Source organism: Apteryx mantelli, chromosome 30, assembly GCF_036417845.1.
Source record: "Apteryx mantelli isolate bAptMan1 chromosome 30, bAptMan1.hap1, whole genome shotgun sequence".
NCBI classification, from domain to species: domain Eukaryota; kingdom Metazoa; phylum Chordata; class Aves; order Apterygiformes; family Apterygidae; genus Apteryx; species Apteryx mantelli.
This window is the reverse complement of record NC_090007.1, coordinates 6,519,087-6,580,034: the sequence shown is the minus strand read 5'-3', so window position 1 is coordinate 6,580,034 and position 60,948 is coordinate 6,519,087. Positions and strand designations below refer to the sequence as shown.

Below are 60,948 nucleotides of genomic sequence, written 5' to 3'. Positions count from 1 at the left end.
TTGGGCTCGCCGACGCTGGAAGTGTGGTGCCGGGGGCCCGCTGCCTCCTCCTCCTCTTCCTCCGCCAGCTGCGAGAAAGAGCGGTGCCCAGCACCCGCTTTCTGTACCAAAAAAATAAAAAAATGCTGTGGGAGCGACCGGCTGGGAGCTGAGGCGCGTGGCGGGCGGCCGGACCCCGCTCCTGCGGCCCCAGCGGGGCCGTTTTAGGCTGCTTCGGGGGCACGCGCTGAGCTCTGACTTACATCGGTGCATGTCACACGCATCCGGGCCACACGTGGCTTCGCTGGCAGCGTGCAGCCCTGGCGGCGCAAGCCCAGACGTCTCCCACCGATTGCTCCCAGCCCCTATTTCCTAAATATATATAGAGAGAGACGATATATGGCTATAAAGATGAATATATGGGAGTGTGATAGCACATCCCCCTCCGGGTTGGCAGAGGATGGTAGAAAAGGCACCTTTCAGCCAGTCACCTGTTTTCTAAATGCACAGTTTGAAATGAAAAGAGATTTTAGTCCTTTTATTTTGAAAGCACTTTTTAGAGTCTCCTTTTTTTTTTTTTCCTCCTCCTTTTGGTGTTTGTTTTTACTTTCAAAGCAAGAGCAGGTTTGGCCGAATGTATTTTGGAGAGGGAGTGAGAGGGGAGTGTGTGATGGGGGGAGGGCTGAGTGGTGGGGGTGGGGGAGAGATGGATGTTTATTTAATGCAGAAAAAGCAATAAAAATAAAAAACCATTATAAAAAAATAAAAAAAAAGAAGTCTTAGCACTTTGCGATGGAACGGGTACTTTGAGATCACTTTATCTTAATTTAAAAAGCAAAAGCAAAACATGTTTACAAGTCGAAACCAACTTCTACGGAAAAAAATTATTATTAAAAAAAATTCTAAATTTATTTTTGTAAGAAAAATGTGTATATATATATATATATTTAAAAAAAAAATACCGTAGGCAGAATCCAAGATATATTTCATGGAGTAATAAAAGCCGAAAGGTGTCCAGTGTGAGGAACGATGCTAATTAGGTTCTGTGACATGCCCTGAAAATAGACCCTCAGAAGTCATTGCACTTCACAAAAACGGAAGCTTGAATTTTAGGCAGGAATCATGGTTTTGTTTTGTTTTTTTGTGTATTGTTCATTTCTCTCCCCCTCCCTCCCCCCGCCCCCCCTTTTGTTTTTTTGGTTTTTTTTTTTTTTTTTTTTTTTTTGGTTCTTAAATGTCTTATAGCCAGTGCTAGTCCAGATGTCTCTCCCAGCTCCCTCCCGGGGACGCCTCGGCCTGTGCCCCTGGCAGGACAGGGGCGCTCAGCTGGGGAAGAGCACCTGGCAGAGGCCGCCCCGGTGCTTTTCCCCAAAAACGGTGCCCGTTAGGGGTCGGCAGAGGCTGCGCAGCTTCTGGCGAACCCCGCAAGTGAAAAGCCCTCCCGGCTGCGGCCCCTTTGCCGATGGCGCGTTGGGGAGGCTCCTGGGGGATGCAGATGGTTTTTGGTGGCCCCTGTGCTCCTCCCGGGCCAAAGAGCCACTTCGCCCACCCGCAGCTTTGCTCTGCTGGCGATTTTCCGGCGTTGCATCTCCGGCCTCCCAGCATCGAGCAAAACCCTTGGTCCCCATGCACCCTCCCAAATTTGGCACAGGGTGTCGAAGGCTGCCACTCTCAATCTGCGGCCAGGCAGCCGGACGCCAGTGCTGCCGCCTGGGCCGGCAGCTCCCACCCCATCCCCTCTCACCCTGGCAGCAACCATCTGGGGCCACCAGATAAACCCCGCAGGCAGCTCCTCGTTGCCGAAGCTCCTGGAGGGCTCCAGGCTTTGGGGGGGGGTGGGGGGGAATTTTGCAAAGCCCCTAAGTTGGTGGGTGCCTTGGAGCAGCACAGAGCTGGGGCCAGAGCCCCCCCAGCTTCGGGGGGCAAGGGAAGGGGGCGGCGGGGGGTGACCAGGTGCCGCGGCCCCGGGCGCCGATGGGTTTTACCCACCGCCACTTCTAGGGCTGAACCTCTGCTTAGCACTGGCTACCTCTTGCATATGCAAAAACTAGCGTGGACTTGTAAATAGACAGTTACTTGAGGTTCTTTATTGTAATCAAAAGTTGTGGTATCTCTTTTCTAGTTTGTGTTACTACTCCTCTTTCCCCATCTCCTCTTCCCCCCCTCCCCCTCCAGCACCCTTTTAAAACTTGTGTTTCTCTCCAAACCACCCTCGGCCACTTTGGAAATGAACCAACCTCTCATCCCACCCCGATGTGGACAGCAAAAAAAAAAAAAAAAAAAAAAAGGAAAAAAAGGAAAAAAAAAGAAAAAAAGGAAAGAAAAAAAAAGAGAAATAGTCTCAGGATTCCCAGTGGAGAGAGAGCATCCCCACCTCCTGGCGCCGCGCCGAAGCAACACGGCTGCGGCGCCCTGTCGCTGCCTGCACACTAACCCTGTAACCACGGCCTCTCTCTCTGGCTCTAACCTCCCCTTGCCGGCATCTCCCAGCGGGCGCAGCGCTGCCTCCGGGAGCCGCCGGCTGACCATTTCCTCCGAGCGGAGATGCCGCACCCGGGCTGGGAGCCGCCAGGCTTTCACCTTGAGCAGCGAGCTGGGGGGGGGCTTGGAGGTGGCAGCCCCCCACCACCCTAGATGGAGGCATCGTTTGCTGGCGACACTTTAGCACAAGCCTCGGTGAGTTTGCACTAAAATAAATATATACGAATGACCCCCCCCCCCTTCCCCTTCCCTGGCCCTCCCCGAGCGATTTGTGCCCCGGCGCCGCGGAGCGAGACCCGGGCTCCGCGTACATCTGCCTTAACCTCCTTTAATCTGCGTAACAGCCCGTGAGGGAAATAATAGTGCATGCGAGCCTCTCTCCGCGCCCCCCCCCTCCCCGCAATCGTAGACTGTATATAAGCGTTGATTTTTTCTTCTCGTCGTCGTTGCCGTCGTTATTTTTTTCCAATTCAGGTTGTGATAAAGTGTTGCCAAAGATACTGCTGAATTCCGACTTTTCAGGAAAAGAGAAAGCAATGAGAGGAAAAAGGAAAAAATATATATGTATGTGTATATATATATATATATATATATATATAAAAAATACGTGTGTGTGTGTGTATATATATATATATATATATATACACACGTATAGCGGCCAGATGGATATAAAACAAAAAACCCCAGCTCCTTTCAAAGCAAATGTAAAAGTCAAAACGAACGCCACACAGCGAGGAAAAAAAAAAAAAAAAAAAGAGGAGTGATTTCTGCCTGCTTTGATTTCGTGGTACAGAAACCACCCCGTGCCGTCGCAGTGCCGCGAGAGCTGGGCACCTGCGCACATGGCGCCTTGAGCCTCGCACCGCTGGCAGGGCCGCGCAGAGCCTGGCGGCCATTTTGGGGCCGGTTCAGGCTTTTCCCGCCGGGCGGGAGGACGTGAAGGCCCCCGCCGCGGGCTGGTGGCCCCAGGGCCCCGCTGAATGTAGCCGGGTGGCGCTTTGGGCTCCTTCCCGGTCTTTTTTTGTGGGAAAGGGGAAGAGGAAAATGGGGGGGGGGGGGGGGCCAGGCCGGCCTTGCCGCTCCGGCTCCCTCCGGCACCTGTGTCCGTGGGGCCAATAGCGAGCCCAACGCTGCCTTGGCTCTGGGGACACCCCGAATCGCCTCCAAAACAAACAAACAAACAAATATATATATATATATATATATAACCCCCAGGGCCTGGGGTGGTGGTGGGGGGGTCCACGCCCCTGGCACAGCTGCTCTTTGCACTAGTGAGACCTGCGGGAACCATGGCAGGGTGCCAGGGGACAGGAGGGGGGGGGGAAATATCTTTCTTCTGCAGGAAAAGGGCTTAATTTCTCTTTCCCCCCCCCCCATCCCCTTCTGTGTCAGCATCTGGGGGGGGGGGGGGTCGCAGCGGAGGGTCCCCCCCGGCAGTGCATCCCGGCCCCCCAAACTGCCTGGCTTAACCAACCCCCCCCCCCAGGAGTGAGCGAGAGGCCTGATTCGACTATTTAAAAAAATATATATATATCTATTTATATTTTCGATTTATTATGAAAGTTTTATTTAAATAAAAGAGGAACACTTTTTAAAGAGCAGTTAGTGAGTTGTCACAGGATTTAGTTTTCTTAGGAACCGGGAGGGATGGGAAGGGGGGGATTAGCGTTTGTACTGCCTGGGACAAAGTAGCAAGAAGCTGCATTGAAGTAATGTTTTCTAAAATTATATATATATATACACACACCGAGAGATTCAACTTTATTCTGGGGCGGGCAGATGAGCAGTTATCCCAACCCCTGCCCAGAAACTAACCGATTCGATGCCAGGAGGCAGAGAGGATATTCGAGATGGGGCCACTTTTTTTTTTTTTTTTCCTGCGTCTTTATATATAATCTATTAAAACAAAAGAGATTCTCTATATAAAGCACTCGCAAGGTTCATCGGTTTTATGTGTAAACTACTTTTGTGGTATCTGGGTAAATGAGCGAGGCGAGAAAAGCACAGAAAAGACATTCCATAGATTGTAACTTTGATAGTTCTTTATAAAGTGTGGGAGACGAGAAAAAAAAAAATAAAATAATAAAAAATGCACTTTTGGGGGGGGCTTTAAAAAAAATAAAATATATATTAAAAATACGCACACAGCTGTTTGGTCTTCTTGTGACTCAGAAGTGCTTATCAAGGGCCACAGCCCAGGCCACGGGGTGCTGGGGGGGGGGGGCGGGCCTCTATTTTGGGCCTATTTTAAGATGTTTGCTTGTTTGTTTTTTTGCTGTGCTCTGAAGGCAAGACATGAGCTCCGGGGCGTTGACAGGGTCCCCATCCCGCTGCCAGCCCTAGCGGCATGGCACACGCTAAGCCACTTGCGGCAAGGTGCGAGACAGCGAGGCCGGGCCTTAATCCTGCTTTTGCGCAGATTAGGGCCTGAGCGACCCTGATGCCCGGGCAGCGGGGGGCAGCCAGGTGCCCCGTGGGGGCTGGCAGCAGATGGCCGTCTCCTCGGGAGCCTCTGGGACCACCTGCGCTGCCGGCGCCTTCGGGGATGGGGTTCAGAGCAGGGACAGGGGCGCCTGGCCCAGGGCTACAGATGGGAAAATTGAGGCAGACGGCTGGGTGGCAATGCGGCAGGACCCAGGTGCCCTGAGTCCCCCCATCCAGGGCCAGGACCCCACGTTCCCTGGCCCCAAAAACCCACTGCTGCTCCCATCACCAAGGCCAAGCTGAGCCTCGACCCGGCCCCCCCCGGGATGCCTGCTCCCTGTGCAAAGGGCATCGACAATGTTAAAAGATTCGTTTGTGTCATAAGCTTCCTAGTTTTCGAGGCCGCTATGAGATTTTCGGGTTTATCTGCTGGGATTAAGTGGCCAAGTCGTCTTTCTTAATGAGACGCCCTAATGCCACTTTTAACACCTGGGAGCTGCGATTTTCATTAGGGGGCATCAGGAGCAATTAGTGTGTGTGTGGGGGGGGGGGGGGAATTAGGGCGGGACCTCGCCGCAGAAATGCAATGGAGGCTTAAGTCGATCAGGCAAATGGGGCTGCACCGGCCCCCTCCCTGCGCCGGGGCTAAGTCCCAGCTGTACCAGGAGTGTCTGGGTCCCGCAGGGAGGGGACATTAATGTGTTTGGGGGGACGGACTGCTTTTGGGGGGGGGCTTTTTGGGGGGGGCTAGAGGAAGGGGGGCCGGGGGCAGGCCCAGGCACGCGGCCTTGGGGGCAGCGGCCAGGGCAGGGCAAGGGGCAGCAGCGTGGGGGGGGCCAGCAGGGGCCCCGGGGCTGGCGGGCAGCATGGGCAGCAGCGCCCTGTGCAGCAGCTCAGCCCATACAGGGCGTAGGGGTGGTGGTAGCCGAGGTTCACCGCCATCCTGCAAGGAGAGCACCGGCGTCAGGTCCCGAACCGCCTCCGTCTGCCCCCGCCGCCGCGGTCCCTAGCATCCCCAAATCAGCCACCCCCGGTAGTGGTTGGGACCCCCCGCCCCGCCGCCATGGCCCCACTCACCTGCGGATGCGTCTGCGCGCCCGCCGGCGGTGGTAGTCGCCCTTGGCGAAGTCCTCCAGGTTGGCGGGGTGAATGGCCCAGAAGTGGCCCTTGCCATTGTCGCTGCGGCCAGCTTTGACGAAGCACTCGTTGAGGGACAGGTTGTGCCTGACGCTGTTGCGCCAGCTCTTCTCCTGGGCCGAGACGGGTGGTGAGCGAGCGCGGGGGGGCCCCCGCAGCCCCTCTGGGTTGGCCCCAGGCCCTCTGCACCGGTCAGTCTCCCTGCTCACCCTCTGCCTTCTCCAGGACATCAGTAGGCACCAGAGTGAAAGGCATCTGACCCAGGCAACAGACCAGGCCTGGTCCCCTCCGCTCCAACCTGGCTGAACCCCGAAGCCCAACACCAGCACACGACTTTCCCTGCAAGGCCACCGGACCCTCCACCACATTGGGGTCACCGGAGCGGCATGTTGTCAAGCCAGCTCCAGCAGGTTTGTCCCCAATCCTGGCCGCCCCTTGCCACAGGGTCCGTCAGCCCAGGCACCACAGGGTCAGCTGGGGCTCAGCCGCAGCTTCCCCTGGATGACACTCCCGATTTCCCCAGCTTGGATCCTGTGACAGCGCGGAGGAAGAGGAGGGTCTGCAAAGGGACTCTGACATCCCAGGCCTCTCACCTTGTTCTTGAAATAGGGGTAATTATCCATGATCCACTGGTAGATATCGGAGAGCAGCAGCTTCTTCTCCGGCGAGGAGAGGATGGCCGTGGAGATGAGGGCGATGTATGACTGGGCTGGCTTGTTGCCGGGCTCTGGCGGTGGCCGGGCCCCCTCAGCGGGCTGGGGGGCGCTGGGGCTCCCATGGCCCCGCTCCGCCAGCAGCGACTCGATGGTGAAGGAAGCCCCGGGAGGGCGCCGGGCGCCAGGCACCGTCTCCGCCATGGCCCCGTGGCAGCAGCTGCTATGGTCCCCGCACCTCGGCCGGCCGGGCGCCCGCTGGGGGAGGCCTCCGGCCCGGCCCGATAATTAGTGCAGATTACAGGGTTTGCTAATTGTGTTTTCACAAACGGGCTGCCTTTGCAAGCAGCCTGTTTATCTGGCAAAGCCCTGGGTTTAGCGGGATTTGGCTTTTAAGCCTAATAAATAAAATGATTAATCCGCTCGAGGTGGAGGAATTTTCGGAGAGGCACTGGTGCGCCCGTGGCGAGCGCGAGGCCGGGGGAGGCGGGCCTCAGCCACGCAGCACCGGGTCGAGCCCAGGGACCTGATGGGCAGAGTGGGGTGTGGGGGCACCGTCCCCTCGCTGTGGCATGGCCTGGGGATGGGAAGGGCGTGAGGAGCCCCGGGGTCTCCACGAGGAAACCCTCCTGGCTCACCCAGGCTCTGCAAAAAGGCACCTGGGGGATCGGCGTAGGCCGATTCCTGGGGGAGCCGCCTGGCATCGAGGTGCCAAGAGCCAGCGGGGACAGCCTGGATGCCGGTCGCGCTGAGGACACGGGGCCTTGCACCCCCCTCGACTCTCCCGCTGGGCTTGGGGTCCGTGCATCCCCCATTTCAGTGGTGCCCAGCGACAGGACGCGAGGCAACGGGCACAAACTGAAACACAGGAAGTTCCATCTGAACATGAGGAAAAACTTCTTTGCTGTGAGGGTGACAGAGCACTGGCACAGGCTGCCCAGAGAGGTTGTGGAGTCTCCTTCTCTGGAGATATTCAAAACCCGCCTGGACGCAATCCTGTGCAACGTGCTCTAGGTGACCCTGCTTGAGCAGGGGGGTTGAACTAGATGATCTCCAGAGGTCCCTTCCAACCTCAACCATCCTGTGATTCCTGGGTCCTGGAGGCACAGAGAGGCCCTGGCACGCCGTCGGACCTTCCTGCGTGCCCTCGCCCTGGTCTACTTTTGGGGCTGACGCCTGCAGCTGGGCAAGGGCCCCAGCACAGCCCCATGACGGCAGCTGGCTTCTCTCCTGCTGCTGCCATGGGGCTGGTCCTTGTGGAAAGCAGTTATTTCTTGCACAGAGATGTTAAAGCAAGATGGGAGCAAAGGAGCCATCGCTCGGAGGCTGCCACCCTGCCGAGCACAGCGCCCGCACCCCAGCCTGCCTGCAGAGCTGTCTTCACCTCCATCTGTAGAAATTACTAAGTAGAACTATATCTAAAAAGCCTCTAAATTCAGTATGCGGCTTTAAGGTGAGATTTTAGCCCACTGCAAGGGACAGAGGCGGCTCCCAGAGTGACCGTGCCACGGAGAGGGGCAACGCAAGCCCCAGCCAAGCTCACACCAAGCCCCAGGACGGACTCCGTTTAACCCCTGGCATCCGCTATGGAGAGGGCAGGAGCCACCCTTCGCCCGCCACCGTCCCCCAGGGCCGAGGCCGATGCGCAGCCGAAGCCCCACGGAGGTTGGCACAGCCAAGCCAGAGCATCCCGCTCCTCCCGGCCCTCCGTCTCCGAACGAAGGCAGCTCCTGTGGGCTGGGGCCGCCGCCACCAGGGGAAATCCAACAAGCAGAGATGCTAGGAATTAAATGTAAATCTTTCTTTTTATTTAACAAACACTATAATTTGAACTTTGAAGAATGTGTACTGAGGGAAAGAAAAATAATTTTCTTTTGTTTTTTCTCTTCTCTTTACAAAAAGAAAAAAACAGGATATAAGAAAAAACATATGTACAGGAAGAGCTGGCCAACTCAAACAGAAAGCAGTAACAGAAGCATGATGTTTCCAAACAGTGGCTTGGCCTGGAAAATTTAAAAGCAATTAAATTAGAATACAAATATTAGAAAAACTGGACTCTAAAGCTACTGTGCAGCCGGGGATGCAAGCCACAGAACTTTATACAGTAAAACTTAATTTTTTTTGAGCTCTACCCATTTTTTTGTTTTCCTTGAACCCCCCTCCCGCCTCCCATTTAAACCTGAAAACATATTGCTTACTCACAAAAAGAAAAGTCTATGCCATACAAATAAGAGTTACTCTGTGGGAGCAAGACTGGAAAGAGTGGAAGAGCAAACGCGAGCGGGCTGCCTCCCTCCCTGGCGGCCCGGCCCCGGCTCTGCCTTCCCCAGCCCCTTGCACGCCGCTGCCGGCCAGAAACCCCTCCGAGGTTTCCGAGTCTCCCCTGGCTGGCACCGGCTTCGTGAGACATCTGGAAGGTCTGGGGACACAGACAAGGGTGTTTCCCCCCTCCCCCCCTTTTGCCTTCAGTTTTTGTTTGCTAGGACAAAAATAGAGATGAGATAGGCAGGAAGGGCTCATGGCCTGGGTTCTGCGGGACACAGAGTCCCGTCCCCTCCCACGCCGGGGCACAGCGCTTCAGAGCAGCCCCCCCCCCCCCCACGCATGGCCCGCTGGAGAGGGCTGGGGGTGTACGCCCCCTGCACGAGGCACGGGGAAGGGTTTGGAGCAGGAATCTCCAAAGATGCCAGGTCTAAGCTTCCTGCTCTACAGCATCGATAGGATCTTTTTTTTTTTTTTTGCTCTCTTCCTATATGCTTTGGGGTAAGACCCTAACAAGGATTTAAAATAGTTCAAGGTGGAATTGGATGGCTTTTCAGTTGACATGGGGTCATTCGATGCATTGCTTTTTTCTGAAATGCATGATGAGTACTTGGGAAAGCACCATCACTTTGGTTCTGCCATCTAACAGCTGCCTCCTCCTCCAGGCCCAGGCTCCGGGGAGGAGGAGGAGGCTGAAGGGGTATGGGAGGGTTTGGGCTGCCGGTGCGTGACGCAGGGTGGGGGCTGGCCAGCCTGCGCAACACCAAGCGCCCCTCGCCTGCAGCTAGGCGGTCTCGGTATGGTGTGGCTGAACACTACTCACGTGGCCCTGGCTGTGGCATCGCCCCTCGGGTTTGGTGAGCAGGGCTCCCCTAAGGCCGTTCCCTCTGCTTTCCACCCATCCCGTGGGCACGATAAGGGGGAGAGCCACAGGCCAGCTTCCTTCCAACATTTATTCTCATCTACAGATGAGAAAAGTCAGCAAGGTCCAAAGCAAAACAGACTTCGGAGGCTTTAGTGGGAACAGCAGAGCTGCTTAGGCAAAGTTAATTACAAAAATTCTCTAAGACAAAGTCAAAAGGTTACCATTTGGAAACTCAAAAGCAACAACATTTTGCCATCAAGAGCATAGCAGTAGCTTTGGGTCTGGGACCAAAGTCTTGAACAGAGAAGTGGAAAGTCCAGAGGCTGTTAACACGTGGTCACGGGGCTCCACGCATCGTCCCTCGGCTCTGTCCTCAACACCCTGACAATAGTGCCGTCAGCAGTGCCAGTGATGGGCTGCGCACTGGTTCGTGACTGAAAGAAACCTGAATTGGAGTTTACCGAGGTAGTTGGCTAGAAACTGAGATTCCCCCACCTGGCATTTTCTTGAAGGCCCAAGCATCCCTCGCACCCCATCCCGCTCCTCCCCGCATGCCAGGTGTCCAGCTGTCCTGCAGGTCACTGCCACCGCCTCCAGAAACAAAGCCTTCTCAAAGAAAAGGGGATGCGCAGCCCTTTTAGTCTTCAAAAACACCAAGTTATTGCACTTCAAAAATACAACAGATTTGTGGTTCGAGCCCTCCCCACCCTCCCCATGGCTTCTGCTCAACTAAAATGATTCACTACGCACAATTTCTACATTACCTTCAGATTAGGTTAAAAGATTCAAAACGTTTCTCTTTACATGAGGTGCAGAGCTGCTTGAGCTCCTATCTAGAACAGTGCGATTCCAATCGTACGTCTCTTCCCTTTCGCCCCGTGCCCCCCATCCCCACCCCTAAAAATCCCTCTATGCTTGCTGGGTTATACAAACCTCCCTTGCCCACCCACCCCTCTCCCTCCCCCCCAACCCTCCCCACTCACATGTCCAGCAAAACTTTAGATAATCAGGAATGGTTATTTAACAAGACAATAAAAATGCACACAGCTTTGGAGATGCACGGAGTTAGATGTCCTGTAGATCTGCAGGTGAACTCCACCGATTCAAACCGTACTGGTGAACGGCAGCAGAGACCAGCGAGCTGTGGATTCTGACTGCCTGGCTTAAGACACTTTCCTTACTTCAGACTCCGGTTCAGGGTCAGGCTTTGAGTGGGGTAGTTTTCCAACCAAGAAGCAGCTCAATGGTTTTATTTTTATTTTTTTTTCCTTGTTTTAATGGTTAACTTGGAATAGGAAAGTCAAAGGAGATCAGGGAGGAAGGGAGATGAGGTGGGAGAGGACATTCTCCCCCTCCTCCAGTTTAGTAAGCACCAGAGTATTCAAGTCTGTCCATTCTGAGATTCAGAGCTGCTTCCGCAGTCAGCAGGCAGAAACTAAACCTTTCTCATAAGAGCAGCGTCGTTTTGGTTGGGGTCCATCATCATCGTCATCTTCTTCCTCATCTTCCTCCTCCTCTTCCTCCGATGATGAGCTGTCCAGTGTTAAATCCACAACATCAGCAGTGGCCTTGCCATTCTCACCATTACTGTTAGGAGTGGGCAACAGCCCGTTCACATCTGAAGAACCTGAAAGAGGGAGGAAGGCCTAATTAAGACACTTAATGTCCAGCTTAGAGGATGCTCCAGCGCTCCTGGTCTTTCATGGCTGCGCTGTACTTGACAGAAGGGTGGCAGGAAACAAATTCCACCCAAGCAGCTGCCTAAAACCAAGCCCACACCGCAAACCTGAGGTCCTCTCTGCAGTCAGTGCCTCTTACCATGCCCAATAGCACCTGCGCTGCCTGCTTAGAAGGTATCTGCCCAAGAACGGGGAGTCAGCTCAGCCAAAGCAGAAAGTTACCTGCCTACCCTGCCAATTCTGTCAGTAAAAATCACCACTGCTAGATCTGACCTTGCGCGGGCTGCCAAACAGACAACCCTTATAGTCAAAATCCTCTTTTCCCACAGAACAAGTACAGTGCTGTCCCAGGATGGTCTTGCTGAAGACATTTCAGAGTTCATTCCAGAGGTGCAAATGCCAACAAACGATTCGATGCCACTCTGAAAACAATCCAGCTTTGCTAAATGACCCATTTGGATTCGGAGTTAAACTACGCAGAAGCACAATTCAAGGGACCCAATTTCCCATCAACAGCAATTACCCTCTTCCGTAGGGATCTGATGCATCCCGGTGATGCTGTTCATTAGTGGAGAGAGGGGGAAACGAAGGGGATATCCAGAGGCAGCTCTTCCCAAGCCAGTTGGGGACCTCCAGTTTTGCAGTGTGTGCACATTTTCTACAGTCATTTAAAGTCCTCAGCCCTCTAGATACTCACCTAGAACTAATATTGGACATTGAGGGCTGCAGCTCCGCTCTTTCTCAGCTCTAATGGGACACCAGGAGCCATCCACCAGATACTCTATTTCATCTGCATCTTCACATTCTGTCAGTATCTTTGACAGGAGCCTGGACAGGAGAAAAGATGCCATCTATTAACCTTGAGGCTATCAGCAGAGTGCATTTAGTGACAGGCCATCAACCTGGATCTTCACCAAATTTCTCTTAACTTTAGGGCCATTTAAGGTGGTAGCGGAAGGCTGCCAAACAGACAGCCTTTGCAGTCAAGGGCTTGTTTTATTTCCCATAAAACAAGTACAGGTTCGGACAGTGCAAACCACTCCAGTCCTTTCTGACAACGTACCTAAACCATGAACTAACATTTTAATTATGTGCAATTAGAAGACAGTCTTGCCTCTTCACCCAGTTTCCCAAGTCTGTGGTACCACTTCCAGACAGTTGTCTGATGCCCCATCTAGAGCTCTGTCAGGGCTGGTGCAGGTACATTCATAACAAGGCATTAGGAAAGGACAAAATATCCTAATACATTAAGAAATAAGCAATCCCATAAGCAGCACTTCGCTTCCTTCCTATTTTGAATTCCCAAAGCCACCACAGCAGTCACCAAAGAAAAAAAAAAAAATACATGCAGCCTCCTGCAGCAGGAAAAGCATGTTCATCACTGAAAATACACCCAGTGTAGATACTTCAACATCTGCCCTCTCTCATCGTGGAGGGTCTAACAAGAATGAGGCCCTTACTCTGGCTCATTATGCCTTAGAGACTGGGCACTTGCTTTATTCTGGTATGTCCCACCATCTGCAGAGGATGTTTATTTGGAAATGCTATTAGAATCACAGTTCTGCAAGGCCTTCATTCACTTCTGGACTACAACATTTCCTTTCAGTATAAAAGAGAGCTGATACCAAAAATCTTAGAAGCTCAAGAGAGCTATTAATGGCCCATGATTCTGTTTTGGACACTGCTTCTCCCAGCTCAAGTCGGACATGTGTTTCTGCAGACAGTTCTGTCACTGAGCAGAGCAACCACCAAGGCTGCAATTCCGAAAAGCTTACAAAGCCCAGAGGATCTTAGGCTCAAGCAGCCAACTACCTCCTTAGGAGCCTACGCCCCTTTTTTGACTAACTTAACATCCAGCTGTGACTGCCAGCTTCCCTTTAGCTTACTTTTCGGGATGTCTTAAGACTACCTTCATACAACAGAACCAGTACTGAAACCCGGTCTCGAGCACCGCAAAGCGGAGACGCATATTTACAAGCCTTCACCAGTGACCTCCTCCTCCTTCTGAGGAGGGACACATTCTCTGCTGACCTGTGGAGGTTCCACAATCCAGCCCCTCGCACTCTCCCCTTCAGTTGCTGCAGCCTTGTTAGAGATCTGAAAGGAACTGGATTTTCCTGTTGCTGTTGGCCAGAGGACAAAGCAAACAGGTTATCTATGCCTAGGCTGTTTCAGACAGTCTAAAAAGCCACAGCTACTGGATCAAATCAGTCCCTGTGAACGCAGCAATGCTCAGAGTACTATCAGCACGGCGGTGGGAATATACCACCCAGGCCGAGACTCGTCTGCTCACTTAGCTGCGTCATGTGCCAAGGGAGCCGGATGCACCTGAACAATTTCTCTAAACTCTCTCTGCATTTGAGGGAATCTCCATTAGAGGCCAATTATACAAGCCATGAGGGTGGAGATCATTTTCCGGAAGCCAAGAACCGTGCATCTTGCTCCACCAGTCCTCAGCGCTGCTGTCGGCTGGGCTAGTGCCACTATGGATGTCAGTGATTCCAGCCCATAAAACAGGCTCCCTGCATTTCTAGGCAACAAAGCTTCATCTGGGGGTGGGTGGAGATCATCATTCACATTAATTCACTCTGTGTTCCTTCCTTTGCTCTTGGACAAAAGCCAGGCAATGTATTGAGCTCTTCTCTAAAGATCAGCCCCTAGAACCCATGTTTCTGGAGATAACAAGTATTGTAGCCAGCTTCCTAGCATGCCTCAGGTGGCCTCTGCCATCAGCCTAGCTAGTTCTGCAGTTTGCATACAGGACTCCTGCCTTCCAGGTGGGCAAAAGAGAGAGGGAGATCTTCCATTTTAGAGTAATCCTCTTGAGAAGCAGCTGCATTTTTAAGCTCTATATCAAGCCTCAGATGCATGAGCAACATCACCTCCAAAGTACTCTTACGCTGCCAAACTGTAGCACTCCAGCTCTCTTCCTTTATGGTAAGCCCTCTGTTCTCTTTGGTAAAAGCCCCAGCAAACCAACTGTAGTCTGGAGATATGGGAAACATCATCCCCACAAGGGTTCAAAACCAGCTGACAGGTTGAGTGGCTAGTCTAAAGCAACCTTCCACCAATTCGTGGCCAGAGAACACTTGCCATGGCTCAGGGAACGCATGCAATTCCCACCTCACACTGGTCCAAATGCTTTTTGGAATTTCCTTTGCTCCAGTTCCCTCCTGTACTTTTACTGCACCACTCCAACTATGCCAAATTCAGACTGAGACAGTAAAAATAGAACATCTCTAATGCAGAAGCAGCAGGGGCTGCCTTGCTGGGAACACTGAGAATTGGGATGCTGGTCTGGCTCCATCCTCCCAGCCCCCTACGGAACAGCAAGCAGCCCCAGGATGGCTGCCAGACTCAAACGCACCGCTAGGACAAAACCTCAGGGTCTGCCCTTCAGGGACCCTCTTTGCTCAGAGAGCTGTCCCAAAGGCTGGTTCTCTCCTGACATGCCCCATTTTGGGGACAGCCAGGAGCCCCCAGGCCCTGACAAGGGCACCAGTGCCCCCAGACCATGCTGAGCACCCCAGGGTCTCCCACTGCATGGGTTCAACTGGCCAGCAGGGAGCAGCCACTGCTGGGTGCCGCTGGGGAGACCAGGGCTGGAGGCCTCAGGAGCCTAGGCAAACCCACAGAACCCCCAAACCTGGACAACATGCCCCAAAGCATCTTAACTCTATCCCTCCATGGGATTCCGACCCTCTGTTTTTCTTTGATAGGCATCAGGAATAGTCCCTACTAATGCATCCATCCTATCCCTAACACTGAGATATTCACAGTGGCCACAGAAATTGTACAGAAACAATTGCACAGACTGTAGAAAAATCTTATCCAAATACTGCATTCATACTTCCATCTCAGAGAGCTAGATGTTTCAGGATGTTTGTTTTAATAGCTGGCAGAGAAGACCCCCTGATCGTGGGCCAAGAATTGCTTGCGAACTGCTAAGCAGCTCACATCAACAAGAAAACAGGAAGACATTTCCTACCAAAAAAAAAATCACCTTATCGGGTGCTTATAAAGTGGGTTTATTCCATGCAGCGTGACATCTGTCAACCAACGCAGCTAGTTGTGTGGGTTCATCAGCCTGATGAAAAGAGTGAGGCAGTAAATGCTCAATTCTCAAAATGCTTTAGCATAATCTGAGAATTGAGAAGAGCAGACCAACAGTCAAGCCTTGCTCAAACACATTAAGACAATTAAGTTAGAATACTGTGCACCAGCAGAACATTTGTTTCTGGCTTTGTTTTGAGCCGGACCTCAATCAGACGTAAAGACCAAAAAGACAACCCTGAACCCAGGAGAGAAAAGAAGGGGTTGAGAAGAGAGGAGTGTATATACTCACCCGTCAATTATTAACTGGTCATAGGGTGCTGGTTTGTCACACACAGGGCACATCCATGTGGGCTTTTTCTCATTCATCTGTAGGTAGAAGACTGCATCAAAGCATTGCAGATGTGCACAGGTCTCCGCCCGGCATGGGACAGACAGCCGCATCTTCACCAGCTGTTGGACCAAAGAGCAGAAGATCAGCAATAAACCCCACCCAGGTTATCACCAGACAGCTCTCCTCCTAAACAAAAAAGGTCTGACATACAAGAAAGGGTTTGTTAGCCTGCAAAACCGGACTGAGAGCAAAATAGGGTTTTCCAGTAAAAACAGACTAAAATATATTGCAAAGACTTACCGGACAGATGAGAGACACACGAACACCTGTAGTAGCAATTTCACTGTCTGGGTCCAAGCGTAACTTCTCTTTTACTGCAGTAAAAGAGTAGAGAGGAAAAAAATTTAACAGACCCAAACTTAAATCTGGAAACAATGTGCAACGCAGGTCAAGGAGCTCACCAACAGCCCTTCACTGTGTACAAGTCACTTTCCCTGCAGATGACAAACTCTGCCAGTCAGGGCCAGAGGACACAGGAGAGAGAAAGCAATTGTATTAGACACAGAAAGCATCATTGAATTGAACAGAGAACACTAGACTGCAGAGCTCAGTAGAGTTTTCTCATCGCCAGGGCTGAGACACAGCTTGTGTTGCTTAGCTAGCTGAAAACCTTGTGCATGATTAGGCAGTCTCTGGTCTACAGGCCAGCTGGAATATTTAAGTCAGCCAGGAACCTCACATTTTCTTACAGTCCCCACTCAACACACACATTCGACCCCCTTCCCAATGACTCAGCTCTCCCAGGCAAACAGCACAGGTTGCCTTGTCCAGGCAGACCAAATGAAGGAGAAGGGATGGACTTCAAAGGTGTGGGGATGAGGAGAGAGCACTGCGTGCATGGTAACCACTAGCTACACCGTTAATGCTCTCTTAGATGACCTTTCTTCCTCTGTTTTACAAACTCCAGGCTAAACAGCTGGAGTACATAGAGGAGACCACACTGCTGATTGTCTTTTTCATGTTAATGTTATACTGAGGCATCCAGCTGGGGGGTAACTGTCATCATCACCGTTCAGAAAAGGCTAAGACACCCACATACCTGGACTTCCTGCTATTTATTAGATTGTTCTGGTGGAGAGGGAAAGAGTGGACAGAGAGCTCTAGCACATAGCAATAGACTTCTGAAGTGAAGTTGTTTGAGGCTTATCTGGTCCTGCACAAGCAGGATGGATTATATTCCCTCCTGAGATCAGTGGCAATAAGACAAGGTCACCTCCTCTGCCACCCTGCTGAGATTCAGAGGAAGTCCCCCCCAAAAGCAAGCAAACACAGGACACAGTCAAATTGGCAAGAAACCATATCCCATCATTTCCCTATCAAATTAACCAGCCTCCTCTAACACTACTGGGCTGTAACTCTCCAGCTTATGTGCTGGCCAGCTCATTTATCCCAGCAGCCTGTTTCACAGGAACCACAAACAGTCCCAGAGGTACCAGGGCAGACAACTCAAAGAGCAAGCCAGGAAGGCAGCCATGCAAAAATAGTCAAAAGCAGTGAGCCAGTGTATTTGGAAAGAATCAGACATGAAGAAAGGAGGTAAGGAGCCCTGTCCCTGTTGCCACATCCTGGAATGAAAAGTCAGAGGGGCTTGCAGGAAAATCAGGAACAAGAGCAGATGTGCAGGTCCCACAAGTGAAGGTCCCTCCTCAAGGTGCAGAATTAACACAGGAAGTTAGCTTTAAACTACTAAACAACTCCTACAGAATAGCTGCTGCTAGCACTGCTGTCTGGAAAGGCCTATGACACTTCCATCACCGTTTTCTTTTGGAGCAAGTCAACCATTTATTTTGACCTTTTCAGATCATAACAAGATGTCTCCAGACAATGAACATGCATGCAGTTTTGCAACATACAGCTTGAATTAGAGAGTGACTTCTCAGATGAGAAATTCCCATGAGATTCCAAGATTCGGTGTTGTTTTATTCACATGAGAACACTTTTCAGCCAAGCTTAATTTTCACAAAGTTTTTTGTAAGAGCATTCTCTGTGCATCAGTTACTGTGACTCCTTGGAAGAAAAAATGGGCTTTTCCTAGGACCTCCTGATTATAATCAAGCTGTCTTAAGCTTGCTCTTAGATTCACAGCTATGTACATAAGCAGCTCTGTTTCCAGACAATGTTCCTACTAAAGTCAACAGAAGCATATGCAAAGGAAGATGAGTCAGCCCCGAGATGCAGCCAAAGTCAAAGGGTAGCTTTAGTATGCACTGAGGGATATTACAACGATCAGAATGTGGAACCACTTCCAGAAGAGACTAGAGCTATAACAGCAAAGTTTACAAGCTATTTGGGCTTGCCAGTTTCAAATGTCCAAACAACTTCCAAAAAGTAACAGGCCGAAAGAAACAGAACAAGATCATCTTCCTATTTGGTTAAATTTAAGCTCACCAAATGCAGCTCATCTCTGCCCCTAAGTTCAGCCAAAGCTGTCAGTTATCTAACTCAGTAGAATTGGAGGCACACACTTGTTACCAGCTGGCAAAGGGGAGGAAAGCTACTTTCAGAACCTCTGCCTGCTGCCCCCAGTTTGGGAAACCATCCTGCAAGCGCTCACTTTGAAGGGAACAGCATATACTGTTCAGTCTGGTTCCAAGAAGAGTGAAGAGTATAGGGGCAAAGAACGACAAGATCCTCTGCAGTTTATGACAACTCAAAACCCAGCATCTGCTCAGTTCACTTAAAGTTCTAGTGAAGAGCAAAAAGGGGAGCCCATCCAATGCTTCTGGCTTCTGAGAACGGTGGATATTTAACGAGTGGAATTTTTTGTTATGTCAGTAGATGAGTGCTGACTGTCAGAGCGGTCTAATATGGTCAGACTGCCATGAACGCTCTATTTGGTTTGGCATACAGATCTAGAAGTGCTCAGCATGCGCTGCAGAAATGCTGCACTTATGCACGTGAAGATACAGTTTGGCTGAAATAGCAGCATGCCCCACAATATGGGTGTTCTCTTCAGTTAGAAATCTGAAGACTTGACATGCCTGAATTAACATCTCCCCTATAAGCTACAACCTGTCTTCAAGTTGTTTCTTACACCTGGTAAGAGTCGCCTGTGGCCTGAGCAGCACATTTCAAAGACAATCATGATCCACAGTGTTAGTGTTTGGTTCTGCATCAGAGAACTAAAAGCACTCTCTCCAGTAACATTAAGTAACTGGAAGGAAATCCTCCAGTCTCTTGGGAACTGCAAGTCAAACTCTGTCTTGGAAAGGTAATTTCCCCTCACATTTACAATAACATTTGCCTCATGTCACAATGATTTACCTGAGTGGTCTAGGATAAGCATCTTTCGGGATCATCTCTTCTCTGAAGGTCTCAAGGCATATGAAAGTGCTGGTGGTGAAATCCCACTCCCAGCCCCCATGATTCACAGGGGTTTGGGCAGCAGGACATTTTCACCAGGATCCCTTGCTCCAGAAATCTCCTTTGGAAATAGTGTGGGTCAAGGCCGAGGTGCTGTGGTAATGTTTGTCAGCTCGTAATTACTCAGGTGAAGGCATGAAGCCATTCGCGTCAGAATGACACTGGCCTTCAGCAGCACTCACCACGATACAACCTGGGGACAAATTCTAAATCCAACTAAGTGATTCAGAGCTTCTGCAGAGTCACAAGAAACATGCTCCACAGAAGTGCTGCACTTGCACACAGATTTGGGGTAATTTCACACAATTAATATACAGCTTAGTGAGTCTGTGCAGATATAAGTGTTTTTATAGAACTGGAGAAGAGAAACTGCATGAAATTTGGCAGCTGTTTCCACGCAAATTTCTAGTAGCCTGATTATTAAGGAATGCTGTGGTCTGACAGATATACAGTGAACCTCCCCTAGTCATCTCACAAGCAGACATACTCACCAAGTGCTTTGCAGAGTTCTGGATGCTTGATCCCAATGGTTTTCAACCTCTGCAGCAGCTCCGCTGAGGTCATCTGCCGCACTAAGTACAGCCCCACGGAATAACTCTATTGAGAGAAGGAAGGGAAAGAATGAGCGAGGCTGCCCTCTTGCACTTGTTTGTGCAGTTCTGCGCGATGTCCTTCGGCACATACCTTTCCATAATTCCCCCAGGTTACAGTGATGCGATTGGTCGCTGCAGACAAGTACATGAGATGGGTGAGGTTGATGGGACGACAGGGCCTTTTAGGTTCCACTCCAGGTTTGTTTGATGGATAGTAGCCCTAAGGCAGAAAGATTTTTTATTTATTTAAGATTTTATTGAAGATGCTGCTATGAAGAACATCTATTCATCAGCTTCGCAAAATTCTACTCACCCACAATTTGAAAGAGGGAGGGTAGAAGGGAGCAGAACAGTTGGACCAAATACAGAGTGAAAGGGAGCAAGTCTTTTTGCAAGAACAGTTTAACACCACATCTAATCCATTAGAAAAATAGCTTGAAACTAAGTAGTATGCTTTTATACTCTGGCTTCTTGTTTGCATTCATCAGAGAAACGGCTTCCATTTATATGACACAAGTCCTTCCAAAGCTGTAATGTTACGCTTCCTGGCTGAGCTGACTTACCGGTACTGAGCAGTAACTGTGATTCACTTTCACTGCAATGTTTGGGGGATACTGATCCTCCTGAGGAGAACTAGTGTCTGTGTAGCAGATCCTGGAAAGAAACAATTCATCTCTTAATAACCCTATGCTTTTTGCATGTTCAAAGCTCTCTGCTCATCAACAGCTACCAGTAACAAGCCATCAGCACACCAACCCATGCTCCCTCCTCTGGTCAAACCAAAGCCAATTCTACTCAACTCTCCCAGATCTGACAGCAGAATCTGACACTCTGCTGTTTTCTATTACGTCTCTAACTGAAGTGCTACATGGAGAAAGAGGTTAGAAAGTAAAATTTAAGAGGCTTGCGTTAAGCCTGCAAAAGAACTACTTACAGTAAGTCATCTTTGTAGCTAATAAAAAACACACTGAAACCTTTACCATCTTTTGCTAGTGCCTTCCCTTCTCCCCTGTTTTGCACCTCGTGGGTTTAATTAATCTCATGCTCAGACTTACCTTAGCACAACCTGAACCGATTTCACACCAGGTTGCAACTCCCTAATAGATTAGAGAAGAAACAAAGTTATGTAAAAAAAACAAGAATTATTTTCTGGAGTTTTATTTACATTGTACAATTCACTCTGCAGACATCAGTTTTCAAAGCTGTAAAAGTGCTGGGGGAAGATATCAACTTGCCTGGCATCTTTTCTCTAATTTATAAGCATTTAATTCCTCTCCCCCAATAAAATCTAGGTTTTAAGGCCAGGACTATCAGACAGTGTTCCTTCAAGACTCTCTTTGTTTAATTATTTAACTGAAGCTGTTCATGCAAACCAAGGAATCCAAGTATTATAGCACCAGCAGAACAACTGTTAATATTGCTAGCTCAGAGTAGTACTATTCATAACAAACAGGATTACAGCCGATTTCAGAAAAGCTACATTTCAGAGCAAGGATATTTTATCAGAAGACTTGATACGCAGGTACAAACCTACTCTAATTTCTGCACAGGATGCAAAACAATAGAAAAAAAAACAAATTTAGCCTTGATTTACCTCTGGAAATGTCTCATAGTCCAATTCTGTGTTTTAATATAATTGCTTTAATCTGGGGGGCAGGTGGATGGGGCAGAGCCTCAGTTCAACTGACAGAAGAGAGCTGCTCCGGCAGTTTTAGAAACTGTGTGGAACATATTTGGATACTACCCACAAGAAGTGGAGAAAGATGGACCTACATTGAGTGATTGTTCTAGACAAGCAAAGCACTCATTGAAACCCATGCTATGAAATTACTATATTTAAGTCATATTACTGACAGTGAAAGTTTTCTCATAAAACCAGATATATGGGAGAAAGACAGAACCGAGAATCAGAGGTAACATATGTAGCCTTTTATCACCCTAAAAGACTTCTGTGGTATATCATTTCCTTTCTGTTAAGTCTTCAGCTTCTCTTCCACTGCCTCTGCTGACCTACTGGGATCACAACAGTAATCAAGCACTTCAAATTCAAGAAACAAATCCCTCCTTCTGATTCTACAATAACAGTACAATTCACTGTTTAGAGGGTTTTCTCTTTTTAAATAAAGGTTTTGCACTTAGTTTTGGAGGATCTCTTTGGCATCATTGTCCTTTCCTGGCAGCGAGGGCCAAAGCAACAGTTCAGCAAAGAGGAAGCTTTACTGCCTGCGCTGACATCTTTCACACATTCATTGTTTGAATCAAAAGTTACGTCATGACAGAGGTCATGGTAAATCCTAATCGGTGCAAGATGTTTGCTTATGTAGTTACTATAGTATCCCTTTCAAGAAGGAAGCTTTCTTTCAGAGGCAAACAGCATTACACGTTTAGCTTTTGAACTTTTGATGCAAAGAAAAATCTGCAAATATTCACGACATGAGCTCAACAAAGAATTTAGCTCATCAACAATTTCATGCTGTTTTTCCTGACCAGGTGTACTATTCAAATAAAAGATTATAGGAGTAGCAGAAGTGAAACCGAGAGAGTTAGGTAGGTAGAACTGTATCCAAAAAAAAGGCTACTTCTGACATGAAGCCGGTATGTCTGCTACTGTCCTCAAACATGCTGTTTCCATGCAGAGAACAAAAGCTCCTACAGAGAGGGAACACAGAGGAATTGCACAGCTACAATTTCTTAAACTGTTAATACACAACGAGAAGTACCTGGAATTTCTGATCAACTCCACTTGTCTTGGTGTCAATGCAAAAATACACGGACTTTCCTGAAGCTTCTCATTATTCTGTGGAACTGAACAGGAAAGAAAAAAAAAGAAAAAGAAAGAAAAAAAAAAAAAGACTGCATCAAACTGACGGCAAATTGATAACATCTAGTTCTTCTTACAGTGTTAAGCACTGTAAGTGTTAAGGTGAATTTTTATGGTTTAAGCTATGGTTATTTCCAAGTTTCATAGTATTGGAATTTGCTTCCATACAGCTAAAGAACCATTGCATGAGAACTCCAAACATTATACATTCTCCCAAAAAGATAACAAACTAAGGTTTGGTAAATGCGCTGTTGATTACAACACTGCTCATTTGTTGCTTGCCTGTTTTGTTAGCTAGCAGACTAATAATACACAGCGGATTTGGCCCTGCTTCCCCCGCCCCTGCAAATAATTAATGAGCCAACAAGAACATTTTCACATAAGAATGCGCAAGCGGCATCACAGCATGGAGACTATAACTCAGAGAAAGCATAAGAACAGAGGAAAGGAAAGGAAGGAAACAACTAAAAAAAGATCAGCTTAGATAATAAAAATAGCATCACAAAAAACAGCTCAAAGAGAGGAAAAACATTATTTACAAACACAGGAGGATGATGGCGCACTTATAGGTAGGGTGTTGCAGCAGTCCACTTTCAGAAATGGTTAACTGCAAATCCAGTATTAATTAGCCTTTTATCCATTCACAATTTTGTTTTAAGATCAAACACATTTACAAACATGGTTAAAATTGAGCTTGAGATTTAGAAAAACTTATGTTAAGACTTCTGCTTAGTACCTCCTACTAAATTCAAAGATGCTAAATTTATTATCAGTGCGCATTTCCAACTGAAGTCAGGGCTCTGAGCTGGTGAACCTCACTGGAAAAAAAATACAGAACAGGAAGTAACAAAACAGCTTTTTGTCTTTTTAGCAAGAATACGAATTTTTTGCATCACTTTAATTACTAGCTTATTCAAAGACAAAATATCAGAATTTGAGAAGTAGGAAAATATGTTTTCCTGTGTATGGATAAAAATGAGATGAAAGAAGGATAAAACCTCAGCAGCTCTAAGATCTTAAAAGACGTAGTGACAAACTGATTCACTGACTACAGATACTTCCCTTTGATAATTCAGCTTTAAAAAGGCAGAAAGGGTTTTTGTAAAGTGGAAAAAAAAGTTTAAGATGTCTTTATGCACTTTAATTGAATTACAGTTTCCATTGAAATACCTCTCGACCAAAACAACCATCAAGTAGTAAAGCATTTCCTAAAGAATGTATCATTCATCACTTTCTAATAATAAAAAATAGAAATCATGTTAATATCATTGCTTAAATGACTGCCTGTAGACACACTGTCCTCCTGATGGGCTAGTTATGCAAAAGCAAAGCAACTCTGTTAGGAAAAACAAAAAGATTTTTAAAAAAAACCCACCATTTGTATCAGTTCTCTCTGCAAAAGCTCCCTCTTCCTTTACAAAAAAGGCAGCTGGCCATCCGAAGAGCGCTGCCTGCAGAACTATCTAGCACCGTTAGAGGATGCCATCAGCAATGGAAGCCAAACCCTGCTAGCTACCCAACAAATTTGCAATCACCTCTCCAGCAAAGTTTGCTAACATCAGAACTAGTACACCATGAATTTCAAAATATGTAATTTCTTCACTTCGATCACATACCAAAGGACAATACCAAGGACAAGTACTGCAACTTTCTTCATAAAACAACTGAAATACCGCTGCTATCAGGTACAGAATACGATGGTAAGTTTGGAGACAGCACTCCCGGAGCACCCACTATTGCTGTGAACAACACTACACAATTTGTACAACCAATGTTACAGGAAAAGCAAAAATAGTCAAATGCAAACATTTTTCCTACAAATACTTAGTTAACAACTCTTTTCTTTTTACCTGAAGTAAAAAGAAATGAGTAGCAGCAGCACATGCTCCCCAGTTTCTTTATTTCTCGCCCATGAAAGACCCAAGTAACAGAGTATCTTTTCCAGGTAAGAATTGAGAGGTGCTTCTCAACTATGCTCACAAAAAACCCCCACACAGCTGAAGGGAAAACAAAATCCAAAGGATACGAGACCGCTAGACAGACTCAGTATATGTCCATGCATATCTTGCTGCCAACAGGGATCAGAATTGGATGCTTCAGAGAAAAGTGCAAGAGAACGTTCTCCAAAAAACTGAGAGAAAAACTCTCAGAGAGAGCTGAGCAATGACCCAATTTTCCTTCAAGACCTTAATTCTGGAAAATAAGCCGAAACTCCAGTAGGTACACTCTTTGGTATCTACTCAGCTAGCCATTCCTTTGCTAAACAGCCAGGAAAAATTATTAGGATTTTAAAGCTAAATATATTAGACAAGCGAGTTTCAGCCCTTCTCCAAGACAGATGCCTCCTCCGCACACAAGTCTCTGTTTCTTGACTTGTACAACTGCTGCTGGGATCAATTTATTTTAACAGTTGACAACAGCAAGAAATCAATTTTTAAGACTGAGCTTGATCAGCAGTTCTCTGAATGAGCCAACACACGAAAATTCTAAAACCCCAAAGGACTTGGCAAACCATACTCAAAATTCTAGGCCTACGTAGCTGTGATGGATGCTCACACTGAGAAGCCAACCTAATCTGCACTTCTTGATCCAGCAGGCTAGACTGTGCCGTGCAATGTAAGGTCTACACTGATTTCAGTGCTTTAAGGTTTCCCTGTCTCAAGGTGTGCCCCCCCCCCCTTTTTTAAATAATCCTCCTCACTATTATACTTATTGCTCAAACCTGCACAAGGTTTTATACCCGCAGGATAGAGATTATATTGTCATCACAGCAGCAGGGGATCCCAAAGGTAGATCCCCTGATAAAGGGGAGAAGCTGCTGCTGGCAGCCTGCTTTTGTCGGGTCGAGGAGCTGTCGTGAGACCTCATTCACATCCCTCCAGCTCCAAAGCAGTCCACATCGAGACACAACACAATGCACATTTTTTTCCTTCTTGGCTATTGGAACTGTTCTGACTAGATTGAAGGGCATTTGTGTTCCTGCTGGGCTCGGAGAGAAGGGGCAAACTGATCATATTACATCTTTAATTTTTGTAAATGGCAGAAGCATTCATTTTAACACACAACTACAGTTTGTTTAGTTGGCTACGTCAACAGTTTCAAAGCATGCTTTTGTTGGGATTCCTTGGAGATTGCCCAACGCACCGGCGTTGCCTTACAGTCAAGGGAACGCAGTTGCCTTAGCCGCAAAAGCAGGCCACCTGTTTACAGCAACTGAACTCGATCTTCAAAGGGCGAGCACGGGGGGGATATAGTGGGAGTTTTACTACTTAAACATAATTGAAGCGTAGCAATGCCACTGCAAGGCAGGTATTATCAAAAGGTTTAAACCAAACAAATACTGTTTACACTGACAGTGGCAGGACCTCCCAGACTATGTGGGCCTTCTGCTCCCACAGCTGTACCACAAGATCTCTTTGGCATGCCTCCAAGAGAAGACCAGAAGCCTCAATATCTACAGAAAGTACAGGCTGTCACAGCTAATATTCAGGAAAAATAAATAAAATAAAATAAAATCAGACAGCATTTCTTGCAGCACACTATTACCGTCAAAAACTATATTTATGCTGCTTTACCTAAAGAGGTGCCAGCAGATAAGTACACTTACCAGTTAGGTGTGCAGGCACTACAACTACAGAGCTCCCATAAATGCTCTGTTTCTTAGCTACTTACTTGAAATACAATGCATAAAAGATATTAGTATTCATTCCCTCTAAAAAGGCATCTGATCAATCTTAGTTTTAAGCCTTATCTACCCAAGAGAACTGTGATGATTTAAGTAAATTAGAAGAATTCTTTCGTGCTGACATCCTTAAACCAACCCAGAAAACTGTTGCAGAAGCTGTTCTTGTGTAGATAACTCAGAGGCTAAACTGAATACTTAAATTGTCTGAAATTGTGCAGGCCAAATATGAGATATTAACTGGTTCACAATGGACCTAACCTATTTGCTCTAGCTGAAACCACCTTTGTCTACAAGTCTAACAGTAATCTGACACTTCTTCAGGGAATCTGTTTGCCTAGAGACCAAATTAGGCATCGCCCACCTCACCTTTGCTCTCAAGGCAATAATTTCAAAGAGGCAAGAGAGCCTTTTGATTAGCAAATATGCTTCCAATTGAAGTCAGGAACATATAAATTACATTTCCCTTATTCCCATCACAGCTTTATGCTTAAAATACCACTTTTGTAGCCTAGGGTAATGTGCTGCTACAACAGCAGCTAGGTACTTTTAAACAGATCTGAGAGCTCAAATCTCTTTCAGGTACTTCCACATTACAAGTTTCTGAGGTTCACAAGGAGCTTATGTTTGGTCCAGACACAGAATGTAAATTCCTGTGTAACAAAGCGTAGATGGGCACAGCTTCCCTACAGAAAAACTCGCCATTTTTCCCCTCAGAGTGCTTTGTTTTTCATCCTTCCACACTAAGCAGAACCCCATGCAAATACAACTCCTGATTTTAGAGGTCATTCCAGAACTAGATCTCAGCAGAGGCACCTAGTAGTTCTGTTCCAGTTAGCAACATGAATGGGGAGCAGCAGATATTCACGCTGTGTTGAAATAGCCCCAGTTGTACAGAGACACAAATGCTTCTTTCTTCACATTAGCGTAGGCAGAAGGAATTATCGTTGCTGACCACCGAGTTGGGAAAATGAAACAAGTGTAAAAGATGTCTTTAGATTCTGAACAGTCGACTGGGACAACGAAGACTGAACATCTGTTCAACACCCAGCTCCTCAGCACCAGTCCCCAAAAGTTAAGCAGAAAATGCTCTCATCGAAAGGGAAAATTAGTCAAATATGCTTTAGGGAACAAGCTGACCCGAGGGAAGTGTCAGCTAACATAGAGCCTAGATACTAAATTTAATGAGACCTCAGTTCTGATCTCATGTAGAAAATTTAATGTCAACCTTCAATAAAATCTATTAATCACAGTAAGTACATCCCTGCTCCTCTCCCATCTCTAGATGTTTCCACCTCTTAAATTTATTTTTTTTCAAAATACTCCATTTGCATTTTTGACTGACAAATGCCACTCCGCATTCAAGGCTGAATTAACCTATTCCCCAAGCAACGGTATTTAAAATAATTTGAGTTTTACAGTGGCAGTTACCCCATGACTGTTTAAATGGTCGCAGTATTAAGACATTTGCTGCCTCCAAATGCAGACAAAAGTTATATACATATCAAATAACAAATTCGTTGTATTTTCTTTTTTTAAACATACTGGTGAGCCACCCTGAAGCCATCAGCACAGAAATAGGTGTAAACAGGGAAAGTCATGCAGTGCTATGCACAAAGGATAAAAAGGATAATAAACATATGGAAAAAATTATTAGGGAAGACAACTAAGAAAGGATATAAATGAGCTCAAGAGATATCCAGACTAGCCCATGAAGGCAGAAGAGAATGAAAAGTTCTAATGAAAAAGCAGAAAGATGGAATTAAAAAATTATGAGTGCAGGCACACTGGACCAGATGGCCATTTCCTGTTCTGAAAAATGTATGTTCCACTGATATAAAGAGGACAGCTTTAAGAATTTCTGAGTTGTGGTCAGACAAATTGCACAAAAGCTCAGATCACTGTCAACAAATCCCAAACACTTGTCTACCCTGATAACACCAGGCAGCAATAGCCACTGCACACCTCTTTATTCAAATTTCTAACATGATCCAACACTGCAGCCCTTCATGCACCTGCACAGACATAAGATGCGATTATCTTCATCTATGACAGTTTTTTTCAGTCCTCAGGCACATCAGAAACATGCTTTTTCAGCAAAGAAAGATCAGCTTCCCAAGTTCTAGGTTCACTTAATAGCGAGGCCTGGTATTACCATATTTGCTTTATGAGCCACTGAGGCTGAACACCATACAATGATACTTCCCCTCTGTATATAATATCTTCACTACAAGAACATTACATCTAATCTCAGTGACAATACTCTTCTTGGCTCAGAACTGAAATAATGAAAAGTCAGACTTCTAGACCCAAAGTGGAAGAAAGTGTTTCTTCCAGTTTTCAAATTTTCCTAGTTGTTCCTTAAAATACATGGTATCATGCACCAACAATTGTGACAAGCATAAGAAAAAACGCCAGAAATACTCTTTGATATGTGTACCACCTTCTTTCATCCGCAGGAGGCTTTAGATTAGGTATGTTAAGCACCGAAAAACAGCATTAGTGTAGAATGTGCCAGCATATTTGCCTAGCACAGGTGCAACGCCAACACAGAAAGAAAGAGTTTCATCGATACACTGCTACATTAGGGAGAAGGAAACAGATTATGATTCACAGCACAGGACTGCAATGTTACATGGCAGCATTTCCAATGAAGGGTATGAAAGCTACAGCCAAACAAGACAGGCTTTCAAATTACAACCAAAGTGACCACCTTTGTGTTCTAAGGCAAGGGGGAAAACAGATAAGAATATTCTACTCCATGCTTAAAGCATCTGGGAGGAAGGGGGAAGATATCCATCACAACACGAATCACTGTTTCTCCTTCTGTCACACAGTTTTACTGATCCTTGAAAATACTGCCATCTTTTCAACACTTATTATCTATTTCAGTTTTCTTTCCCAGACCACTTACAGCAGAAGAGCACCAGAATACGGGAAAACTCACCTAATTCTGTTGGCTTCAACAGTTCATCCAGGGTCGTATAGAAGGGAAGTTTCACCAGCCGAACTTCAGGCTTTACAACTTTGGGTGGCAACCTTCCCAGTCCGTTAAGGTATTTCCCATAGAGCGCAGGATAGTCAATATTAGTAGTTGAGATAGAAGTCCTAGCAACAGTGCTCCCACGGTCAAATGAAGAATGTATGGAGAGTGCCTCAGGAGACCGGTGCTGCTGCGGCTGGGGCTGCCCTGGTTCAGAGCTCTTCTTGGCATAGCGAGTCTCATAGAGCTCTTTGATCTTCTTGAAAACTTCAGGGCTACAGTCAAATTGAACCAATTGCAATGCTCTGGTGACTAGTTCATGTTTAAGTCCACTTTTACTCCTGCCAACAAAACCCAGCAACATCTGAAGATCTGAGACTCGGAAACTCATCACCATGTTCTAGGGAATAAAAGATTTAAAATGTTCTTATAGTTGTAAAGAGAAAGTATCAGTTCTCACTATACTATTCTATATATATGGATAATCTATATATATGGATTCTATATATAGAATCCAAAAAACTAAAAATCCAGTATAAGAACAATACCAAGCCTTCTGTTCAAATTAGCTGTTATGCATCTGATTAACATTCCATTTATTAGGTACTTGTTTGAGCAAAGCAAATACAAAGGAGATCATCAATTGAAAAATCAACTAATTCACCCAAATCAGAGAAATGACACCGGATGGTCACTGAGTTGATCCAAAATCATCTGTGATGACTACTAAACATCCTGAATGTAATTCTACTAGAAGCAATAGTGACCACAAAGGAAAAACACTTAAAACAGTCTGCCCCACACAGTACAGTATATATTAACCCCTTCACCATGCAGAGGCTCAAAGCATCCTGACTTCTAACGCATCTTCGGGTAAGAGCGTTACATTAAAAGCTTAATCTAAAATATTATTAGCGTAAGGCAAAGGCGGAAAATGAATGTGAGCTGGAGGATGGATGACATTTCAGGGAACTGGGGGTGCCAATCCTTTAGGATTCTTTGTACTGCATTTCAGTGCACCTAGATATGGTCTGCATGTGCAAAAAAAATCCCCAACTCTTCCTACATAGGCAGGGCTTTTTAAAAAGTATCAGATATTTTAGACTATGGAGCGATATTAAAAGACTATAAGACTATTAAAGAGGGAGAAGGATGTTCCCATGAGAACAATGCCTCCAGACTCCATCTGGGGGCTTTGCCAAGCATTCTCCCATGATTACAGCCAGTAGCTGCTTTTCCTCTTGCTCTAGTACTATTGATTTCAATGTTTTGATAAGCAGTAAAACTATCTCTGTCTTCACAAATTCACTCTCTTGCTGCTGTGGAAACTCAAAAGGCCCATAACTTGTCAGTGGATTCAAAGACCATACTATATGATAAGGCGCCTTTCCACTGAATTAAGAACTAGAAATTATTTCAATTAGAACTAATGCTAGAGTCTGGTCAGACTGATGTTTCAGTTCTCTCGTATGGCAAAGCAGCTTTTTGAATGGACAAGGCAAGCTTATAAAGTACATTTTTTTTAAAAAAATGCAAGCTGCATGAGAATATACTTAATAGACATACATTTATTTCCTCAGTGCCCTTCCTGGTTCGTGGGAAATTTCAGAATTTCAAGAAGAATTCCCAACTGTGCCACAGCAAAGAGTAGGAGCAGAGATCCAATAGGTCTCTTTTCCCCAACCTACCCTTCACTTGTTTGTTGATTATATTAAAAAATGCATAAAAGTCAGATTTCTGTGAAAGTTAAAATAGTAGTCTTACAATTTCCTAGGAAAAAAAAAAAAAAAGGATGAACTAGTTTTTTTTAAAGCTACTGTTTAGCCCAGAAACATTTTACAGCCACATTTGCCTGTGTGGGAATTAGACTACAGAAAGAATGTCATTTTATTTTCTCTCTTTTCATGAAATCTGTCATTTAATCTGGAAACCCAAAAGATGTTAAAGAACTTCACACAAATGTCACTGGTTGTAGTTAAGATTTTTGGTAGCTGTGATGCGTCCCAGAATACCTTTGATGTGAGAAAAAGGCAAGTAACTTTAAAGAGGAGAGAAAGGATGTTTAATTGCTAGAACGTCAGGATTCAGGAGATCTGGATTCACTTCACTGCTTTGCTAGATACCACCTGCGTGATCCTGGACAAGTTCAGTTTCTGTGTCTCTGTTTCCTCTATCTACAAAATGGAGAGTGCATTGGCCTCTCAGAAGCACTTCAAGGATAAACAGCATATTTGCAAAGATAACCACAGTAAGGCTGTGAAGCGCTTCAGTTGTACAGTAACGGGGAAGTCACATGAGTGCAGCAGACAGATATTCCTACACTCACTGCTTCTACACCACTGCTCATTTGGGACCTTAGGTACATAAAGTGGAGTTTGACCCAATAGTTTTCCACAGTTTACAGTTAGAAGGATTTAAGACCTAGAAGGGTGATCAGATTTGACCAGTAACAGCAGAACAAGTTAGCTTCATACATAGAAAAATGTATCACTGAAGCTTAGAACTGCATAACCATACAAGTGGTACTTAGATCACATTAACTACTGAGGTTATTTAATGCTAAATTTAAAGTCAGATCCTCCCCCTGAGGAAGCCTTGCATCTGAGCGACATGGAGTGTGTCGCTCAAACATCTGATAAGGAGGCAACTGATGAAGTCTGGGAAATGCACCTCCTCCAGAAGAGTCCTGGGCTCAGCTCACAATAACAATGAAAGATGCCAAATACTAGCGAGAGCAGAGACCACAGCAACTCTTAAAATAGACTCTCCACATCTTATTTTTGCAACCATCCAGCCACATCCTTACTTATTAGCTAACCCTGCAGGTGCTAAAAACAATTTCCATGCGTTGAAGTCACTCAGTAAACACCCTTAGCGCCAGCTTCACCATGACACCGTTGTGCGAAGCCTGCTCAAGTGCAGCGAGTCGTTCCTCTGCGCCACCGCACACTGACAGAGCAAAACAGAGAAGTCCCATAACCAAGGTGAGAACAGTGAATTGGGACTCAGAGAGGGGAAGAAAATAATAATAAAGCGGAGACTGAGTCCTCTCCTGCTGAACATCCTTTCTGCAGGAGGCCTGCTGTGGTGTACAGGACGCTTCAGAAGTACGATACAACTTAAGGTATGCTTGCTTCAAAAATGTTTCATTCAGAAGTGCCTCAGATGTATCCTGGAGCCTCCATAACATGTAGAATTAAGGGGGAAGCTTTCACCTGGATACCTTCAGCCCTGGACACTGCTCGTTTCCCACTTCCACGCTCTGCTTTCCGTGGGCTCCCCCCATCATCGGCCAGAGCCGTCGCACGACCGGCCCCCGCGGCCTCAGGGAGGGGGCGGCGGCGGCTCCAGCCCCGAGCGCGCCCGCCCGCGGGCGGCTGGACAGCTCCGCGCCCCCCACTCCGCGCCCCCCACTCCGCGCCCCGGCGGGCACGAGGCGCCGGGGCCCTCCGCTGCGGGGGTGGGGGGGAGGGAGCCCGGCGGCCGAGAGGAAGGAGCCCCGCAGAGACGGGCGGGGGAAGCCACCTGCCTTAATTAATTACTCGTAATTAATAGGAAGAGCAGAACGCAGCGCGGCCCCGGCCGCGGGGGGAGCCCCCAGGGGCAGGCTCGGACCCGCCGGGCCCCGCGGGGCTGCGAGCGGCGCCAGGCCGGGCCAGGGAAGGGGTTCTGCGCCCGGCAGGGGGGCCGTGGCCGGGCCCAGGAGGCCGGGGCGGGGCCGGGGGCGGGCGGCTCCTGAGGTAAAGTGGGGGGGGCCGGTCCCGGGGGTGCCGCCCCCCCGGCTCTCGCCGCCGTGCCGCCCTCCTCACCACCATCCCCCGCCGGGAGCCGCCGCCGCCGCCCCCCTCGCCCAGCCCCGGTCGACAGCGGCGGGAAGAAAGGCGGGGGAAGGGGGGGGGGACGCTCACTCACTTTCGCCTCCACCAGCTCCGCCGCCATCTTGGCCTCCAGCGTCCACCGCGCCGGGAGCCGCCGCCGAGTCACGTGACGCCCGCGGCGGGGGAGGGGCCGCGGGAGGCGCGCACCGCCCAATCCGCGCGCGCGCCCTTCTCCCCGCGGGCCGCGGCGCCGCGGCGCAGGCGCAGTGGCCACGCCCCGCCCGGCGACGCCTTCCCGGTTGCCTTAAAGGGGCAGCGCCCCGGGAACCAGGAAGGGGCACGGTTACCGGAGGGGGATGGGAGCGATGGCGGCAGCGGCTCCCAGGGCCGCAGCCCTTCAGGTTGGGGGGCAGCGGGGCGGGGTGTGTCCGCGTGGGAGCGATGCGCAACACCCCCAAAATGGCCGTGGGGCAGACAGGCCGCACCAGGCCTCAAGTGGGCAGCAGGCCCCGCTGCCGGGAGGGGGCCGCGAGGCCCCGGGGCCACCGGTAGCGCCCGTGAACGGTCTCTCCTTTGGCCTTGAGCCTTGCCCAAACCTCCGCATGTTCCTTCTAGGCCTGGGTCACCGCCAGGGCTCACTCGTGGGCACAGTGGTGGCCTGAACCAGCGCCTGCCTGCGTCCTGCCGCTGTTACCCAAGGGAGGGGTGTGTGCACCTGGTGAGAAGGGACAGGCTTTTTGTCTGTTCCCCGCTTCTTAAAAACAGCCTAAACCACGGGGGCATTGGGTCTGATCACCTGTAGTTTTGCTGGAAGGTGTTTTCTGGAGAGCAGGCAGGTGAAACAGGCTTTTCTGAGGTAAAAACCCTCTGGAGAAAAAAAAAAAAACAAAGGAACTTGACAGCTTTTAGATCTGTCTTCATCAGAGGAATGCAAAGGGCACAAATCTAATTCTCCCTCGGCAGCAGCCTCCGCTTCAACTTGCTTATCTCAGACTTTGCTGTTCAGTCACAGACCTCGGAGCTGCCAGACCCTCGCATGTATGCCAATAATGAGCGCTCTGCTTATTTCAGGGACTGTTAACCCTGTGTCTCTGCTCTGAGGGACCAAGGCCTCGAGAAACTCCTGTGATGCTTTCACCCGACGCGGACACCCTCCAACGCACACGGTGTTTCGTTACTGAGACACCCGGCGCCGCAGCTGGGAACCAAGTGCTCTGTGGTGACGGCGCCCCAGAAATCCCAAGGCCCAAGGTCAGTGTCTCTCATCGCATTCCTAGGTGCCTAGGGAGAGGCTGATGTCTCCAAGAACACATCACCTGCTAAAAATGCCTTATATGGAGACAGAAGTGAGTTTTTCCCAGCCGAATACTGCCTGGAAGTCACTCTGTTCCCGCTGAAGTCTGGGTGCTCCATTTCTAAGTGTGAGGCCAGAAATGAGTGCATAGCACGGTCCCTTTCATGTGGGCCAGGCAACCGCATCCAGGCAACTTCAGGCTGAATTACCAGGAGACAACACAGAGCCACTGGGTGCCCACGCACATGCAGGCTGTCATGGCCCATCTCTCCTCACGCCCAGAGGTTGCTGCTGGAACGTCGCTGCTGGTACGTGAGAGGGGACAACCCCTGAGGAGAAGACGGAAGCTTTCCAGCGCTTTCGCCTTCTTGTCATCAGCCCCGCAGGCCAATTAAACGAAAAGGCAATTGGCCAGTTTCCCAGGCAGGCCAACATGTTAATCAGGCTCCCCAGCCTTCCCTTCCAGTCTGGCAAAAGCCAGCATTGGTGCTAAAAAATTCAAATGGTTGCCGTGGCAACCCCAACAGCTGATAACTCATCCTGTCACAAGGGGAGCACGGGGTTCTCAGCCTCCCGAGGCCAAGGTGATTCCTGCTGTAGCTCCACCAGCAACTCCCTGAGCACCGCAAACGGTGGAGGGGACCAGTGGGCTTGGGATGTGCTGGGAATTTGGCGGTGACCTGAGCTGGCAGGGTGGCTTGGGGACAAAGTGGCTTGGATTTATGAGAGTTTTTTTTGTTGTTTTTTTTATGTTGCAGCTGATTGAAATGAAGCAACAGTCTTCTATGATGCTGAAGAGAAGGAAGTATAAAAAGAAGCAAAATATTTATGGTATGGAGATGGAGAGTTGTGTCTTGCTATGTCCTGGTTTGGAGTGTCTCTTTACTTGCCTTCGCTCTCAATCAACTTTTAATTTGCTCTTAGCTCAGATAATTCTCTTCACTGCATAGTGCTTCACTTTTCCCATTTCCTAAAACAAAGTGAGGGGAGTTTGGCCTTCCTTCCTGCACTGGAGTTGAGGGAGTCCTCCTAAAACTGCAGGCTGGGTCTTCTCTTGCCCTGCATAGTCATTCCATTTCTTTCCATTGAATTATCCCTGATTCATCTCTGCCAGAGCAAGAGGAATCATTTGTGTCAGTCTGAGACCCTCTGCAGGATGGCTGCTCGTTACAGTTGATCTGAAAGGTAGAGCATGAACACCCAGTGATTTTGCAAGGCAATTTTGGAGACAAAGAACACAAACCCCTGGCTGGATCAGCGCATCAGGCCCTTCATGGAAAGTTTGTTAGAGAGCCATGGGTTCATGAAGCTTTGCCAGGGACGGCTGATGGTGAAGATCTGGTGTATGTCAGCTACCAAAGGAAGAGCATGGCAGCTGGATGCGTGCCTTTGGCTCACCAGAGAACTGGCTGTGGCCCCCAGAATCCCAGCTGGAGTCGAGCAGCTCTGCAGATCTTTCCAGTTACAGTCACCCCTTCGTGCTCAAGCCACGCTTGACCTGCGAGCACGGTACTGAGGTGCGTGGCCTCTCCAGGGCTCCGACAGCCCATACCCCCCATCCTCCTCAGCACACACGCCGGCGGCCCCATGCTGTTGCCAGCCGTGCCGGCAGGCTGGGCAGCTGCTGCGTGGCGGGATGCAGGCCGGGCCCTCCGGCTGGCGGCAGTGGGGCGAGCCCCGTCCTCATGTGTGCCTTCGCACGCCTCACTGGGACCCCTGAGCGAGAGACCCGGGCAGCGCTGGGTGTCACTGTGCAGCGAGCTGCCTTCGGGACACGTCTGAGGACGTCTCTGGGGACGTCAGGGGGCATTTTGGGGGGATTTCGGGGATGTCGCCCTGCCCCAAGCTGTGCCTCCGCGGGCAGCCCCGTGCAGTACCCCGGGGGGGCCAGGCGTTCTTGGCGGCGCCTCAGCCGCGCCGGCCCCGCTGGGCAGGGCCCGGCGCCCGGCCCGCTCCCGGCTCCCGGCCCGGCAGCGCTCCCTCCCCTCCCGCAGGGGGCGCTGCAACACTGCCCCCCCAACCCCTGGCTTGACCGGCGCATGCGCAGCGTGGGGGCCCTGCGGAGGGCGGCGGGGCCGGGCCGTGCTGGGGCGGGGCGGGGCGAGGCGGGGCAGCGGGGCAGGAGCTGAGCGAGCGGTTGCAGAAACGGCATTTGGGGACGGGGCAGTGCGGGCTGCCGGGGTGGGGGCTGCAAAGGGCCGGGCAGGGCCTGCAGCGAGGGCAGGGGGTTGCAGTGACAGCAGAGCCCTGCAGTGAGGGCAGGGGATTGCAGTGAGGGCAGGGGGTTGCAGTGACAGCAGAGCCCTGCAGTGAGGGCAGGGGGTTGCAGTGACAGCAGAGCCCTGCAGTGAGGGCACGGCTTGCCTGCTGCCCACTGGGCCCCGCAGTCTCCCCGCACAGCAGTTGCAGCTGCAGCTCTGCCCTCACTGCCTCCCTGTGAGGGGGCAGCTGCAGTTCACCCAGGGGAGCCCCCCGAAAGCCTCACGCAGGCGGCTTCCCCCACTCTGTCCTCACTGTGTGCCCGACTGCCAGGTCTTCGGGTGAGTGTGTAAAGCGCGTGCTGCAGCAGAGGTTTGTTCACGCTTTGTTCTCAATACGTCTCACTCCGCAGGGTACAGGAACTTGAGGTGAGACGCTGCAACCCCGATCTCGGAGGCCGCAATAAGATTTTGCATGCTGGGCAGGAAGCCGTGTGCCATGAGTCCTTGTGGATGCAGGGGCCACCGATGCAGGGTCCATTGCAGGACTCACAATCACAGCGGAGATGAATCAGCCCCAAATACACTGCAGTTTACAGCTGAGCTCACCAACCTCTCCTTAATGCTCAGGATGCAAATCAGTGTAGCCACTGGAAAATCAGGGAAAAGGAGAGGAAATCTTAGTTTTCCATAGGAAAAAAAAAAAGATGTCACCTGCATTTTTAATGCCATCAAGGAATTGCCCAGAGATTTTAAAAGCAGGACCTTTACCTGCTTTAATTGTTGGTTTTATTTAATTTGTTGTTATCTATTTTATTTATATGCCCTGTACAGACCAAGGTACATGGTTCGCTCTGCCCTAACATGTTCTCGTGGTAATAGCGAACCAAGAAAGGCTTCCCCCAGGGTTTGGTTCCTCTCTAATGAAATTGGTGGCAGGGTTCCCGCTGGCAGGAGGGGAGCCCTCACTGACTTCCAAGCAGCTCCTTGAGCATGGGGATGGAGGGAAGGTGGTGACAGCAGCCCCCGCAGCGCACGGCTCGTTTTTGTGATGTGTTTAACAGCTGGCAGAGCCTCCGGGAGCACTGTGCTGGGGGCCCTGGGCCCAGTTGTGGCGAGGACCAATGACCCCACGGTGGATAGATGGTGAGAGGGAGGTGTCAAGGTGGTGCCAGGCTCGGGAACGTGTCCGGGCAACCGAGGCCTGGCCCCGTTCACCCTGCACAGGCTCCAGCCCTTGCGCCGGCTCCGTTTTTGGGATCGCCCTACCCCAACTGGCCATACCGGCCCCAGTTCCTAGTCACTGTTCACGTGCTGGTGTTTGGCAGCAGGTGGGGAGGGGTTTTGCCCCTGCCCCGCCTGAGCAGAGCACTGGCGGGGCTGGAGCCCCGCTCCGGTCTGCCCCTCCCCGCACCCCATCCTCCCCCGCAGGCCCCGGGCTGGCCCCGGTGCAGGGCCACGTGGTCCACGCCCCGGCGGAACAACCCTCCAAACCATAGAGCTTCCCGGCAGCTGAGGGCTACACAGGCGCCTCGGCGCATGCGCCTGGCGCGCCGGCGCCGCAGGCTCCGCCCCCCGGCCGGCGTCGCCGTATAAGAAGGGGGCGGTTGACGTCAGCGTTCTCTTCCGCCCGCTCTGCGCTCGCCAGCGAGACAGGGCTGCCGCCGCCGCCATTGCTGCACCCCCCCCCGCCCCGGAGAATCCACCGCCATCCGCCACCATGGTGAGGCCCCGCGCTCTGCCGCCGTGCCGGGCGTCCGGGCGACTGCCGCCCTCGCCGTGCCGGGGGGAATGGCCACGGTCGCGAAGCTGTGGGGCCTGCGGGGGGGCAGGGGCCTGTGGTGCCGGGCCTGCCCGTGGGCGCCGGCCTGGGCCGCAGCCGGGGGCGGGGGAGAGAGGCCGAGCCGTCCCCGGGGGAACTCGAGGCTGTTGTCGCGGGGTGGGAGCTTGGGTGTCCCGAGGTTTGTCTCACTGTGCCGGCCCGGGCAGGGCCCTTCCCTGCCGGTCTTGGGGCGGCCGCGCCGGTGGGGCCTGGACGTGCAGCACCTCCCCCGCGGGGAGGCGGGGGGAGGGGGCGGTGATGTGGCACCGGGGCCGAGCCGTTGGCGAGTCGGTGCTGCCGCCGGGGACGGGACTCTGCGGCGGGCACCGGCTGCCTTATGTAATGCTGCGGCCCAGGCAGGGGCAGCCTCAGCTGGGCTCCGAGCTGTCACCTGCGCGGCGCGGAGCAGAGATCGGCTCTGCTGAGGAGTTCCTTGAGAAGGCGGTTTTGGCTTTAGTGCGGTTTTTCTCAAGGAAACCCTGAGACTGCCGCAGTTTGTAGGACACTGAGAGCTGCACTGCTGGCCCGGACCCCTCCTCGTGGAAATATTCGTGTGTGTGATGCCCTTGCAGTTCTTCCTGTGGGTTGTCTTGTAACGCTGGCTGTGCAAGCAGAATTAATGTCAGTGTGACTAAACTTGGTAATGCTAGGTGTTGATGTTGTTAGTTGATGGTGGAAGAACTGAAGCTGTTTTTATATAGGCTGCATTTTTCTTTCTCCCCCTTTCTTCCCTCAAGGTGAACTTCACAGTAGACCAGATACGGGCCATCATGGACAAAAAGGCCAACATCAGAAACATGTCTGTGATTGCCCATGTTGATCATGGCAAATCAACCTTGACTGACTCTCTGGTATGCAAAGCTGGCATCATTGCCTCTGCCCGTGCAGGGGAGACCCGTTTCACTGACACAAGAAAAGATGAGCAGGAACGGTGCATCACTATCAAGTCAACGTGAGTTCCCTTCCTTCAAGCACCTTTGCACTCTTGGTGCATGATCTGATCTCGGGAATGCCTTGAGTCCTAGACCTGGTTTTGATCATGAAATGAAAGAAGAAACCATCAGGCTCCCTGTAGTCTAGTTCAGAAGCTTATTTCTTGTTGTGAGGACTGCTTAAATGAGAGAGCAAGTATTGATTTGCTTGCAGTGAATCATAAAGTACTACCCTGATGGCCACTGGGAAATGGATGTGCTCAGCCTTCCATTTTAGCGCTAGCTCAGTTTAATGTGGCTACTGTTCACTGGAATCCCGCAGGTGCACTCCTGAGACCACCATGTGAGCAGCTGTTGCTGTCTGGAGCATCTCTGGCAGTACCCCTGACAAAATCACTAACTTACTGGGCTGTTACCAATTTGAGGACCCCTCAGAGACATGAAAGGGATCAAAAAGGGGGTTGGGACTATTGGAAAAACTTAAATACTTGACCAGAAGAAACCATACACTGTGTCCTCTGGGTTGTATGGAGCTAGAAGAGGTTATGATTTCAAAAAAGCATAAGCTGTACTGATTTTTAGCTTAAATTTGTAAGCAGCTACAGCACTGGTATCCCAGGAATATGCTGCAGGAAATCCTTAAGTCCAGTTGTAGCTGTCTGTGCAGGACAGGCAGCTTCTAACTGTGTATTTCCTTTCTAAGGACTGGGGAAGGTAAAGAGATCAGTTTTCACTAGTTTTTCTTTTATTTCAGAGCTATCTCTTTATTCTATGAGCTCTCTGAAAATGATTTGGCCTTCATCAAGCAAAGCAAGGATGGTTCTGGTTTTTTGATCAACTTGATTGACTCTCCTGGACACGTGGACTTCTCTTCAGAGGTCACTGCTGCTCTTCGTGTCACTGACGGTGCCCTGGTTGTTGTAGACTGTGTCTCTGGTAAGGTTTTTGGCAGCAAAGTGCCACTGGAGTGTGTCAGGGAAGTACAAAAACGATGATAAGTTTCTCCTGTGTTTGACAGGTGTATGTGTGCAGACAGAGACTGTGTTGCGTCAGGCCATTGCTGAGAGGATTAAGCCTGTTCTGATGATGAACAAGATGGACCGAGCGCTGTTGGAGCTGCAGCTGGAGCCTGAAGAGCTGTACCAGACCTTCCAGCGCATTGTGGAAAATGTGAATGTCATTATCTCCACATATGGAGAAGGAGAAAGTGGTCCCATGGGAAATATCATGGTAAGCAGAAGGCTGTGAACACTGTGTTTGAAGTAGGGCACTAACAAGAAGGAGCAGTTGTGGCTTTTCAGCAGTTCTTTCCTTTCTCAAATGGAGAAGTGAGACTGGAATAATCATCTGGTGAAACACCCATACTGCCCACACTTGCAGTGGTTTGGGGCTCTTGCTAGCTCTCCTTCTAACCTTTGTATTAGTATAGGGCTTGAGCAAAAAGACTGTAAAAACAAGAAGGTATTCTCTCTCAATATGGAAAGTGCTCTTGTGTTGTAGGACGCTTTCTTGCCCACATCACATCTGTGATGTTAGGTGACGCGAGATCCTAGACTCCTACTCAGCATAACTCCCCCGGCTGTGTTCTGAAATGGAAGGCCAGTAGGTGTTTGAATTCCTCCATACTCAGAATTGTCAGAGCTTTGCTCTCTTGTGGCCTCCTGAGTAGTGAGCATGGCTGCTGGCTGGAGGCCCTGAGGAAAAGATGGTGTTTTGTTCCTGTTTCCAGCTTTAATATATTGCTGATAACTCTTAAAATCTTACCTGCAGTTGCTGTGCTGTCTAGGTAGGTAGCTAGTTAAAGTGACAGAACTGACTTAGTTCTGTGCTACAAAACTAAAAGCGTGTGTGCGCCAGACTGTCACAGTAGAATTGCTTATGGGTCCTGTAGCTCTGAAGCTCCATCTCCAGAGCCTCTTCCTTATGGAGCCATACCAAGTGCTGTTTGTGGAAGGCTAGGCTTGACTACTGTAGCACTGTGTGGGGTTTGCCACCTGTGGCTGTAAGAACTGTTGCTGTTGTAACACTGTAACACTGCTGTCCTGTTACCTTTCAGATTGATCCAGTGCTTGGTACAGTTGGTTTTGGTTCTGGCCTGCATGGCTGGGCTTTCACTCTGAAACAATTTGCTGAGATGTATGTTGCAAAGTTTGCTGCCAAGGGTGAGGCCCAACTGAATCCAACTGAGCGTGCCAAGAAAGTTGAGGACATGATGAAGAAGCTGTGGGGAGACAGGTGAGTAATTGTGGCTGATCTTAATTTCAGATCAGCACTGTATGGTTGTAACCCAACATTGTAGATCAGTAAGGAGGGAGGAGATGGTTGTCTGTGTGGCCCTATCCGTATGGTTTGGTCCCTGTACTAGTTTTGGCCCAAAGAACAGCATTTCCCATGAAGTCTTTAGTGAAAAGGAAACAAGCAGACAAATGGGGAGGGGATGGTCAACTGGCAATATGAACAAATGCATTTTGCTCTGCTCTGAAAACCTGGGAGTGGTGGAAAGGTCTGAAAACAGTTCTCACTCAGTGACTATTTGCTCTATCCTGAGCTAAGCAGAATAAGCCACTCATCTGCAGTGAAGCTGGGTGTGGGTACTTGTCTGACTTAATTCTTTCTCCAGATATTTTGACCCTGCTACTGGTAAGTTCAGCAAATCTGCTACCAGCCCTGATGGAAAGAAACTGCCCCGGACTTTCTGCCAGCTCATCCTTGACCCCATCTTCAAGGTGAGTTTCCTCAGAGCTCAGCTCTTGCTGGTTCCTTACACTATCTGGTTTTATTAGTGTGTGATGATGGAAAATTTCTTCACTTTGACCTGACTTGTTTGTTTGAAGAAATTTGAGTATCTGACACAAGCTTAGCTCACTATCCTGTTGAAGCTGGTAGTTGCTATCTGTAAAGACAAGTACGTGTCTAAGCCTCCATGTAGATTTAACTGGGTGGTGGGCAAGAATGCAGATTTCTCTTTAGAGACTTGTGCTTCTTCCTCTGCAAAATGGGTCATTTGAGGCATTTCCGACTTGTTCTGTTACAGGTTTTTGATGCAATCATGAACTTCAAGAAGGAGGAGGCAGCTAAACTGATTGAGAAACTGGACATCAAGCTTGATAGTGAAGATAAGGACAAAGAGGGCAAACCTCTGCTGAAGGTGAGATTTGTCTGAATTGTCTGTGGGGAGGAGACTAGCAGTTGGGCTGCTCAAACTATGTAGCCTTGTCAAGCAGCTGTGAAACCTGCTTGTGTAGAAAGGTACTGTCTGTCATTTGGAGGGGGGAGATGAGAAGGGAAGGTTAACTATTAGGTTCTGAACCATCTGCCCAGGTCTTACTCCTCTGATCTCTGCTCAGGCTGTGATGAGGCGCTGGCTGCCTGCTGGAGATGCCTTGCTGCAGATGATCACCATTCACCTGCCTTCTCCTGTCACAGCCCAGAAGTACCGCTGTGAGCTGCTGTATGAAGGACCTCCTGATGATGAGGCTGCCATAGGTATGATGGGCCACTTGCTGCCCTTCTCAGCATCTTTCCGCATACGTACTTAGTGCTCTGAAATGCCTAGAGCCTCTTGTTTTCAAAGTATAGCTCAGTAGCTGCTGTAATGCTTGCAGCTGTAGCCTTTCTAGTGTGGATCAAATAAGCTTACTTAGCTAGCAGCTTTGCTCTGGAGAGCTAAGCTAGCTAAGTAACTGGAGAATAGCTAGGGTGTATGTCAGAGACTCAGGCTCAGCCTATGTTAATTTAAACGATCTCTTGGAGGTCTGATCTTCCTTGCTGTTTGGGCTCACTGGCCATCAGGACAGAAGCAAACAGGCTGGGGCAATACCGGCTACAGTTCCCATGTTGTGACTTTGGGGGCGAGGGAGGGAGATGGGAGGCTGGGGATATGCCAAATAGTAGAGACAGTACTGAACTGAGTTAATCTCCACTTCTTTCTCCCAGGTATTAAGAACTGTGACCCCAAAGGGCCCCTGATGATGTACATCTCTAAAATGGTGCCAACCTCTGACAAGGGACGTTTCTATGCTTTTGGACGTGTCTTCTCTGGTCTTGTCTCAACTGGCTTGAAAGTCAGAATCATGGGACCAAACTACACACCTGGCAAGAAGGAGGATCTGTACCTGAAGCCAATCCAAAGGTCAGTCCTAGCTGGGTGGAGTGCCTGGAGCTGTAACTTAGATTTGTGGTCCCAGTACTGCATCATAGGTCTATCCCTATCCCTGAGGCCAGGCAAAGCAGTTGGCCTTTGTCTTCAAGCTTACTGCCACAGCTCCAGGATGCTGCCTTGTGGGACCTCATCTTCTGAATTCGAGTAAAACCACCTTCTCTTTCATCAGGACCATTCTCATGATGGGCCGTTATGTTGAACCCATTGAGGACGTGCCTTGTGGTAACATTGTTGGTCTGGTTGGTGTCGACCAGTTTCTTGTGAAAACTGGAACCATCACCACGTTTGAGCATGCTCACAACATGAGAGTCATGAAGTTCAGTGTCAGCCCTGTTGTGCGTGTGGCTGTTGAAGCCAAGAACCCAGCTGACCTGCCCAAGCTAGTGGAAGGACTGAAGCGTCTGGCTAAGTCTGACCCTATGGTGCAGGTGAGTACCTGAAATATTTTCAGAGATAAGAGAAACTCTAGTTCTACTGACAGAGACCTGTTAGTCATGTGCTCTCCTTTGCCACAGAAATATGTAGAGGACGGCTGACTGCAGGGGGCTGTTTGCAGAATAGTCCTGAGTTGAACATGGGTCCCAACTCCCACCAGAGTGGGAGGGAATACAGCATTTCATCCCATTTTGGGTAGCTAGTCCAAGTTGTTTCCACATCAATGAAGAGCGCATCTAAAAGTAGTTCAGTAGCTCCATGGGTCAAAAGGCAAAGAGCCAAGACCATCAGACAAGTGATGGTATTTAAAATGCAAGAGCTTTCATTGCATTGCAGTTAAATGTCTCACCTGCTGCATAAATGGTCTTTTCAGTGCATTATTGAGGAGTCTGGAGAACACATCATTGCCGGTGCAGGGGAGCTGCACCTGGAGATCTGCCTGAAGGACCTGGAGGAAGACCATGCGTGCATTCCTATTAAGGTACAGCTGTTACATCCCTGCAGACTGAGGGACTGAAGTGGCAGCATGACTCTTCAGCTTGTAAGCTCCTAAATTGAGAAAACAGATGCTGCTGCTTGTCTCTGCAGCTCCTTTTCACAAAGGAGCAAATCCCTGAGATGATTCGCTTCAGTGACAGTTTAAGAATTCTAGCTATAGTAGATGTGACTGAGTGTGAGGCTGAGAGAAACAGCTCCTAATCTGATTACTGCTGGCTGCTTAATGCTGCTTTTGCTACATAGCCTATAAAGCAGTGTGGATTGCTTGTTGGCACTAATCTGCAAGTGCTTCTTATGTAAAGTTACCTCCAGTGGTGGTTGCTATTGAAGTCTAGGTAGTAATAGTTTAGAGTGCTAGCATTTTCTGCCTTAGCACTTAACCTGATCAGAGCTCAGCAGTATCAATGTCTGGTGAGCTGCAGTTGAGTTGGTGGCTCATTGATGTTCTCTACTGTGCTGTTTACTGCAGAAATCTGATCCTGTAGTGTCTTACCGTGAGACAGTCAGCGAGGAATCCAATGTGATGTGCCTTTCCAAGTCCCCCAACAAACACAACAGGCTGTACATGAAGGCCAGACCCTTCCCTGATGGATTGGCTGAGGACATCGACAAGGGTGAGGTCTCTGCCCGCCAGGAGCTGAAGCAGCGAGCTCGCTACCTGGCTGAGAAGTACGAATGGGATGTCACCGAGGCCAGGAAGATCTGGTGCTTTGGTCCTGATGGCACTGGCCCCAACATCCTGACTGACATCACCAAGGGAGTGCAGTACCTGAATGAGATCAAGGACAGCGTTGTGGCTGGCTTCCAATGGGCTACAAAGGAGGTAGGGGCAGCACCTACCTCTGTTAGTGCCTAGGCTGATAGCTTCAGGCAAGGCAGTATACAAAGTTGTGGAAGGCTACAGCACTTCTGCTGATGTGGACTCTGGAGCTATTGCATAAAGATACCAGTAAATGGTTTTAGTGTCTCAAAGAGCTGTCTCTGAAAAGCTGCAGTGATGACTCAGAGACAAGACTAGCTGATTCTTAACTCTTGGGCAAGCAAGATGACTTGTTTAATGGCTTCTTAGTATGCCAAGTGAAGTGGGCTTGTGCCCTCTGCTCCAGGACCCTTTTTTTTTAGGAATGCCAGTAAGCTGAAGAACCAGAGTGTCCTAGCAAAAAAGCTTGCTGTCTCCTGACATCACTGTTCCCTGATACATTGCTTGACTTTCCTAGGGAGTCCTGTGTGAGGAGAATATGCGTGCTGTTCGTTTTGATGTGCATGATGTGACCTTGCACGCTGATGCTATTCACCGTGGAGGTGGGCAGATCATTCCCACTGCCAGGAGGTGTCTGTATGCCTGTGTGCTCACTGCTCAGCCCAGACTCATGGAGCCCATCTACCTTGTGGAAATCCAGGTAAGGAACCTGCTCAGCCTAGAGGTTCAGTAGAGCCTGTGTGAGGAAGATATAAATGGGCGGTGTGCAGTCCTGACTGACTTCTCTTGCAGTGCCCAGAGCAGGTAGTTGGTGGCATCTACGGTGTGCTGAACAGGAAGCGTGGCCATGTCTTTGAGGAGTCCCAGGTGGCTGGCACCCCCATGTTTGTGGTCAAGGCCTACCTGCCTGTCAACGAGTCCTTTGGTAAGTGTGCTTTGTGCTGGGTGTGGGCACTCTCTTAGGAGCACAGGAACTTTGAGACAGGCGCTGATTTTGGACAGCTAATGCTGCACAGAGGAGATTCTCCTTGTACAGGTGGTCTGGAGGAAAGTTTGGATGCAGGCTGTTGGATGCCCTGCAGTTGATATCTCTGTGGGTTTAGGGTAGTACCCTGGAGTTCTCCAGAAGGGATCTGTTGGTGACCTGAAGGGGACAAACTAGACTGCAAGGCTTCTGTAACTGAGGTGTGGGATAGGTTTGTGCTGCTGGTACAGCACATCTGTTCTGCTAGAGATGTGATGTTAAAGCTGTGTTCCCTTTCAAACTCACCACTCTGCTCTTCCCTCCAGGTTTTACAGCTGACTTGAGATCTAACACAGGTGGCCAGGCTTTCCCCCAGTGTGTGTTTGACCACTGGCAGATCCTGCCCGGGGACCCTTTTGACAGTGCTAGCCGTCCTTGCCAGGTTGTTGCTGAGACCCGCAAACGCAAAGGCCTGAAGGAGGGTATCCCTGCACTGGACAACTTCCTGGACAAATTGTAAAAGCCACCTGCCCCAACATCACTCAGTCACTGTTGTTGGACTCTGGGAGGGGGAAAAACCAGCTAACTAGCGTAACACCAATGCAGCAGGCAAATGGTAGACTGCAGTGACCATCTCTTTGCATTATACTTAATCAGTTTCATAGCGATTTGAGACTTTCAACAAAAAAGCATTGATATTCAGCCTTATAGGTTTCTGTGTTGCACATGACTCATCTGGGGCCCCACTCGGTGCCATTGTAACTAAAAACATTTCCACTTGACGCAACTAGAGTTGCCTGGTTCCATATTTATTTGACTCATGGGGGAAAGCGTCTCTGCTTTATTTTGCTGGGGGTGTATATGACAGGCAGAAGGTGGGGGGGTACAGGGGCGCACTCGGTTCTTATTTCTCAAAAAGGGGGTAACTTGATGCCCAACTGATTGCAAAGCAAGCTAAGTGCATTGAGAGGGCTTGCTTGAGTTAATGGCCTGTAGTGGGTTTTCAGGGGAGGGGTTGTCAGGGGGTTTCTGTTTGGGCAGAAACTAGAAGGCAGGGAGATCTTGTGCAGTGTGATTGTCATCATGAACATCAACAAATGTATTAGTGCCACTGGAAATAATAAATTTGATATGGTGATGAATATTCATATGGGCTCTTGGTTGATTTGCTTCCTTAGGAGGTGCTGTCTAGCAGGAGATGAGCACTCCTGCTTCTTGCTGCTGAGCTGTTTGTAGGCAGGCTGTTTGAGAGCTCTGTTCTTCTGTACAGAGCCTTGCATCACTCCTCAGCCTGCCATGTGCTGCTAGAGGACATGCAAACTGGGCTGAGCTCTAGTGTGTTGGTAAAATTGAGCACAGCAGTTCTGGAATAAGGTCTCAAAAGCTTCAGATCTGAGCTGCTTGTTTCAATCTTTAAACCGAGTGGGGAAAGAACAAATGGGTACATCTTGACAAAAGTCTTAATTGCAAGCAGCATTTTGCAGTGCCTGGCTGAAGTGATTTGGAAGCTAGGCAGAATTTCTTTGTGAATATTAAACTGCAGGAGCTATGTGGTTCCCCTAAAGCAGCAGCCAGACTGTGGCTACTGTTGGCAGCAGCCTGCTCTGTCATTCACCTGGCCAACTCTTGCTGCTTAGGGTTCTTCTACAGTAGCAGCTGCATTGCCTCACCGTTTGCTCTAAACAAGTTTAAAATGGGTTTCAGAGAGGTCTGAATGGAAAGAGACAGGGAGCTGCTATGGGACCTGTTCCTTGGGGAGCAAACTGAACACTAGGTGGCAATGAGCTCCTGCTGGGAGAAAGCCAGGGACAGACTGGGGATGTGTCCACAGCTGGTTCTGAATGTGTGTTGCCTAGCTCACCTGCTTTTTTAGGGTGAGCCGAAGGTAATCTCGGAAGGCAACCGGAGATGTGTTAGTCTCTGCTCTCAGCCCATGGGACAAGGGAAGCAGAGAGGCTTGTGCGACTCCTCCAAGCAGGAAAGCAGCTCAGAGGCTGCATAGTGTGTGAGGGGGAAGCCCTTGGTGTGGTGATGCTGCAGGGGAGTTGGACTTTATCCTTAAGCTAATCTAAAGCTGAGTGTCCCTAAGTATGAGGCTACCAGAAAGTTATGAGCAGAGGTGGAGATGCAGCAGACTGGGAAAGAAGCAGGTACCTTACAGTGTTTAGGTGGTAACATGTTTGGGTTTGACCTTGTTAGGCCTGTCACGGAGGTAGGGAAATGATGCCTTTGAGGGGCAGGTTGTCTGTCCCCAGTCTTCAGAGACTTGTGGCCTATCCCTCAAGTCTCTGAGTAAGGGGAGGTGGAGACCGTGAGTCTAGTTGCACAGATCTAGTCCTGTGCCTCTTGGAAGCAATGGCAGGACATGGTTATTCAGGAATTTAGCTGTCACTTGCGTGATGAGCTGCACTGTGGCAGGAGCCTTTTGATGTCTTTGAGCTTTGTGGTTTTCAGCTGGTAAGTGCATAGCGTGAAGAGGGCTGTGTACAAGGAAGGCTTGCCCCCTTCAGTGGCAAAGGGCTTCCTGGGAGCTGGGTCCAGTCAGCTCCTGCAGCAGGGTGTGTGGCTGCAGCTGCCTCAGCTTGGCAAGTGCCCCCCCCCCTTTTTTTAATCATTATAAGGAGCATGTAAGGAAGAAGGGGGATCAGAGCATATGTGATAAGCTTGCAGTTTCAAGCAGTAAAAGGGCAGGATGGAAGCCCTGAAATTGCAATGGTGTCACCAATTTGGCCTTTGGTAACAATGGTGCCTAACTGCAGCATATTTTGTGCACTTGCAGTAATGCTGCTGTGTGGCTTTGCTCAGATGCTTGCACCTGCATGTCCTGGGGGAAGGAGGGATGGGCTGAGCCGTCACCTGCTGCTCCCGGGGGGCAGGCAGTGCGGCGGGGGGCGGGAGCAAGGCCCCGTAGGCTCTGGGAACTTCGTCGGGGGCGCAGGAGCAAAAACAAAACAAAAACAGCCTCCTGCCCGCCTGGGGCGCTGGCGGCGGGTGTGGGGCCGTTCGCTTCCAGCCTAACCCACCCGGCAGGTTTTTCCGCAGCTGGGCCGGGCCCGCGCCGCGCGTGGGGCTCGGCGGCGGGGAGCTGCCGGGCCCGCGAGCAGGCCGCCCCCAGGCGGGGCGGGGGGCGCGGGGACCCGGGGTGGCCCCGGCGGCGAGCCCGGGCCCCCGCATTGAAGCGGCGCGGTGCCGTCAGCGGGCTGGAGCCAATGAAGCGGCGGGTGCGGCGGTGACGTCATCGCGGCGGCCGGGCCAATGGCGGGCGCCGAGGGGCGGGGCGGGCGGCAGTGCTGGAATGCGGTGGCGGCGGCGCGGGCGGCAGCGGGCCCAGGTGTGTGTGTAGGGGGGGGTCGGGGCGGGACCGGGCCGGGGGGCGACCGGGGAGCGGGGCGGCCGGGAGCGGCGGTGTGGGGCTGGGGGCGATGGGGTGGGATGGGACCATGGGGCTGGGGTGGGGTGGGGTGGGGCAGCGCAGCCACCATGAGGCTGGGGGCGATGGGATGGGATGGGGCAGTGTCCGTGGGGCTGGGGGCGATGGGGTGGGAGGGGACCGGACCATGGGGTTTGGTGGGATGGGGCAGTGTCCGTGGGGCTGGGGGCGATGGGGTGGGATGGAGTGGGACAGCGCAGCCACCATGAGGCTGGGGGCGATGGGATGGGATGGGGCAGTGTCCGTGGGGCTGGGGGCGATGGGGTGGGAGGGGACCGGACCATGGGGTTTGGTGGGATGGGGCAGTGTCCGTGGGGCTGGGGGCGATGGGGTGGGAGGGGACCGGACCATGGGGTTTGGTGGGATGGGGCAGTGTCTGTGGGGCTGGGGGTGATGAGATGGGGCTATGCAGCCGGGGACTGTGCACTGGGGCAGCGGCTGCGGGGCTGGGTTGGGGCAGCGACTGCATTTGGGGCCTACAGGTCGGGATGGGGGTGGTGGGGGTTAGGGTAGGGGCTGTGGGTTTGTGGTCTGTGGGGTAGGGTGGAGGGCCAGGGGTTGCAGTGGATGCTGAATTTGGGATCTATCAGCTGGACTGGGGCACTGACTATGGGGGTGGGTGCTATGGGGTGCGATGCGAGGGGGGTCAGGGTGCAGTTCTGCAGGCTGTGGGGTGGGCTGGGGGCTGTATGGCCAGGTCTGTTGGGTGGGCTGGGGTAGTGGCTTTGGATTTGGGGGCTATGGGGTGGGCTGGGGGTGACAGGTGGTCAGGGATGGAGGGTGCTGCGGATGTGGGGGCTATGGGGTGGGGTAGGGCAGGTTGGTGGGACGGGCCAACGGCTCAATGCTGGTGGAGGTGCTGCGGCGTCACGTGCTGGAACCTAAGACCCCCGTTTTCTCCCCTCTTCAAGTGCTGATCTGAAGCTCCTCTCCAGCATCTGCCCCTGCATGTGAAATTGGGGAAAATTTCGGCTTTCAAAGGAGTGGCTGCGCTGCGTCGGGCCCTGCAACCATGTCCACCTTCCGGCAGGAGAACGTGGAGGATTACTATGAAATGGGGGAAGAGCTGGGCAGGTGAGCGGTTTACTCTGCTCCCGGCGTTTCTCGGAGGAGCGGCCGCGGGTGGCTGCGCTCCTTGTGCCAAAACCATGCGCTGCCCTGGCCGAGCATGGAGATGCTTCTCCTGCCAGGGCTGCAAAGCTGCGAGCTTCGTCCTGCCGCTACAGACCTCGAGGTCTTCCTGTGCTGCCTGCGCCTCATGCCAGTTGCGATATCCCTGGGACCGCCTCCGTGTGTCCAAGACAGCATGGTTTCCCCGGAGTGACGGTGCTGCTGATGCATGGCACTACTAGTGCCTGTTAAAATTCATTAATTAACATTAATGCTTGCTCCTATTTCAGCATAGCCTTGGCTTCTCCCTGCAGAGCTCCCATCGCATCCCAATTTGGTTGGGATTGCTGGGCTGCTGCTTGTGGCTTCCTGGCATTTTTTGTCCATGCCTCAGTGACTCTCTATGTGTGGGACAAATCATGGCTTGAATCAGTCCATGCAAATGGGATTTAATCATCCGGCATGTAAAAGCTCTGGGCGTGCGGGCATGCGTCTCGGTGTAGATTCGTTTGGCTCATTAGCTCAAATTCCCAAGCGCTATGTTAGCCCATGCCAGCTCCGTGCAGCCCTGTGCGCGTGGGCTTGCTGCCAAGGCTCAGGGTCTGCCTCAAATCTCTGCGGGTCCAGAGCGGGGCTTTCTGGGAGCTGCTTCTCAGGAGCCTGAAAATCATTGTTCAGGGGGAACTTTTCCAATGCCTTTGACGTCGCTTTAAAAAGCGGTTCTGGTTTGTTTTGTTTTGAGTCCTTTTTGCCCTTGGGGTCGTGTTTTGGTTGAGGTCCAGGTCTGAGCTGCAGGTGGAGGCTAACGGGGCACCTGGGTGCAGGTTTTCATCTGTGCATGGGATCAAGCTTGCAAATACGATGCTGAGCTGCTGCGGCTACCCTGGGTGGCTGTATGCTGTAGTGCCCTTGGGTCGCTCTGCTCGTCTTCTGCATCCTTTGCCTGCTGTTAAAAAAGAGAGTGAGGAAAAGGTTCTGGGGGGAGGCTAGCTCCGAGCCTGCCCCATGGTGCCTTCATGGCTCCCTGCTGCTGGCAAAGCCCGTGGGGAGCAAGGTCCGCATGCTGTCTCCCTTCTCGCTGTGTCCCCCTCTGTCGCGGGAATGGAGACGTGGCGGAAGGGGGTGAGGTTTGGCCTGGGGCCTCTCTGGGCTGGGCCTGCCCGTGCTTGGCTGCGTCCCTCACCCTGAGAGCCCCCACGTCCACCACGGTGTCTCGAAGTGCCCCTGTGGCTCGTGAATATTTCTTTGCCCATACGCAGCAGGGTGAGGTGGGGACAAAGTGACCTTCTTGCTGCGTTTCCCAAAGGGCATCAACTTTAAGTACTTAACAGCCCCGTTTCCCCCCTCCTCCCTGCGAGGGTTTGGCTGACGGGAGGTAGGACTGGGGGCTCTGGGCTTGGCAGCGGTTCGGTTTGGTCCGCTCTGGCCCCAATCCGGGCCTTTTAAGGAGTGTTGAGTCCGGGTGAGCTGTGGCCGGTGACGGAGACGTCACGTCACCGCATGCCGGCGGGGACGGCCAATGGCCGGGACGTCCCGGGCCTGCGGGGAGGGGACAGGACATGGAGCAGCGCTGGGGGCATGGAGCAGAAGCTCTTCCTTCTGAGGAAGGCCCCGTTAAAGGGCCCTTCTCCATCCCTGCGGAGGGACCGCAGGGTGCTCGGCCATGCGAGGGCAAGTTGTCCGGGTCCACTGCTGCGAGCCGACCCTGAGCGCGCTGTTACTTGCTGCCGGTGATGCTGGCCAGTGCCAGCAGCAACAACCCAACCCCCCTCTTAAAACACCTGTAAATGCAAAAAGCCCCGTCCACATCCCAGCCCTGCTGCCTGGGGCCGGTAGCAGATTTCCCTGATCGAAATATCCGCTGAATTAGGCTGTCAGCTCTGCAGTTATTCTTATTTCAGGCTTTTTTCTTTTTCTGCCCTGCCCATGCTCCATGAAAGCTTTGGTCAACTGGGGACCGCTGGGTTTTGAGGTCTGCTCTCCGATAGCCGCCCTTGCGGGCTGCAGGCAGGGGCTGCCCGAAACGTGGGCAGATTGGCATGTTTCGAGGAAGGACCGAGGGTGAGAATAGCATCTGCAGCTGCCTGCATACTGCTGGGACGGGTCTGCAGCTGCTGTGTCCTCGCAAGGAATTTCCTTCCTCCGTCCCACGCAGTGCCGCTCCATGGGGATTTAAGTGCCGGCTCCTGCTGAGCTGGGGTGGTGTGCACGGTGGGTGGGATACAGGGCTGAGGAGCGAAACGACGTGGTCTGGGGTGCCCCAGGAGCCTGTCTGAGAGTCCCTGGAGGAAGGGCTTTGGGCTTTAGCCTGCTCTGGGCTCTGCTTTAGAGACTGCGTTGCCCCATCCCAATTCAGTGCTGCAGGAGCAGGGTTTTGCATGTGCAACTGAGCACAAGGGCTTTTTTGGCTGTGTATGGGAGCGCCCTGAACCCCGGCAGGCCAGGGGGAATCGCGCTTCCTCCATCACGAGCGCAGGGTCCCCACCATCCTCACTGTGTTAGAGACCCTGCTGTAAAGCGGCTCTTGGCACGTGCGATGCAGAAGGTCTTCTCACCTCGCCCCGTCCTTGCCTCCCACAGTGGCCAGTTTGCCATCGTGCGGAAGTGCCGGGAGAGGAAGACGGGACTGGAATACGCAGCCAAATTCATCAAGAAGCGCCGGCTGTCATCGAGCCGTCGGGGCGTGAGCCGGGAGGAGATTGAGAGGGAGGTGGACATCCTGCGGGAGATCCAGCATCCCAACATCATCACGCTGCATGACATCTTCGAGAACAAAACGGACGTGGTGCTGATCCTGGAGCTGGTCTCGGGCGGTGAGCTCTTCGACTTCCTGGCTGAGAAGGAGTCCTTGACGGAGGAGGAGGCCACCCAGTTCCTCAAGCAGATCCTGGACGGCGTGCACTATCTGCACTCCAAGCGCATCGCTCACTTCGACTTGAAGGTGAGCTCTGGACCCTGGGATGGGAGCTCTTGGCTGTGACTGCAGCCTGGTGCTTTCTGTTAATTCTCATGGGACACGGGGAGGCGTAAAGATCCCATATTTAACAGCTGGGAAGTGGAGACTACCATCTGGGCCAACTTCTGCTCATGTGGAGTGGTCGGGTTTGTGCTGGTGGAGTGACCCTGCCCGTCCATCGCTTTGGTGTGTGTTTGCGATGCCGGTCGCAGAGGCTGTAGCTCCTGCAGCTGTTTGGGAAAAGGTGCCCAGGGCGTTGCGAGGCTCCTGTGGGCAAACGCGTGGCCAGGGAGCCGGCATGACCGGGGCCATAAACGCCTGCTCCTCTTCCTCTGCAGCCGGAGAACATCATGCTGCTGGACAAGAACGTGCCAAACCCTCGCATCAAACTCATTGACTTTGGCATCGCCCACAAGATCGAAGCGGGGAACGAGTTCAAGAACATATTTGGGACCCCAGAGTTTGTAGGTGAGTCCCGGGTGGGCGTTGCTTGTGCGGGGCTCTTCTGGGCTCTGAAAGCTTTGTCTTAGCCCTGGAGAGAGGCCCTGTGAGTCGGGAATGAAAGGGATATCAGGGCCCCCCAAATCCCTGCAGTCCATGGGGATGTGCAGGTGCTGCGGAGAGTGGCCCAAGGTCCGTCCTGCCCCACAGCAGACACCTGCAGAGGAGTACTCCAGCCAAGCACGCGACAAAGTCTCTGCTTTTTCTGTCTCCAGCAAGCTGCCAGGTTTCACCTCTCTCTCAAACCACCCCTTGTGGGTTTTTTTGCATTGCTGACTTTATCCTGCCTGAACCTGTGCAAACACGCAGCAGAGCAGGCAGAGCAGCCGGCCCCTCTGGAGCAGAGCAGCAGATGCCAAGCATCCCTGGGTTTTTGCCTCCCTACCTTGCCAGTGGTCCCGTGATTTGGGGAGCTGCTAGAGTGACTCAGCCCGGGCACAGCTGGCTGCCCCATGCCAGCCCTTCTCCCCCAGAGCAGTGGGGGCTCCCCTGGCTAGGCGGTGCCTCAGCACGTCGGTGGGGACCCAGTGGCTGGATTCTTCCCCCAGAATAAGTCTCTTCTCTCCCCTTTTTCCTTCCTAAGCCCCGGAAATAGTGAACTACGAACCACTGGGGCTGGAGGCTGACATGTGGTGAGTGAGCCCTCTTCTGCACACCTTTGCTACCAGGCAGTGTTGATCTGCTGGCTGCACCGTAACCTCGTCTTTCCCTCTCTTCCAGGAGCATCGGGGTCATCACGTATATCCTGTGAGTATAAGCAGGGTTGGGGGGATCGGTGCAAGAGCGGGGAGCTGGGACTCCCGTGCGCAGCTCTGCCCCGGCCTCGCTCACGGCCCCAGCGATGGCAGGGGCCGGCCCCGCGGCAGGTCGGCTGCTCGGGGTGGTCACAAGCCGCTCTCACCGCAGGCTGAGCGGAGCCTCCCCCTTCCTGGGGGAAACGAAGCAAGAGACCCTGACCAACATATCCGCCGTGAACTATGACTTCGACGAGGAGTATTTCAGCAACACCAGTGAGCTGGCCAAGGACTTCATCCGGCGCCTGCTTGTTAAGGATCCCAAGTAGGAGATCAGGAGCAGACAGGAATTAACTGGGGAGAGGGGTGGATGGTCCCTGTGTCCCTGATGGCCCATGCGCAGGCAGCCCTCATCTCTCCTGTCACTGTTGGGGTACCGAGCTGAGCAACCGTGACATCTGCTGCCACCCTGACTCATCTGCCTGAAGGCCGTTGTCCATCTTTCTTGTGCTGGGAGTTTAAAAATCCTGCTTATTCCTTTCCCCATCTTCTTTAGCTCTTCATTTTCTGCCTCTTGTAGGCTTGTTGTAGGTTTGCTTCTGAGTACAGTGAGCTTGTCTGTCCATCTGTCTGGACTCATCCATTTAGCTGTGCCCCAAAGGTGGTAAAATCTGAGTTTTTCAGGCCCTACTTTAACTGGGAAAAGGGCAGCCAAACCTCTGTCCTGCTGATCACAGCCTTGCTGTCGTTGCAGGAAGCGGATGACAATAGCTCAAAGCCTGGAGCATCCTTGGATTAAGGTAAGAAGTTACTCAAGAGGTTAGGGGGATGTTTGTGAGCTTGCAGTTCTCAACCGCTCCTTTAGCCCAGTTGGAGCTAGTTTAGCCTTGCTGAAGAGCCGAAGCCCCTTGCGCAGGGGCAGAGCTGGTGGCTGTGTTCCCCTGTCCTGGGGGTGGATGCTGAGGGATGAGCTGGTGGTCCCTTTCCCACCATGCCCCGCACGCGACACCTGCCCTGCGTGACACTGGCCGTCCCTCTCCTCTGCAGGTGATCAAGAGGAGGAATGTCCGCAACGAAGACAATGGCAAGAAGCCCGAGCGCCGCCGGCTGAAGACCACGCGCCTGAAGGAGTACACCATCAAATCCCACTCCAGCATGCCACCTAACAACACCTACATCAACTTTGAGCGCTTCTCCAAGGTCATGGAGGAGGTGGCTGCGGCCGAGGAGAGCCTCCGGGAGCTGGAGAGGAACAAGAAGTCCTTCCGGGAGGACATTGAGGCCCTGCTCTCCATCTACGAGGAGAAGGAGTCGTGGTACAAAGAGGAGAATGAAAGCATCAGCCAGGACCTCCGGCAAATCCGACAGGAACTGCAGAAGACAGAGGCCCTGAAGAAGCAAGCCCAGGAGGAGACCAAGAGTGTGCTGCAGGTGGCCAACGGCCTCAAGAGGCGCTACCGGAAGCTGGAGAACCACTATGAGGCACTGGCCAAGCAGGTGGCCTCAGAGATGAAGTTTGTGCAGGAGCTGGTGTGGTCCATCGAGCGGGAGAAGCTGCAGAGCGGCGAGGGCGATGGCAGCATCCGCTAGGTCGGGCCCCAGTGCCGATGGGGGCGGGAGGGAAGGGGGAGGCATGTGGCCGCCAGGCCCGTTGGGGAAGGGACACCAAGCCCCACGCGGCCCAGCTTTGCTTATTTGCCCGGAGCAGCTTTATTGGTCTGAGTAGTAGTGGATTGCAGCAGCTTTTAGTGTAGCGATGTGGCTGCCCAAAGACTGTGGTCCCGACGTGCCGTCCCGGCGACCCCTGGAGCCCGGCTGTCTTTGGGCCGTGGTAGTTGGTCTTTCCAGAATCCTTCGTTTGTGCTAACGCGGGAGGCAGCGCTGTAGAAACCTCTGTGGCTCTGCCCCTTCCTCATCTGAGGAGCTGGTCCATTGAGAGCCTTCAGCAAATTCCTTGATGTTTCTTATCTCCAATTTTCGGGCCTCCAGCTGTCATTTCACCCCTGCACCTATAGCTGTCCAGACCCAGGGCTGTCTCTGCTCCAACTTGTAGCAGCAGTAGAGGACTTGAGCGGACAAACTGCCCGGGCTGGGGCTTGTGGTCCATTATCTTCATGTTTTTCTTTTTTTATCTTGTTTTCGTGCCTCTGGATGCCGCTCTCGCCGTGCGGCAGCAGGCAGGGGATGCTCCAGGGGATGCAGAGCCAGGGGCGCTCTCCCAGCGATGCTGGGCACGGTCTCAGCTCACGCTTGCCTTTTTGTGGGCAGTCTGGGCAGCGGCTGAGATCCCCGGCCCCACGTCTGCCCCACGGGTGTCCTCTTGGCGTCTCCTGCCTCTCGCAGGCTGTTCTGCGTCCGGGAGCCTCGTCTCTACCTGCTGCCCTGTGCAGCAGCATCGTCCTGGCCTTTAGGGTTTCTAGGGGGGGGAAATCTCTTTGAAACCCTTGTGGCAGCTCATCACTTGCAAAATCCATCTGTCCGCCCTGCGGTGCTTGCTCTCCCTCCCTGGGGGGTTTCTAGCTCTGTCCCATGCACTCCGAGAATTGCGTTTTTGTCGGCAGTTTGGAGGGATTTGGCCAAGCTCTGGCAGGTCGGGCCCTCCTCATCCTCCTCTTGTGCCTTTTCCCTGGGACTCCTTGGCTCCGGTGTGGGCGAACTGGCCCATGTGGAGACTCCAAGGTGCCAGAAAGGTCTTTTCCAAGCGCAATTTTTGGTTCCATGTGGCCTTCTGACATTCCCAGTAGCTGTCCCCGCATTCCTCCCACCATGGCTTGCTGCAGGGTGATAAATACCCTTTTCATTTGCTTCTGCTTCGGTTCCTCCTTGGTGCATCCTCTCCCTCCTTCCCTGGCTCCTGCCTGTCCGCTGGGGTGCATGTGCTCAGGGAGGTGATGTGCACGGAGGAGAAAAATGTCAGAAACGTGGATTTTGCTGCCTTTTGTTGTGGCTCTGTCGTCGCTCCTGGCCGAGGGGGAGGAACACGGAGCAGTTTGCAGCTCCCTCAGCTTTTAAGGCAGGGCACTGGGAAGCCCCCAGTGTTGCGCCTTTCCCCCTGCCCTTCTTGACGTGACCAAAATCCAATTCCCATGCGGACCAAGCGCACCCAGACCCCGTGGCCTTCCCCAGCAGTGCAGGAGCGCCGGGCTCTGCAGGGAGGGAAGGGAAACTCCCTGCCCGTCCCACTGCCCCTCAACGGGGAGTGAGCCCTCGGCGTGCGGAGACGAGGACAGGGCTCGTGCGGGCTGCCTGTCACTCCCCGAAATGGCACATGCCTTTTTTTTTTCTTCACCCATGCCCATATCCCATTCCAGTTTTCCCTGCACTGGGTGCTGCGGTCGACCCAGCGGGGAGCAGCGGGTCAGGACCAGGTCTGCGAGAAAACGCGTGAGCGTTGCTCTCCCCTTTTGTGCGGTGCAGGGTCTCCGATATGCTGGTCCGCGGGTTTCGGAGCTCCGGGCTCGCCTGGCTTTGCAATCCCGCGGGCCGCTCGGCCGGGCTCTCTGATTTTAACAAAATAAAGGTTTCTATACAAAGGGACAGGCGCCTCTTTTCATGCTGTGGGAGCGGGGAGGACGGTCCTAACCTGGGGCGCTTTTGCAGGCAGCTGCAACTCATTTTCCTCTCTGTGTGCAGCCAGGGCAGAGCAGCCCCTGCACAGAGCTGTGTCCCAGCTCCTTGAACACCTTGAACCTTCTGGGGAAGGTCTCTAGATGTTTGGGAAGGTCCCGGGGTTTTGGGAAAGATCCTGGGCTCTGGGCAAGGTCCTGGGAAGGTCTTGAGGCTTTTTGGGGGTGGTCCTGGGGTCTGGGAAGGTCCCTGAAGTTTGCAGAGGGTCCTGGTATTTTGGGAAGAACCTTGGGGTTGGGGAAGGTCTTGGGTTTCTCCGCGGGTTGGCCGCTCCAGGAGCGTGGAGGGGGTTTCTGACCGCCCAGTGCCCACCGGAGCCGCAGCCAACATCCTGCCCAGCGCAAATTTGATTTTGGGGAACCACTGGCCAAATCCCTCTTTAAACAGGTAGCAAAAGTCCCTCTGGCCACGGAGCAGCTGTGTTGGAAGGGGCAGTGGCACGGGACGAGGGTTTCTCCCCGGGGTCTGTGAGGGTCGGGAGCCGGTGCTGCCCTGCCGTTAAGCGCCCAGACGACGCTCAGGACCCAACGCCCTGGGGTGTTGCCTTGATTTGCGGGCGCCTGACCTGGGGGAGGTCTGCAAACCCGGGCCCTGCAGCCCCGCGGTCCAGCACGAGGGCACAACTGCGTCCGGGCTCCTTCTGGCTCGGCAAGAACGAGGCTCCGCAGGAGGAGTGGGGCCCCGCACCGTGCCAGTGCCTGGGGCCAGCGCGCTGCTCGCTGACGTGGACGCGGGGTGTCGCTTTTGTCCCGATTCGCAGGGCACGTGGGCCAGCGGATATTTATAGTCTCCCCTTTTTCCGGCCGAGGCATCAGCAGCCGGCTCCCTCCTCAGGAGCCCGTACCAAGGAGTGACAGCATGACCGCCTGGCTGGCAGCATCCCCCCAGGGCAGAGCGGAGGGGGGCGGTTGCGTCCCCCGGGGCCATGGGAGCAGGGCTCGGGCAGGGTCTGTGGCCCCTGTTTGCACCGTCAGAGAGGGGCAGCACATTTGGGGCGTTGGGCCCTTCTTCCCCCTGCCGCCACGTCCGAGCGCTGGGAAACCCAACACCGCGGGCAGCGTTGGAGCTTGGCCAGGGAAATGCAGTGCTGGGGAGGAGATCTTGGAATAACCTGGCTCCAGAGGCTGGAGCAGGGCCTGGGGCCGCTCGGCAGCTCGGCTTGGAGGGCCTGGACAGCGTGTATTAACGGTTCGTTAAGAGCAGGGAGGATGCTCGAGGCGGCAGGGAAAGCCGATGGCGATGTTCCTGCTCCGTGTTTCCCAGGGCGCAGGAAGCAAATGGCAGCTGAGGTTGTCAGAGGAGCCAGGAGGCATTGGAGAGGTCTTGGGTCAGAGTCCCATCATGGGGATGCTGCTGCCGGGTCTTGGCCCGCTGCGGCATTACCTGTCCTCGCCCTTGGGGGAGTATTTTGGGATCTAATCCCAAGTTTTGATAGTTTTCCCTCGCAGCCCAGGCACCCCATCTCCTCTTGGGCCATTATCCTTTCCCACGGACACGTCTCTCCGGATGAGGATGTGCTGAGCGCTTGCACCTTGCCCTTGTCCCGCTGTCCGGGACAGCGTGATCTACCCTGATCTGCTTTTCCGATGCAATTAATTAAGAGTTTGGCCATCTCCTCCCCCCGCTCCGGTGGCTGGCCCTGCAGTCACATAGCTCCGCTCCAAGCCCCGTGCCTTGGAGCGGGCTGGAGCTGCCGGGGTTTCCGCTTACACATGGCATCTCGTGCATGGCACGAAGGCACAGGGCGCCTAGCTCGTGCACGAGGACTCCGCGGTTGCTCTTGCCTGACCAGAGTGGGGTTTGCACTAGCAGCAGGGTGCTCGCTGCAGGAGAGGAGCACTGCATTTGGTGTTTTTCACGCCGTATAGCAAGGCGCAGTCGCTGGTCGGCAGAGGTCGGGGCTGAATTAAGGATGGGGGTGGGATGGGAAGTGCAGAGGAAGCGGCTTTGCCCAAGGTCCCGCGGCTGAGCAGTGGGAGAGCTGGGAAGAGCACCAAGACGTCCCGAGCTGCAAGCCAGGGCAGGAGAGGGGGTAACAGCCTCCGCTTGCATCATCATCATCATCATCACCATCATCATCACCACCATCATCATCATTGCACCGATTCCCAAACTCCTAAAGCCTTCTGATGTTTTGGGCCCTCTAGTTATAACTAATTTATTTTCCAGTTGCTGGGTAAAAATGCAGACACTGCTTTCTGTTGAGGTTTGCTTTTTGTTGTGGGTGTTTCTGGTCCTGTCCCTGCCACGGCACCATTAGCGTCGGGGTTGGAGTTGGGTGGTTTTTTGCCTTGCAGATTCAGCTAGACCCACGTACATTTAATCCAGCTCTTACATGGCACATTTTTTTGCCAGAGCCAGCGTGTGAAAGGATGTATGGAAATGCTGGCCCACCAGT

General features: G+C 51.5%; 4 protein-coding genes, 2 long non-coding RNA genes and 1 other non-coding gene across 11 annotated transcripts; 5 read left to right on the top strand and 2 right to left on the bottom strand.

Annotated features, from left to right (window-relative positions):
- Positions 1-5,631: 5,631 nt before the first annotated feature.
- LOC136994563 (forkhead box protein L2-like) lies at positions 5,632-6,878 on the bottom strand. Its single transcript, XM_067313096.1, has 3 exons — positions 6,615-6,878; positions 5,962-6,134; positions 5,632-5,827 (listed from the first exon to the last, which is right to left on the bottom strand). The coding sequence occupies exons 1-3, from the start codon at positions 6,876-6,878 to the stop codon at positions 5,632-5,634; spliced, it is 633 nt and encodes a 210-aa protein (XP_067169197.1).
- Positions 6,879-8,435: 1,557 nt separating this feature from the next.
- LOC106492197 (uncharacterized) lies at positions 8,436-8,805 on the top strand. The gene is made up of 2 exons (XR_001293946.1): positions 8,436-8,466; positions 8,577-8,805. It is a non-coding gene; the product is annotated as an uncharacterized lncRNA (long non-coding RNA).
- Positions 8,806-10,780: 1,975 nt separating this feature from the next.
- PIAS4 (protein inhibitor of activated STAT 4) lies at positions 10,781-33,318 on the bottom strand. Of its 3 annotated transcripts, none has more exons than XM_067312676.1 (11): positions 33,282-33,318; positions 29,334-29,769; positions 22,604-22,688; positions 20,939-20,980; positions 20,447-20,537; positions 19,975-20,103; positions 19,782-19,887; positions 16,168-16,241; positions 15,826-15,986; positions 12,178-12,308; positions 10,781-11,428 (listed from the first exon to the last, which is right to left on the bottom strand). In XM_067312676.1, the coding sequence occupies exons 1-11, from the start codon at positions 33,306-33,308 to the stop codon at positions 11,223-11,225; spliced, it is 1,488 nt and encodes a 495-aa protein (XP_067168777.1). In that variant the 5' UTR covers positions 33,309-33,318; the 3' UTR covers positions 10,781-11,222. The 3 variants fall into 3 exon arrangements, with proteins under 3 accessions (XP_067168777.1, XP_013807455.1, XP_067168778.1); XM_013952001.2 differs by lacking the exon at positions 33,282-33,318 and adding an exon at positions 32,176-32,295; XM_067312677.1 differs by lacking the exon at positions 20,939-20,980.
- A 173-nt stretch (positions 33,319-33,491) lies between these two features.
- LOC106492196 (uncharacterized) lies at positions 33,492-37,420 on the top strand. Of its 2 annotated transcripts, XR_010886581.1 has the most exons (5): positions 33,492-33,588; positions 34,259-34,438; positions 35,240-35,312; positions 35,596-35,998; positions 37,093-37,420. It is a non-coding gene; the product is annotated as an uncharacterized lncRNA (long non-coding RNA). The 2 variants fall into 2 exon arrangements; XR_010886580.1 differs by having other exon boundaries at positions 35,240-35,998.
- Positions 37,421-38,299: 879 nt separating this feature from the next.
- Positions 38,300-47,340, top strand: EEF2 (eukaryotic translation elongation factor 2). Its single transcript, XM_067312954.1, has 15 exons — positions 38,300-38,402; positions 39,239-39,453; positions 40,188-40,369; positions 40,452-40,663; positions 41,490-41,668; positions 42,054-42,159; positions 42,468-42,581; positions 42,781-42,919; positions 43,370-43,565; positions 43,765-44,023; positions 44,404-44,511; positions 44,998-45,351; positions 45,746-45,928; positions 46,021-46,153; positions 46,519-47,340. Exons 1-15 carry the CDS (start codon positions 38,400-38,402, stop codon positions 46,710-46,712), a joined length of 2,577 nt encoding a protein of 858 aa, XP_067169055.1. The 5' UTR covers positions 38,300-38,399; the 3' UTR covers positions 46,713-47,340.
- Positions 42,219-42,285, top strand: LOC136994567 (small nucleolar RNA SNORD37). Its single transcript, XR_010886618.1, has one exon. It is a non-coding gene; the product is annotated as a small nucleolar RNA SNORD37 (small nucleolar RNA).
- Positions 47,341-49,450: 2,110 nt separating the features above from the next.
- DAPK3 (death associated protein kinase 3) lies at positions 49,451-58,460 on the top strand. Of its 2 annotated transcripts, XM_067312955.1 has the most exons (9): positions 49,451-49,523; positions 50,534-50,696; positions 53,313-53,673; positions 54,027-54,156; positions 54,773-54,821; positions 54,910-54,936; positions 55,096-55,248; positions 55,678-55,723; positions 55,971-58,460. In XM_067312955.1, the coding sequence occupies exons 2-9, from the start codon at positions 50,635-50,637 to the stop codon at positions 56,511-56,513; spliced, it is 1,371 nt and encodes a 456-aa protein (XP_067169056.1). In that variant the 5' UTR covers positions 49,451-49,523; positions 50,534-50,634; the 3' UTR covers positions 56,514-58,460. The 2 variants fall into 2 exon arrangements, with proteins under 2 accessions (XP_067169056.1, XP_067169057.1); XM_067312956.1 differs by lacking the exon at positions 55,096-55,248.
- Positions 58,461-60,948: the final 2,488 nt, after the last annotated feature.

Coding starts and splice junctions, on each gene's coding strand:
- LOC136994563 (XM_067313096.1), bottom strand. CDS start 6,878: ATGGCGGAGACGGTGCCTGGCGCCCGGCGCCCTCCCGGGGCTTCCTTC. Junction 6,135..6,614: donor ACCCCTATTTCAAGAACAAG/GTGAGAGGCCTG, acceptor GTCTCGGCCCAG/GAGAAGAGCTGGCGCAACAG. Junction 5,828..5,961: donor GCGCGCAGACGCATCCGCAG/GTGAGTGGGGCC, acceptor CTCTCCTTGCAG/GATGGCGGTGAACCTCGGCT.
- PIAS4 (XM_067312676.1), bottom strand. CDS start 33,308: ATGGCGGCGGAGCTGGTGGAGGCGAAA. Junction 29,770..33,281: donor CGGAGCTGGTGGAGGCGAAA/GTGAGTGAGCGT, acceptor TTTATTCCCTAG/AACATGGTGATGAGTTTCCG. Junction 19,888..19,974: donor CCTGGGGGAATTATGGAAAG/GTATGTGCCGAA, acceptor TTCTCTCAATAG/AGTTATTCCGTGGGGCTGTA.
- EEF2 (XM_067312954.1), top strand. Junction 41,669..42,053: donor AAGAAGCTGTGGGGAGACAG/GTGAGTAATTGT, acceptor TTCTTTCTCCAG/ATATTTTGACCCTGCTACTG. Junction 42,582..42,780: donor AGGGCAAACCTCTGCTGAAG/GTGAGATTTGTC, acceptor ATCTCTGCTCAG/GCTGTGATGAGGCGCTGGCT.
- DAPK3 (XM_067312955.1), top strand. CDS start 50,635: ATGTCCACCTTCCGGCAGGAGAACGTGGAGGATTACTATGAAATGGGG. Junction 50,697..53,312: donor ATGGGGGAAGAGCTGGGCAG/GTGAGCGGTTTA, acceptor TGCCTCCCACAG/TGGCCAGTTTGCCATCGTGC. Junction 53,674..54,026: donor TCGCTCACTTCGACTTGAAG/GTGAGCTCTGGA, acceptor CTTCCTCTGCAG/CCGGAGAACATCATGCTGCT.